The 72,089-nt window shown below is 45.2% G+C and overlaps 2 long non-coding RNA genes across 17 annotated transcripts; one reads left to right on the top strand and one right to left on the bottom strand.

Moving 5' to 3' along the window:
- Positions 1-12,326: 12,326 nt before the first annotated feature.
- Positions 12,327-17,694, bottom strand: LOC144315725 (uncharacterized). The gene is made up of 3 exons (XR_013381528.1): positions 17,241-17,694; positions 13,263-13,433; positions 12,327-12,567 (listed from the first exon to the last, which is right to left on the bottom strand). It is a non-coding gene; the product is annotated as an uncharacterized LOC144315725 (long non-coding RNA).
- Positions 17,610-70,527, top strand: LOC144315723 (uncharacterized). Of its 16 annotated transcripts, XR_013381514.1 has the most exons (12): positions 17,610-17,909; positions 18,559-18,758; positions 23,154-23,291; positions 24,593-25,759; positions 28,448-28,655; positions 57,422-57,549; positions 58,595-58,668; positions 63,115-63,254; positions 67,957-68,069; positions 68,173-68,443; positions 68,979-69,229; positions 70,231-70,527. It is a non-coding gene; the product is annotated as an uncharacterized LOC144315723 (long non-coding RNA). The 16 variants fall into 16 exon arrangements; XR_013381517.1 differs by lacking the exon at positions 63,115-63,254 and having other exon boundaries at positions 17,614-17,909; positions 70,231-70,526; XR_013381515.1 differs by lacking the exons at positions 67,957-68,069; positions 68,173-68,443 and having other exon boundaries at positions 17,620-17,909; positions 70,231-70,525.
- The last annotated feature ends 1,562 nt before the right edge of the window (positions 70,528-72,089 follow it).

The following is a 72,089-nucleotide window of genomic DNA, read 5'->3' as shown; positions in this document are numbered from 1 at the left end:
TATCATAAATAAATAAAAAAATTAAAAAAAATTGTCATGTGTTGAGCCAACCTTGCATTCTGGAATAAATTTCACTTTTATTCCAAAGTCTTTTCTTTTCTTTTTTTTAAGATTTTATTTATTTATTAATGAGAGACACACACAGAGAGAGGCAGAGACATAGGACGAGGGAGAAGCAGTCTCCATGCACGGAGCCCGACATGGGACTCAATCCTGGGACTCTAGGATCATGCCTTGGGATGAAGGCAAGTGCTAAACCGCTGAGCCACCCAGGCATCCCTAAGTCTTTTATTTTCTAAGTTAAATACATATAGTTCCTTTACCATTGTCATCTAACTTGAGAGCTGAGGTCAGGTCAGGCGAAAAGCAGAGCTCTTAAAAATCCAAAGAGAGGCAGAGTCAGAGAAGAGCCTCCTGGTTTGGGGAACTTAAGAATTTGCAAAGGATCTTTCACATTGTTTACTTCTTGTCGGTGACTATTTGAGATAGAGGTATTGCATGTTTTTAGACAAATACTCCTCTAATCATGAATTATCCCTCCCTAAGGACAACAATACCACACACACATGCACACACACATGCCACACATATATATTTCCTTCTCAAAGTTACGTCAGAAAATTTGCAGAATGGAGTAAAGAGAAGAATCACCCACGATCTTATTATTTTGCTAGAACTCTGGATTGCTTTTTTTTTTTTTTTTTTTTTTTGTAGATGGCAGTCAGGTTAGTTGAGGTATAGTTTACTTACAGGAAGAAAATTACCTTTGAGGAACTGGTTCTATGATTTTTGACAAATGCACAAAATCATGTAACTAACACCATAATCAAGATATAGAACAGTTCCTTCAAAAAAGTTCTCATGTCCCTTTGCAGTCAATCCCCCCACCCTCCACATGAAGCCCCTAGCAACCACTCATTTTTTTTCTGTCCCCATAACTTTGCCTTTTTCAGAATGTCATATAAATAGAATCATATGATATGTAACCTTTTATGCCTGTTGTCTTTCACTTAGCATAACACTTTTGGGATTCAGCTATGTTGTGTCTATCAGTCCTTCATTCCTTTTCATTTCTGAAGAGTATTCCACTGTATGGATGGACCGCCATTTGTTGATCTATGTGCCAGTTGATGAACATTTGAGTTGTTTTCATTTTGGGGCAGTTAGAACTAAAGCTACCATAGACATTCACATACAGGTTTTTGGTAGGTGTATGTTTTTATTTTGTTGGGTAAATACAAATGGGATTTCTAGCTCACACAGTAAGTATATATTTAACTTGTTAAGAAACTGACCAACCGTTTTCCAGAGTGGTGGCACCACTTCGTAGGTCCACCATCCCACCAATAACATATGAGAATTCTAGTTGCCTCACAAACTTGCTAGTCCTTGGTGTGGTCAGTTTTGTATGTTTGTGTTTATTTAATCTTATCCCTGTGAGTAGGTGTATAGTGGGTTTTGATATATTTTTTATATGTGCATGTTTTCTACATACTGGAAATCGTACTTTATATACAATTGTGTATACTACCTTTTCATCTGATAGTAATGAGACCATTCATCCATATGACTACCATTTAAGATTATATTCCATTGAGTAGATGTGGCGAAAGCACCCCTTATTGATGTTGGGTTCTCTTTGTTTTTTTTGTTGTGATAAGCCACACTGCAGTAAAGACCTCTGCACATTACTTTTTCCATCATTTGGGGTACTTTCCCAGGTTAGAGACCCAGAAATGGGATTCCAGAGTCAAAGAGAATAAACATTTTTATAACTTTGGATTGCTGTCTGAAAGGTTTCATCTATTTACAAGACCCCCAGGAATGTACAAGAGTTGCAAATGAAAAATATATTTATTTGCAAATGAAAGAGTTATTTATTTATGAAATATATTATCTATTTACAAATGAAATATTCTTTAAAAAATTTACATGTATTTGGCTTCTAGGGAAGCTGAACACTTTTTTATATTCTTGCTTACTAGTTGTGTTTTCTATTCTATGAATTGTGCTTATGTTCTTAGCTTATTCTTGGGACCTGGTGTTTTCTTACCAATTAATAGGATCATTTTAAATAATAAAGATATTAACTCATTGTCATAGTTATATTTTCCCAATATCTTGTTTGCTTCTTTCTTTTAAGCATACAGAAATATTTTGTTCTTCTATATAGTGAAATCTGTCACTCTTTTCCTCTGAGGGTTTCTATATTGCTTCTAAGCTTAGAAAAATCATTTTCGCCCTCTCTCCTGAGGCTTGATAAATGGTCAATTTAATTTTCTTCTAGATTTTCTCAAGGTTTAAAAATAATCACCTCTGTAGTATAGAGTTTATATTGATATTTAATGGAACGTAAGATGCTAAAAAAGAGGTATTTTCCAACATATCTTAATATAAGCAAAATGTTCTATGAGGTCACTAAAAGATTGAACCTAAATTAATATTAATGTGATGACATGTTACTTTTATGTGTTGTTTCATCCATTTCAGATATATTTGGTGTATATTTTAACAAGGCTCACCAATAAACAATGGTTAAACTTCAAATGTCGACCCTGGAGGGATGTGCAGGTCCCTTGGCAGACTGATAGGGTGGTTATCCACTAGGAGCCTAAATCTGTCCCCATTCAGAAGATGGGGCCATGGGTCACACACTGTTTCTCTGAATGATCTCTGAGTCTCTGCTCTGTTTGCCCACATTTCCAGAACCCCCCATCCTACCCCTCCCCAATTTGGATAATCATGGGCCCACGTCAGCTTCTTCTCAGGGACTTGCTCCCTCTGCACCTAGCCAGAACTCACTTTGGGATCTCTGGTATCCAGGATTCTAAGTCGGCTAGACCAACCTACAGGTAGCCCCCCTGACCTGTGTGGCTCTGTGGGACCCTTTTGCCAAATCCATGTTTCTGATGATTTCAAAAGCAGATAATAACTCTCTTGCCTTGTTATCCCAGCACAGGTAACCCTTTTCCCAGTGCCAGGCAATTTCATAATTGATTATGTCCTTCTACTTTTCATCAAGATATTGGTAAACGAGATGAATTCCTGAAAAGGACAAAGGCCATTCCTGAGACAAAAGCCTTCAAAAGCATTCTAAATGAAGAGGGACCTGGATGTTACCCTGTTTTGAACAGACAGAAGAAATGGTTTCATTTTTCATGGTTATGCTAGGACTGAGCCATCTAGCAGAAAATCCACTTGGAAGTCCCAGAGAGTGTAGGAGCAGAGGGAAAGTGGCTCACTGGGCCAAGTCCCTCTCCTTCAGACCCCGAAAAATATTAACAGGAGCAGAGCCTCTGATCCATGGCCGAGGCCCACATATCTTCCAGGAGACTGGGCAAATGGGCCATGGTGCTGGGGCAGGGACAAGGCGAGGCCCCTCCACCTACGTGAGGCAGGTTCTCCTCGGGGTCTGTCAAAACACTAGGCATTTAGTTAAAAACTCTCTCCAAAAGAAAGAGCGTTAAGGCGGAGAGCTTGAAGTGGATCCCGAGTAATTAAGTGTATAAATTAATTCTTCCCCTAAGAAATGTTCTTCTCCTATTATTAGATTTGGCTCTCAGAGGAGCTACATCCAAGTAGTGGGTTTCCAGTTGTGTGTGTGTGTGTGTGTGTGTGTGTGTGTGTGCGCGCGCGCACGTATGCACGCACATGTATGCGAACACACATTCTGGGCTTTGCTGCCTGAAGCCTACAATTAAAATAAGGGACATGAATGTGTCTTTAAAAGAGAGATCTGTGGAAAACTAACGGATTGTCTGTCAGGGGAAGGAAAAAAGTGAAATATGGCTGCCTCAGTTCACTGAATGGATGAATAGGAAAGTACTTGTCCATCCAAGTACCCAAAGGGATAAAACCCAATGATAGCCTTCTCAACTGCTTAGCACATAATGCATGTGCTGTTTTGATGCTAGTAATGTGTTTTTTACTTCTTCCTATCTGGGAGGAATGAATCAAATATGAGGAGAGCTGGAACATGATTTTCAACCCATTGCTTTTGATTAAGTGCCCGAACAGGCAGGTCCTGGGACTTGCAATAATACTAATGGGGCATAAAGTGCTATAAAAAGGACGGGGCCCTACTTTTGTCCAAATGCCATTATCCTGGAATCAGAGACCCTGGTGTAATATGTCCACGGTTAACCTTTTTTTCCTGACAGGAAATTTTCTCCATCCACTCACACCATCAATTATGCTGCATTTGGCCAGAGTAGTGAGTGATTACTTTGTTTTGAAGGGACAAGGCACATGTGCCAGGCTCCCAAATACTGAACACCGAGAGGGGGAGGCCAGGAGGAAGATGAAGTCAACTCTGCTGGCCATTTGGGCTTAGAAAAAGGGGTTCTTTTGTTTGAGGGTGTTTTTTGTTTTTTCTTTTGCTTGCTTATTTGTTTGGAAAAAGGAGAGACGGAGGAACTAAAAATACAACAATTTTTATTTGGATCCAAAAAAAATAGTTAAGTGATTGAGGCTTTGGCTACTGGAGCAGGTGCCGGCAGCTAACAATTACCTGGTGAATATGACTGCTGGAGAGATCCTTGATTGTTCAGACCTCGTGAGCAAAGAGATTCCTTTTTGGCTGATCTTTGTCAGGGGAAGGCTAATTTGGTGGCTGCCCTAGGGAACCAGGCCCGTGGCTCTTGTCTCAGTTCTGCTCCAAACACAGGGCTCCCCCAGAGCTCCCCTGGATGCCTTTGCACCACTCCAAACTTTGCGATACAATTTTTTTTTTTTTTTGCAATCAGCAAGTTGCAGATTGTCCAACTGTTCTGTCATTTATTGTAAACGGCTGCAAAAAGAAAAAAAAAAAGAAAAAGGAAAGAAAAGAAAAAAAAAATCCACAATGCTATAACCTAGTCCTGAGTGTAAATCAAACATTCCCTGTCATGTTGATAGCTTGTGTTAGTCTAATGTATTTTATATTACTCAAAAGCTTTGAAACCCTGCAGCTTTCTTCATATAGGCCATTATGCGGTTATCATTAAATTGTCTTGCAAAGAACATTATCGGTAATTATAGCAGACACTAAAATCAAATGATCAGAGTGGGACCTTTAACACCAAGAGGAACCATTAGAAGTTAATCAAATAAAAGGATGAGAATAATTATGTTAGGATTAGGCAGTAATACGCCAGAAGTTATATACTTTGCTGACTATATATCTTTACTCCCAGCTTCCTGAATTTCCTTTTCGTTGATGTGTTTTTATATAATACTTTGGCACAGAATGTAAACGACAGTATTTTTGTCATGGCACAATCGGGCTCGAAGGTTCATAGGCGGTTCATATCTAAATGCCATCAGAGGCACGGAGGTAATGATGAAGATAGAAATAATAGTAATAAAAAAAAGTGCAAAGCTGGAAAAAATCCATCGGTCAATGAAGCATGGCAAAATGATAAAAATGCTTGCAACAGGCACAGGTGCAAGGGAAGTCGTTATTGGCTGGTTGCTCTGTCTTGGAGAGTGAGGATTTCTCCTGCAGGCCACGCTGCAGACTGGCCTGCTCTGAAGGCTCACCCGGCATGCTTGTGCCTGAGAGAAGGAAAAGCCAGCATCTCACAGGCTCCCGCAGCTGCCCCTGCCAGGAGGGCTATTGGTGGAGTGGGGATGCTCATAGTGCAGCCAGGAGAGGAGCTGGGCTTCCGGAGAGTTTCAGGGCTCAGAGGGTCACTCCCCTTCCAAATGCACACATGCACTCGTGCACGTGCGCGCGCACACTCACACACACACACACCCTGCTGGCACCCTGCAGATTGTCCATCTCTACATTGCAATGAGCTGGCAGCAGTACATGGCCTGGAGGGCTGAGGGCTGTGTGGCTCTAGTGAAGGAGAGGGTGCCTTCCTCAAGGCATGGCCAATTTTAGATTCTGGATGAAACCAGAGCCACAGGACAAACAAAGCCACTGTAAGCAGCTGAGGGGGATGGAGAAATTCTATATAGTGTGACCTTACAAAAAATAAAAATAAAAATCTCCCATCCTCTTTCCCTTCTAAATAAAGATAAGTTCATACAAACTGATTTGCCTTTGTGTCCTGCTTTGTGCTGGGTCCTGGGATATAGGGCTGAGTCAGATAATGACAAAATTGTCTGCTTAAAATGTTGCTATATCACGATATACAAACAGCAAAGTAATTTCATGGTAAAGCCCTGTGTGACATTACTACATTTTTCATGGTCTCACATTTTGGAGGCTTTGTGATGATTAGAAATGAAGATATGCTTGCCTTTTGCAGAGGTCAGAACTGAGCCACATTAGATGTGGTGTCAGAGTTGAGAGGTGGCAGTCAGTGGGCCTCTTCTGAGTGTAGAAGTGTGCTCTGCCATTACTCTTCCTGGTCAGAAGGAGCATCAGGCCCCTGTGACCGTGCTAATACTATGTGCCATACATACCTTATAGGGCAGGCGTACAGAGCTTATGAGGTCAAGTGTATGGAAGCGCTTTGAAAAGTTAAAAGTTAGAGAGCACAGCTGGGGCTGCTTTCCTCCTGGTGAAAGATCTTCTATTGCTCTATGTGTTTCCAGGTTGTCAAGGCCTGCTCTCCTTTAGGGGGTTGGCAGTGGGTCACACTCCTAAGTCATTGAGCAGAGGGATGAACCTTGGGAGCTGGGATGGCTGGTGTGCCCTAAACAGAGAGGCCTTTGTCTCAAGTCTGTCCATTATCTGCTTGGCCAGTGGACTGTAAACAAGAGGCCTCTGGACCAGAAACAGGAACTTGGGAGAGATTTTGAAACCGGAAGAGATTATGATCTGCTGGAGGTGGTGAAGAGCCTCAATCACATACACGGGCCTGGGGAAGATGACCCCTCATCAAGTTGCCACGGCTCCTAGTGAAACCAGGTCCAGAAATCAACAGATCTAACAAGCCAAGCTTCCTCTACAGTAGAAGCAATCCTGATAACAAGCCTGTGCATATACTTTAAAAAAAAAACAATCAAAATTTAAAAGAAATGCACATACAACTATATAGGCTAAGGTTGTGGGGGTGAATCTTTTCAGGGCTCATAGTTTTGGGTATAAGAGAAGAGTCCTGGGGAACTAGATGTCCTCCCTTAACAGAGGGCTGCCTGGGAACTCACATCCAAATACTATATTAGACAGCAAGTTCCGAAGAGGTAGAGAACCCCCAGCCCTAGCAGCGATTCCATCTCAGCCCCACTGCTGGCTTCAGTCTGGGCATCCATTCCCTCAGAACTGGGAGTGCAGGTCTGTGAAGCAGGAACCAGAGACTTGGCGGGTTCAGGGAAAGAACAGTCAGGAAGAGGGTGATAAAAAAAAAAAAAAAGCCTGATCTGTCCCCACAGAGCAACCCAAGATAAATGGCAACCTCAGCTAGGACACACTGAGTGAATTGTGAATTTTTTGTTTTGTTTTGCTCTTTTGTTCTATTTTCACAATGCCAAGCAATTAAATACCCATCTCTGTCTGTTGAGGAAGATATAAGGATGATGCCTGGGAAACGGTAACCAGCTCTTGAAAGAAAGTTATAAAAGTAACCCCGGAGAAGAAATTAAATGAAGCCCACAGCGGGGTAGGGCTGGAGTTTGGGACCCATAAGCCAGATTCCTGGAACCTACAGGACAAGAGAAACACCTGCATAAGGAACAGGTTTTGAATAAAGAGAGGTGACTTGGAACTTAGCTGGGAACAACCGATTTTTTGCCTTTCTTCATCATTATTGAGTTCCTGTAACTGAAACCAGAAGAGAGGGAGGTGAGCTCAACCACAATATTGTACAAAGCTCCATAAACATTTGCAGGTTGATTGATCTGGCCTTGCCGGTGAGATGTCAGGGGAGAAAATCTCAGCTCATATATAACCTTTTGGAACCTCCCCTTCTACCTGGGATGAACACAGTCGATGTCTTTTCCATAAACCTCCCTCTACAGTATTTTGCCCTCTTCCCCCAAAATGTTGCCGTTCCATTATTTCAACATTACTCCACAATAACCATGTTGGATGGAAGCCGTGGCATTTTGCATCCTAGTTTATAGATGCAAAAACTAAACCTAGTTGCGGGGGGGGGGGGGCGTCTAATTCATACCAACTCAGAGACTGAATCGAGCCCTTCTGAGCCGACTCGGACCGCCGTGTCTCTGTTTTGGTGTGCGCACAGCTTGTGACTAGGTCATACCTCTGGGGACAGTCCGAACGGGACTAACTTTGAGGCATGTCATAAGATTTTGGAGTCTTCTCATATAGAAAGCCACCTCAAGCATCCATTTGGTGATGAATTCATACGTGCAGGTGCAGGTGCATTGGTCCCTGTAGCAGGAAACATCAGACGTTCCACAGGCCTCTGGCCATCTCCCAAGGGCTGATAGTGAGGTGACTTGTAAGTCTGGCTACGCAGTGAACATATCACCCTACCCTGTGCTATTTTCAAGGCCACGGCCCAGAATGAGGCTCAGAATAACTGCCCTGTTATTCAGTGGGCTCAGAGGCAGGCAAGGTCTCTGGCAAATGTGGTCAAGCAGTGTCATCCGTGAGGACAGGGAAGGAGCCGGCAAGTACCCTTTTGTACGTACCCCCCTCCTCTATTGAGCTCTTAAATTAGCTCTGAAAACCAGGTGTCAGCTGTCCCCCTGGAACAAGCCAGACAAGCCATTAAAAACGCCAAGAAGAAATGAATGCCTAAATCACCCTGTCTCTCTGAAGGTAGAGTCTTAACCTAATCACACGTCAAATCATATTTTTTCTTCTCCAGATGGATGTCTTCTTTCAAAGTCTGATGGTCACAGAGACAAAGGTACCGCTTCAGCCTTAACTAACTATTGAAGTTTTACCCCGATAGATTATTTGCTAGGAGTAACTAATATAAAAAATGCCCTGTCAGACAACAGCCTGCTTTCTCTCATTTTTTAAAGGGTAATATTTGGTTTCATCTTGCAACTACTTGGGGAAAATTTAGCACTGAGTCAGAAAGGTTGGCCAACAAGTAGCACTTCATAAATTGCTGGAGCCCTAATCAATACATATTGTCATCCACTCCAGTCCTTCGAGCAGATTTCTCTCTGCCCCGAGTCGTTGGTGTATTTTATGAGGCTGTTCCAGGCTGGGCTTGCATGGCCTGGGCCTAATGAACCTGTCACCGCGGCTATTGATTGACATGCCAGTGTAAGTGAGACAGGCGATTCCGATTGACTTCCTAATTACTGCTGCTGGGCTGCCTCGCCAACTGCTCGGGCCAGAGGTTAATAGTTTTGATGTTTGGCGGCTCCTGGCTGTGGAGGCCGGAGTGAAACTGGCTCCTCGGAAGTCAATACCTGAATCTAGTTCTCAAGGCTACTGCCCTCCCTGATCAATTAAGGCCTCCGTGTTGCTCCTGGTGGCGGCTGACAAGAGGCTGATAAGTGGAGGAGTTTACAAGCAAATGGTTTAAGGGAGTTTAGGAGGCTCTGAAAGCACCGCCCCGGGGCTGAGGATTGGCAATTAAGGGAGAAGGGGGCGGGTAGTGTTTGGGGAAGGGACGGGGTGGGGGGGGAAACAGCTGAAGACCCCAAAGACCTCGGCAGTACCCCTGCCTTGGCTGTTTGGGGTTGGGTTTTTCTGCTGGTTTTCCATCCCAAGGATCAAAAATGAAGTGAGTTTTGGGGGGATTTTTGTTCTTGTGGTTCATCCCATGTCCCTGATTCCGCCAGGTGCTGGAGACTTCTGGGGGGAAAAAAATAATAAGCTGACTTCATTCATTCATTGGGCAAAACTAATCGAATGTTCGTCCTGCCCAGGATGTGGGAGGGTGCAGATTTGTAATCATCTTCCATTGGTATCATCACTTAAAGGGTCGGGCATGTTTCACACCCGGGTTTTCATTGGAACTTCGCGTGTGACCACAAAGTCGAGGGGGTTGTCATCTGCAGTTCCCATGAGAATACAGAGGCCCGGCAAGGGTTAACTAAGTGGCTCCCCCAGGCACACAGCTCAGGAGGAAAGAAGCCAAGCCTCACAGGCAGCAGCTCGGGTTGTTCTTGCAGGGGCAGGGGGCTGGGATGCCTGGTGCCTGCATCCTAGTAGCTTCCAAAGCAGTCGAGACGAGTCAGAGCAGGTACCAGAGCTGTCAGCCCCTGCTTGGTGCTACTTTTCCTCACCCCTTCAGCCTGCAATGTCCTCCTTTTCTTCTCTACTTACCCGGCTCACTTTCCTTCTGGGACACCCCCTTAGTGAAGGATCACCAGCCCATATGAACCTGCATCTTCTCTGAACTCCTACCTGGTGCCATCCTGTTGCAGATAAAATGACTGTTCTGTTCTATTTTTTTCTTCATACTCATGGGTTCAGTACGTCTCCTTAACCAGACTATAAACTCTTCAGGGGAACAGAATTTACCTCTTCTGTGCCCCCCTCCCTCCCCGCCAGAACGTGGCCCGGTGTCTCTTTCTTTGTGATTTCCTTAATAATAACTGATTCAGGAGAGAGGAATCATGGTCTGTTTTTCTGTGCAGTCAAGCTAGTCTCCTGAAATGTAAACCAGACCTTTAGGAGATTGAAAATTTTAACAAAACAAAACAAAACAAAAACAAACCCTAAGGAACCTGGAGTGTTCAAGTGTGAACTTGGAAAGAAGTGTAGATGTGTGAAAGCTTGAGTCTCCCCTCATCACCAGGACAGAGACACAGCATGTCGCCGCCGGGACCCCACCTGTATATACTTCTCTTCGCTGCCCTCTCTCCCCGTGTTTGGCAGGAGCCCCTCGTCCCTCATCAAGCTTCGTTCTTCGTTTGTAACAAAATAAAACAAAGGAATCCAGAGAACTTCATGTAGGTCTCAGTCCTTCTAAATGGTGACCGATGTGTCCTGGTGTACCCGAGATTGTCCCGGTTTTTAGACTGAAGGCCAGTATCCTGGGAACCACCTTGGTCCTGGGCAGAGCGGGACAGCTGCCACCCGAGCCAACTGTGGCCGCTCGGGGGCCGGGTGCTGGTGTGGGCGGGCAGCCAAGAGGAGCAGTTGCTAGATTAGCACCCTGCCTCCCTGGTCCCTGGGGAGCCCAGGGAGCCTGACCTGCTTCCCAACTGCACAGGTGGGCCTGATTTTCTCCACCAGCCTCTACTCCCATTTCCCCAAGTCTCAACTCCATCTCCCTCCTCTTCTGCTCATAGGAGTTTGTGGGATGACACAGCAGGCCCCCGATTACCCTCTGATGTCTGCTCTGCCCTGTGTAGGACACATGCTCACACCTTCTCCCCAGGGCGAGAGCCCCTTGACTCTGGAAGGCCCGGGCTCGGCTGGACTGGCACCATCATGGCCCTGTTTGGACATCCTCTCCAAAATAGGGGGGCTTCTCTTTTTCTCCTTGTCTCCCCCGGTTTCCCGTTGGGCTCCCATTCCCTGGCGCAGTCCCTTTCTGTTGGCTCTGCTCCGCCCAGAGCACCTGCATTGAGTCTGCGCTCAGGCCCTTCCAGCCTCACCGGCGGAGGCTCATCCTCAGCCTTCCCTGAGTCTGAGGGGGAAGTTGCCAGGCAGCGTGCAGACCGCAGTGTCCCATTCTTCCACTAGCTCTGCAGCGAGGCTCACAGTGAGCCAGCGAGTGTGACAGTCATCTATCGGACTCACGCCAACGTGGTAAAGCGGGTAGGACCATTGCTCCTCGCCAGGTGATGACACTGAGGCCCGAAGAGGTTATTGGCTACAGAGCATGACTTGGAAGCGACCAGGCCACGACAGGAAGTCAGACTCAGCCAAGCGGTGGTCTGCTCACTCGCACGGCTGTCTCATGCCGATGGCACTGACAGATGACAAACTACGTACCCATTCCGCAGTTGGTGGACATTTGGGTTGTTCGGAGGACTTGCCTCATACTCGAGCATCATCAGGATGCGCTTCCTGAGGTGCATTTTCCTAAGAAGCAAATTACCGTGTGGCAGGAGTTAGCTTTTACTTTACTGGATAATGTCAAACATTTTGCGAATCATTTGTAGTATTTTACACTCTCACCAGGAGTTTTCACTGCTCGTTTTCCTTGCCCACATTTCGTTTCTCAGACTTAATTTTTGCTGAGCCCATGAGTGTGCAGTGGTATCTCATGACGATGTCAGTTTTTATTGCCCGGATTTCTAACACATTTGAACACTTCTACATTTGTTTTTTGGCCAAGTAGATTTCTTCTTTCTTTCTTTTCTTTCTTCCTTTCTTTTTTTAAAAATATTTTATTTATTTATTTGACAGAGAGAGAAAGAGAGCACAAGCAGGGGGAGAGGCACAGGGAGAGGGAGAAGATACGGGATCCTGGGATCACGACCAGAGCCAAAGGCAGAGGCCTAACTGAATTCAGGCACCCTGAATTTCTTCTTTCATGATGGGCATGTAGAAGCCATTTGCTAGCACCTTGCTTTGAAACTCTGCCCTCCCTGGAGCACAGCATAGTCAATTTTTCAACTATAGGTAGTGTATAATAAGTACTCAATAATGTTCAATAAATACTTGTTCATTTGTGTTGAATGAAATAAGGATTCTTACCCACTGTAAGCCTTCTACCCTGACCAGCAAAATCAGTTCATGGCTTCTTAGTTCATACAGACCTATACACACCTTGGCTATTTCATTCGATTCTACAATGAAGTAACCTGAGAAAGAGAAATGAGAGGAAACATGAATATGTATTCTATGCCTCTCATGTGTTATATGTTTCTTCTGAGGCAGGACACTGGCCCCAAATCTTTCAGGAGCTGAAAATCTGATGCTGACCAAGAGTGGCAGTTACTTTGGATGCCACTCCTAGTCAACCACAGCCAGCACACGTTTCCAAGAGAAGCAATTTAAATCCCCCATATAGGTTCACTCACCATCTTGAACATGGGGCCTGATCCCAAATCTGCCTGAGGACAGTGAGGGAATAAGGATGTCAGCTGGTTACCAGATAAGAAACTGGGGATAGGTGACCCTTCAAGGTGCTTCCTTGCTTTAAAAAAAAAAAAAAAAAAAAAAAAAAAAGTACTTCATAGATTGCCTTCTCTCTCTCCCCCTTTGAGATTTATTTATTTATTTTAGAGAGAGAGTGTGTGTGAGAGGAGCAGGAGGGACAGAGGGAGAGAATCCTCCAGCTGGCTGCATTCTGAGCACGGAGCCCAACGTGGGGCTCTATCCCAAGCCCTTGAGATCATGACCTGAGCTGAAATCAAGAGTCGGATGCTTAACAGACTGAGCCCCTCAGGAACCCCTACAGCCTGCCTTTGTAAGTCCCCATCTTACACTGAGTCCACAAAGAGGTTTTGGGCTGCCCATCCAGAAGTGCCTTGAACTATGACAGTTACTAACTCACCTAACAAGAAGGCCAGTGGCAAGGATGCTCCAGAGTTGATCCATTCCATGGTTTAACCAAGTCAGGTCTCCATGAAGCTTCCTGAATATTCTCTTTGAGTCACATGAAGCCTGCAGCAGCTCAGTCTTCAGGAGCTGTTGTTGCCACAGGCAGCCTCTGGCAGGACAGGTTCTTTTCACAGTGTTACATTAGGGAGGGTGATCTTATTGATCTTATATTTTATTTATTTATTTATTTATTTATTTATTTATTTATTTATTTATTTATTTATAAATTCAATTTACCAACATATAGTCTAACACCCCGTACTCATCCCATAACGTGCCTCCTCAGTGCCTGTCACCCAGTCTGCCCCACCTCCGACCCTCCTCCCCTTCTGCAACCCTCTGTTTCACAGAGTTGAGGAGTCCCTCCTGGTTTGTCTCCCCCTCTAATTTTTCCCCACTTGGGTCCCCCCTCCTCTTCTCTTATGATCCCTTTCACTATTTCTTATATTCCACATATGAGTAAAACCATATGGTCATTGTCTTTCTTAAAATTGACTTACTTCACTCAGCATAGTAGGAGGATGATCTTCCCAATGATCATCAGCCAGCTTCCTGTTTTATCAATGGACCTTCTAGACCAGGCACAAGCAAAGGGAATGAAATGACCTAGATGGCTTTTAAGGCCATCCACATCTCCCTGAGGCTGGGGAGGGGTGGGCCTCCCTAACGCACTTGAGAAGAGGAAGTACTGCATCAAGATGGGGCCTCCAGGTGCAAGGGAGGAGGAGGAGAAGGAGAATACGGTCTGGCATGGCGATTTGGTGCCTGCCACGCCCAGGACCAGCTTTCGAGTGCCCAACCTGTGCAGTTGCCTGGGTCCCGCCCTCAACGTGATGTAATGTTCTGCTCTTTCAATCTTAAATTTCTCGTAGTTTTTGAATAAGGAGTTTTGCATTTTCATTTTGCACTTTGCACTTGACCTGCAAATTACTCAGCTGTCCAGACTACGCCTGCCATGCCCTTCACTCTGCCCTCACCACACTGGACATCCCACCTTCCCCAACATACTGTGGCAAATGCACTATTCCCTCTCCCTAAAGCAGCACTGACCAGTCAATGCAAAAAAATCACTATCCTCTAGCTACTGAACATTTGAAATGCGACTAGTCCAAATTGAGATGCACAATCAGTATAAACACACACACACACACACCAGAATTTGAAGACTTAGTGCAAAAACATGTAAAACAACTCATTAGTAATTTTTAGACTGATTACGTGTTGAGATGATAATATTCTGGACAAAATGGGGTTAAATAAAATATACTATTAAAATTAATTTTGCTTGTTTCTCTTTACTTTTTAATGGCGCTGCTAGAAAATTTGAAATTACATATATAATTTATATTTTATTTTATATTCTTTTTGTAATATGTTCCATTTCATTGGACATCACTGGCCTGGATCAATCTGAATTCCCTCTCACTCACCCTATCCTTCCTCACCCTTTAGATTTTGGGTTTTTTATTTTGTTCTCTCTTGGCATCCTGCATGCTTGCCATTGGGATCAACTGTTGGTATCCTCTAGGGGAACGGTGAGCTCAAAGACCGTCTCATTCCAGCTGCAGCCCCAGCAGCCCTAGTCCAGTGCCTGGTGCATAATAGGTCTCAATAAATACTTGTTGAAGTTGTTGCTTTCAGGGGTCCCCACACTCCTGACTTTTCTTCCTCATTCCCTTCACCTATCCCTGTCTTGACCAAGCAATTTGAGATAATTATTTCCCAAGTAAGAGGTGATGAAACTTTCCTTTTGGGATGGCTCTCAACTTTAGCTGTACATTGGAAAAACCTAGCTTTGCAAATACTGATGCCCAGGTCCCATCTCCAGAGATTCAGATTTAATTGGTCTGAGGTGGAGCCTGGAGCAAATGGAGGTTGGGAAGATTCACATCTAACCCTAATGTGCCTTGAAGGCTAGAACCATTTACAGCCCATCAAGGACTTGTGGGCAGGGTATCTCCAAAGTCATTCAGTCATTGTCATTGGCCCTCACATCCCCGAAAGTGAATAGGAGGCAACACAGTAGCAAAATCACCTCTCACTGGATACACAAGTCTAGGGCAAACCCTCCTCACCACCAAAGGAGCTTTAGTTCTCTCCTTAGAGAACCCCTTTCTCTATTAGGTCTCTCCCAAGAACCCTCTCCCATCAAGTGCTAAGAACTCCACTGGGTCACCACTTTAGTTCACTGATGCCACCAAGCAGCCATCAGCTGGTAATGATTTCTGGTCAGATGCAAACAATTAAGTTAGGGAGAAAAGAATCCACATTCCATTACCAATCCCCTAAACGGCTCACTCCCTGGTCTAATTGCCTTCTGAGTTCCCCAGACAGCTGTGGCTAATAAGGCAAACACCCCAAAGAACCAAAACTTGAACCCAGAAGGAAAAGAGCTCGGAGTAAATTGGAATGCTCAGCCCATCTCAGGGTTAGCCCTGAGAACTGCTGATCCACCAGCAGGAAAGCGACCGCCCACCTCACTGAAGCACCTTCCCCCTCTCCCTCCACTCCTCCCCCTTTTACAGTGTCTCTCCAAAAAACTCAAGGCAACTGCAGCCTGATTTTTGATGGATTGGCCACTGTGTTTTATTCGACAATGTATATCACTCTGCCAATATGAATTTGCAAGATGGTAAAAATACAACCCCCCGAAAAGATTACATGAAAGGGGAAAAAAATCATTAGGCAATTAAGAATGGCAATAATTCACCCATATCTATGCTTTGGGAAGAAATATTGCCCCAGGGAATTAGCTCTGCTTATCACTTTGTCATCTGTCTGGGGTATGAGTGAGAGGAGGTTTCGTGTGCATTGCTGATGTTTCCAGCAGTATTTCTAAGCGTGATCAAAACGAATGCCAGGCTTTTAATAGAACCCTGTCTCTCCTGGGTAGCCGTAATTCGTACGTATGAAGCTGAGCTAAATTAACTAAACATATGCATTCCTTAAGCACCTCCGCATAAATTCCTTTCAGAGGAAGCGATTTCTGACAGCCATAGAATTTTGGAGCCAGAAGAGACCTTAGAGGTCATCGGCCACCCTCACCATTTTGTAGCTGAGGGCATGTGAAGCCCAGGGAGGTAAAGTAATTGTTCTGGGGTCACACAGCTAATGGAGACAAAAATTCCACTAAAGCCTCCATCCTCCCAACTCAGTGTCTAGCCAGCCCCCAACTCCGGCAGCTCACATTATCCAGCAACCAGCTAGAGGGAAGGCTACCTCCCGCTCCCTCAAGGCACTAAGTTAGAAACCCCCTTTTCTGGGACACCTTCCTTGGCTCCTGCACCCCGCAGTGAGTGGTCTTCTGGCCTCTTCCATCTCCGCCCTGTACCATCACACTTCCCCCACCACTAGGTCGGGCCAGTAGCCCAGTTTCTGTTGTGTGCCCCCAGTAGGCCGGACACTCCTGTGCGCACAGCGGTTTCACATCGATATCATTGGCACCTGGAACATACCGGGTGTCCTCTAGTGATTCGAACAAATCCATAAGGTATGGCTTTCCTTGTCAGGAGAAGAAAGGAGGCTGTTCTTTGTTCCCTCCTTGCACTTCGAGATGACAAACCAATCTCCTTATCCCTCTAGAAAGGACCCAGTGAGAAGGTCTCTGGTGGTGTGATGCCTTAAGGAGCCCCTGTCTGTACCCCTCCCCTCCTCCTGCCCCGGTGCCACCTGCAGTGGATCTCCCTACTGGGCTCTAAGATCCCATTGAACAAACAGTGCCCTTGCCTCCAGGCCCAGGCACACACCAAGCTCCTGCTGGGCCCCACCTTCAAGGTGAGTCCCTTGCTGAGAAAGCTCCCATTCCTTCCCCCATCCAGTATGCCCCGCAGAGCTATCCCTGGCTGGCCTCAGGCCACACCACTGCGTCACATCCGTTCATCATTTGTAGCACTTGGTCTGCATCACCCTTTCCAGAAACAGCCTTACTTACCATTGCGTCCCTATTTGCTCCTTGTGCCCTGTGTGTGAATATGGATACCCGAATGAGACTGTGAACACCTTTAAGAGTCACGGCGTCTTTTGGATCTGTCCCAAAGCATTGTCGGTGATCAGACGCAATGTTAAGGCGCCCACTGAATGCAATTTGGGAAGTATCTTGCGCCTCAAGGTTGACCATTGCCTACTTGGTGGGGTCACAGTGTAATAGCATTGTGAGACCTCATAAAACAGCCCAGAGGGCTGGAGGGAAGGGAGAAGCGGCCCCATGGCAGTGATCCTTCTCTAGCACTTAGAATTGCCAGCAGCTGTGTGGAGCAGAAACCTGTCTAAAGCACGGTGGCAGATTATATTTTACAAAAATGGCCACAGCCACATTTCCAGTTGTACATGTTTCTATCTCATAAAGAGATGAACCCTGCTTCCCTCTCCTTGCAATGGGACTGGCCTTGGTGGCTGTTTCCATGACCAGAATGCAGTGGGAGCATCACTGTGACAGCCAAGGCTAGGTCATAAAAGATAGGCTGGATCTGCCTTTCTTGGGATGCTTGACCTTGGAGCCCACCCACCATGTAGAGAGGAACTCATAAGCCACGCGTAAACTTTCTAGCTGAAGCTAACTTAGGCCTCAGTCATCTGTCATCATCAACTACCAGACCTGTGAGTAAGTAAACCTTCAGGGAACTCCAGCCCTGGACCCTTCCAACTGCCCCAGCTGACCCCAGGTAGAGCCAAGATGGGTAGCCTATGTGCCAAGACTGCAGGTTCATGAGCAGAATGAGTGCTGCAATTGTTTTAAGCCCTAAAGTCTTAGCGTGATATATGACAGATTAGACAGTATGAATAACTGTTTAATGAAATAAATGTTATTTTTCTTGTAGAACAGAGTCCCAGGATAGGTAGCACAGGGATGGTACTCAAGAAACAGGCTTTTTTTTTCCCTTCCTGACCCACTGTCTTTAGCATGTGACTTTGGTTCTTGAGATTGCAAGTTGGCTGTTCCATCTGTGGGCATCACATCCAAGGTTCAGGCCAGAAGAAAGGGAGAGGGCACAGGGCAAAAAAAGAGAAGGTCCTATGGCAGCTGAGTCAACCCTTACAGTGTTCTATTAAGATGAGATTCAGGCTCGGTACTGCAGTTCCCCCAGATCTGGCCCTGTCGGGGTCATTCTCTGCTCCATGCTGAAGTGGGACAGTGCTGCTACCCCCACTTCTGAATCTCAGTTTGTCATTTAGAAACAGCAGCACCATGAGGGCCTCAGGTCTTCATCAAAACCCTCGTGGTGACAGCTCTACTCTTTCCCTCTCACCAGAAAGCTCAGACATGAGTTAGTGGGAGAGACAGCCGCTGTGTCCCCATTCCTGTCTTTCCCATGACTCCTCTCTGGACAAAGACCTTCACTCAGTTCAAGACCTGCTGACCCCACCATAGTCCACCATGGATACTGAGATACCTATGGCTCTGTGGAGGCTCAAGTTGGGTCCACTGCTTTAAACACATCCCCAGCTAGAGGTAAGGGAGCTTCCCATATGTGTTATGATAGTTAATCTTATGTGTCAACTTGGCTAGACCCCAGTACCTAGGTATTTGGTAAAATATTATTCTGAGTGTTTCTATGATAATGGTTTTTGGATGAGATTAACATTTACATAAGTGGACTTCGGTAAAGTACATTAACCTCCGTAATGTGAGTGGGCCCCATCCAATCAGTAGAAGGCCTAAACAGAACAAAGGACTGACCTCTCCCAAGCAAGAAGAAATTTTGCCAGTAGACAGCCTTTAGACTTAGACTGTAACTCTTCTCTGGGCCTCCTGCTTCCTGGCCTGCCTTGCACATTTTGGACTTACTAAGTCTCCACAATAGCATGAACCAATAAATCAATATCTGTCTATCATCCATCTACACACACACACACAGACACACACACACACACACACATCCTATTGGTTCTGTTTCTCTGGAGAATCCCAGACTCAAAAAACAAACAAACAAACAAACAAACAAACAAAACCCCAAACCTGCCCTGTATGTATTCAAACCCATTAGAATAACCTCTTACTTGAGATGCCCAAGGAAAATAAAAGTAATTTTCTTCCTACTTTAATTTTCAGTCAGTATTTTATTGAGCCTCTGCTAATTGCATTAGGTGCCAAGGGGGAACAAATATGAACATGACACAGACCCTGTTTTTAGGGAGCTCATATGCGATTGAGTCACACAGCACACCAGCATTTCCCAAAGTGTGATCCATACAATACTATTCCTGAGATATGCTCCTTAACCAAAGGACTCTTTGTTCTAAGAAGTTTTGAAAATACCACTCAGAGAGATTTTAATTAGGTTGACTATATATTCCAGTTTGCTCAATTCCAGTTTGCACCAATTGTCTTGCATCATTAGGAATGGCACCCCTTTTACTCTCTAAATGTCCTCAGTTGGATCATAAATTATATGGTCACCCTCATTATAACTACGTAAGCATATTAAAGGCTCTGAGTCATCCTGCTTTAAAGAAACCCACTTAACTGCTAAGCTTGGTGTTTCCCAAATGTACCTGAGAACGGAATAATTTTTTACATTAACATCTATTAACAACTCCCAGGGTCAATGCTCTAAGAACATTGCCATAGACAGAAGTAACAGTCGGGTAACCTGCACACACAAGAAATAATAAGGACCAGAGCATCAGGGAAGCCTTCCTGAGGAAGGGGATTTGCAATGGGCCTTGAAGAATGAGCAAGATTTTGACAAGAAACAAGAAGATAGGAAGACCCTCCATATGGAGAAGCATCATCAGTCAAAGTTTGTTGTTCCAAATGTGAGTGAGAGAGGTTTGAAACAGCAGCTCTGCTGGCAGAAGGGTTTCTTTCCTCTTCATGGTTTCCATTCTAACACCCTGTGGCTGTCAACACAGACTCATCTCCTCGTTGGGGTGGACAATAGAGAGGGTCCTACCAATGGAGTAGGAACCCAAAATACTGCTTCTGATTGATAGGTCCACTAAAGAAGGAGGTCACTGTCAAAATACTTAATATAGTCACTCAGAAGTCGTCGGCATCCCAGAAGCTGCTGAAGCCTGTCTCCATCAGTCTCCGCTTCTGGAAACTCTTTATCCAATGCAGGCTAATGGGTCACATTAATCTAGCCACAACCACATCAGCAAGAATTTGGATTGGTGCAATGATTAAAAGCTCCCAGCCTCACTCATCCAGTGTGGCAGAGGACCCATTTTGGGGTCTGGAGGTGGTTGATCCTCATGCCTGATTCTTGGTGAGCACAGGGAAGGTAGAGGCAGCAGACCATGAGAGCCAAGCATTCTCCAAAAGATGGAGTCCAGTCCACCTTTGGCTATGCTCTAGCTCATTAGAAATTCCTTGAGGGCAGGGACCAAGGTATAAATGTTTCTGGGATGTTTCCCACCGAACAGGCACACAACAAAATATTCTTTAAGGAAAAATGATGAGGTGTGGAATCCATGTGACTGCACTGAGCCCCATTTCCTTATCTATTGTATTAGGCTAATGATTTCTGTCCTTGTGTGTTCGGGAACTGAGAAATCAGTTGGGTCCCCATACACCTTAACATTTAGGTTAAGTTTGACCCAAGCCATCTTTCCATTGATTTGGGAAAGTCCAAAGTCTTCCTCAAGATTTCTGCAAATCCCATCCTTGGGCCCCCAAACCCCAGAATTAGTTATATTTGGAGAATATCTTGCTTCCCTGAACTTACTATCTCCATTGCACCCAGTGTTTACCTGGCTTAGGACTCAGACTAAAATTTCCATTGATTTCCAGACACTCCATGCACACAAGGGATCTAGATGTGTAGTGGACTTCACGGAATTTTTGAGGAAGTAGAGAGATTTCTACCAGAACAAGCCACTCAGAAATCACGTTAGACATCATAGTTCATTAAGAAGATAATAATAAATCTAAGAAGACCTTAGCCATCTCTACAACTTGGGCTCTGTACTAGCCTATGCTCTTCCCCTCTTACCTGGTCAAAGTCTCTTGCTCTTCCATCTATGAAACAAAAACCTAATTTCTCCAATTTCCTTACTCAGAGTAGTTTCACTATCCTTTATCACCCAAATTCTGCCCCCAAGCTCCCTCTACGGAGTCCCCTTGAAGCCCAGGAAGGATCACCTGTAAAGGCCAAGGCAGGTAAGGCACCTGGGCAAAGACCTTCCTCTTCTATAGTCTTCAGGGTATGGGAAGCATAGGTTGATCCCTAGTTCTCCTTATAACACTGAAGTGAATTGGGATGCTAGTTTCAGCAAACTCCCAGACTCCTTGCATGTAATTGTGAACTTTCCTTGCAGTGTAATCTCATTTGAACATCCTCATTTCCCCTTTGCAATCTTTGTGTTGATCCCAGCATCAGAAAATGCAAGCTTATTTCTATACATATCTAAGTTAATTCTCCTTTCTTTTCCATTTTCCTACGATGCTCCTTCATCCCCTAAAATTTTTGATCAGATAGAGACAAAGCCCTCCTCTCTGAAGACTTGATGTTCAAGGCAGGGTTCTCTCCAGAAGCAGAGGCTGAGTACCTTGGTGCAGGTCATTTATTTGGGAGGTGACCCTATAAAGGTGTGAAGGATCAGAAAGAATGGGGTGGAGAAGGAGAAAAAGCCAACTTAATGACTCATCATCAAGGTTGCAGCCATAGGCAGTAGCTGCTCTAGTCCGCAGGACCTCTGAACATTAGAGAGAATGCCATTTGAAGTTGTTTGAAGGATGAGAGGTTGGAATGTTTGTACACTGGCTTCCATCCCTCATTGGAAGTGAGCCACTCCCAGACAACAGTGCCCTTGCCTTCTGGGATGCCCTCGCTCATTGGTTGAGCAGCTTCCTTCTGGAGAAGGCCCTGGGCTGGAAATGAACATGCACTTGAAATGGACCTAGGCCAGTGCCAGCATGTGTCTGAGCTCATCTGGAACCGCCTCGTCACAGTTGCAGCTGACATTGGAGGTGAGCCAATGGATGCTGACACATGGCACCAAACCCTTCTGCTGCACATAGTAAGAGCTGTATTTGTTAAAAGTTAGGGTGCCTGGGGGACTCTGTCAGTTAAGCATCCAACTTCAACTCAGGTCATGATCCCAGGGCCCTAGGATCAAGCCCCATGTTGGGCTCCCTGCTCAGTGGAAATCTGCCCCATGTTGGGCTCCCTGCTCAGTGGGAATCCTTCTCCCTCTGCCCCTAACCCTACTCTGGTTCGTGTGCTCAAGCTCTGTCTGTCTGTCTGTCTGTCTCTCTCTGTCTCAAATAAATAAATAAATAAATAAATAAATAAATAAATAAATAAATCTTAAAAAAAAAAAAAGTCAAAGGAAAGAGGCTTATTGACAGTTACACTTCCTTACAGGCTCCGATCAAGATTTCAGAATCTCTATAAGGTTGAAATTATGCTTCCAAGTGTAACTGTTATGTACCCTGTTTTTCTTCATCCCTACTCTTAGGGCAGCAATGCCCAGGGGAAAGACATGGGTCTTATAAAAAAGCTATATGCCCATCCCTTGGGGAGGAAGGAAGAAAGGAATTTATCATCAGATTAAATTCTTTGTAGATTGTATATTTTGATGTATAGATCCTTTAGTCCACACAACCTTGCAGCCCCTTATACAGATGAGGGAATGCAGGCTTAGAAAGGAGACACACCTTGCTCATAGCCACACAGCTGGTTGTTCCACCACTCTGCAATGCATTTGAACACCAGGCATAAAACTTTCAATGACTCAAGTTTTTCTGAGATATAATTGACATAGAACATTGCATAAGTTCAAGGTGCAAAACCTAATGATTTGATAGAAGCATGTATTGACAAATGATTGCCACAGTAAGTTAATTAACATCTACCACCTTTTAGAGTTACACATTTTTTTTTGTTATCTTTGTGATGAGAACCCTTAAGATCTATTCTCCTAGCAACTTTAAGCTATGTAACAGAGGACCGTTGACTACAATCAAGCTTAGTTTTTCCTCTTTAAAACAAGACGCATGATTATGATCAGACTTTTGTGGATCCGATTTCCCACCACAGTGAGTACACTTCTCTTCTCCTCTTGTTACTTCCATGACTCTTCGATGTTTAGCCCTTCAGGCTCTGGACCTGAAGAAGGAGCCCCAGAGTTTATAAGTGCCTCACCTTGTGCTCAGTTCCTGGAGCACTTCCCTCTGTCATCTCCATCTGCTCAATGCTATAGAAACTCTCTATTAAAGCTCTCAGGAGCTCAGAGCTGGAAAAGAGAGCTGAGCTGTTGGACCAATTAAAGCAACAAGCCAAAAATGGTGAGCCACCTTGTGTGCCCATCATAGACTAAATGGCTAATGTGAAGGATGGACCCAATGAGATCAGCTGATCTATACCTTCCATCGTGCTTTCCCCACTCAGTACCACTATCTTTCCAGCAAATAGGCCATTGGACATCATCAACTTCACCGGGCACCATATATGTATTAGCTTGTGCTTCTTGCACAACAGAATTTCTCGTCCTGGGTGGAGGGAGCTCTGTCCACCAGCTCCGGATGATGGGTCTGCTGGAAAAAGTCTGTCCAACCCTGGTTCCACTGCAGGCGGGGGAGCCTAGGAGTCTGCTCTGGGGAAACCCTTAGGCTGCTGGTCCCAGGCAGAGTCAAAGGGATCCAAGCTTCCCCTCTTCTGCAACCTCACCCTCCCACCTTCTCCCCATCCCCCCAAAAAGAGGGGAAAATCAATTTCAATCAACGTGGAATGTAATATTATCAAATGTCAGCTGCTGAGGTCATGCGCTTTGAAAATTATCTTTGACAGCTTCTGGTCGACTTAATTAAGTGCTCCCCAAAAAGGGGGGAGGGAGGCAAAAATACTCTGATTGCTAGCTGCTCTGCCTTTGTGCTTTAGAGCTTCTATTGACAACTCTGAGCAAGATTGCCTTAGGGGGTTTTATTGATAGATTCTCGCCTGATATTGGAATGATTCTTGCACAGATAAATCACATTTAGATTTGTTGGTAATTGAGGAGAATTGATTGGTGCAGGAGGGAAGCCCCCAAGGGGTGGTCTCCTTGTCCTCATTGCAGGAAGCTCAGGGGAAAGTGGGGAGGGGTGTCATCGGAGAACAGAGAGCCTGCAGGGGAGGACCCAGACCTCATTGTTTATCTGTCAATTCTGACTTCCTCAGAAACTTGCTCCACCTCGTCTCCTCCCAAAGGAGGGGCACAGAGGAGAAGATGAGGTGGAGGCTGGGGAAAGATTTGTTCCAGACACTTTTGGGTGGCGCTGTTTCGGGAGTGTCCTGAGTCATGTGATCGTGACCTCAGCCTGAATCTCTCTCTCTTTCTCTTCTCTCTCTCTCTTCCAAGTCAGACTATTCCTGTCTGCTCCAGACCCTTCAAAGACTTCTGCGCAGAGCCCAAGAGTTCTAACTTCACAGAATGGCCTCTGTGGGCTGGCCCTGCCTGCCTGAGTCCAGCCGTCACTCCCTCCTCTCCTATCAGCTCAGAACTTCTTCTGGCCTCCTTCTCCCCTCCTTGGGGTCAGTTCCCTTAGGGGTCAGATTGTGGGAGCTTCTCCCTTGAGACCTTCCCCAAAACCAGAGGCTTAAGCAGGTCACGACCAAGGGGATCCCTAATAGATGTCCAGACCTGTCTAAGCAGCAGAGCTTTTGTGCCCTAATCCATCTCGTGTGGGATCCTCACTGCACAAATCAGAGACAAGCAGGGGGCTGCTGTGTGGCCAGGACCCCGTCAACTGAGCCTTCATCTCTCCCATTTGTGGTGCGTCCCTTGGAATGGCAATGAGCACTGTTTGAATACCAACTCAGTCCAGCTCCATAATTCTCCAGACTGCTAATGCCCAGGGTGGGAAAGTGATTTGCCCAGGGTGTCGGAGCCAGGAGGAAGACTAGGGCTAGGACTTCTGATTCCCAGACTGGCTCTTCACTAACCATTAGCTTTTCACCTATGCCATGCCGCCCCTCTCGTATTACCACTGAGATAACTGAGGTTCAAAGGCATAAGGTGATGTGTCCTGGGTCACACAGAAAGGCATGGGTGTGACAGAAAGGCATGGGTGTAAGCAAAAGTCAGACTCCAATGCCCAAGTCCTGGCTGAAGGTTTGAAGAAAGAGCTAGTATCCTATCGAGCCCTGTTCCCATGGTGGAAGGCAACCACCATCTTCTAAAGCTGGTGTTCCTTCAGTCCATGGACCCCAGCCCCATCCATCGCAGTGCAGCAGACATTTGGCTCTTATATCTCTGGTCCTCATCTTCCCACTTCCCACTCTGTTCCTAGATTTTCTCTTCTCACTAGTTTGTGCCTCACTTACAACTGGGGATTGTGGCAAACAATAAAAGCACTCAAAGAAACTGGGTGCGGAAGCACAGTACTTGTATCTGGAAAAATCTCCTAACCCCCCAAGGTCCCTGCAGAGGAAGCACGGGAGAGTGTGAGCACCAGGAAGAGATTGGAGCTGGGCCCCAGCAATGGGCAATCACTGCCAACCTGGTGACACCTGGTGGTGCAAAGAAGTGAGTTTCTGGGGGTTATACACTCACTTTGTATTCTTTTTTAAATGTGATGGAGCCAGTCCATGCCCAAGATTGGCCTTGGGCTCAAACTTGATTGACTCTCCTCACCCCCCTGAGCATGGAGAGACTGCTCATGGCCAGTCCTGGAGCAGAGGATGGCTTCGCCCTCAGCCATCTCCATCAGTTCCTGGCCAAACAGTGGCACAAGTGACCAGAGCTGTCCTTGGGACAGTGGCCCCAGAGACACTGTGATCACCAGGCAAATGACCAGTGGCTTCATCTTTTGCCATAACAAAATATCATAGCCTGGGGCACTTAAGCAACAGATATTTATTTCTCCCAATTCTGGAGGCTGGGAAGCCCAAGCTCAAGATGCTGGTAGATTCGGTTCCTGGTGAGCCCCTCTCCCTGGCTTAGAGATGACTACTTTCTCACTGTGTGTTCACATGGCTTTTCTTCATTGCAGGCATGTGAAGAGGGCTCTCTCTCTCTCTCTTCTGAGGGCACTAATCACACATGGGGACCCCACCCTCACTATTTCATCTAAGTCCAATTAGCTCCAAAGGGCCCCTCCAAATACCTCCAAATACTCTCACATTGAAGATCGGGCCTTCAACTTATGAATTTGGGGGGACACAAACATGGAGCCCATAATAACCAGTGTTCCAAGGATGCAGCCAGAGGTAGAGAAGGTGACAGCTGGAGGCTGATACCAAAAACCCAAAGCTTAGACACAGTCACCCAGCCCAGAAGGACCAACAGACTCTCCTTCCTTAGTCTCACCTCCTCCCCTACCCCTACCTTCAACATTTCTTGCAATTTGCAGTGTTGGCTTTGGGAAGAGATAAACTATGAGGTGTCTGAGTTGGCCTGCAGGGGGCCATTTTCAGGGTTCCTGCTCTGGCTCCAAGCTCAGGTGGGGACTCTGAAATGTATCTGTGGGTGACCTGACTACTCAGCCTAGCCAGTCAGTGACAGAGTTGGACAGCCACCCGGGGCTGTGTAGACGGCAGGGCGGCTGGCACCCCAGGGGCCCGGCAGAGGGAGAATGAGTGGGAGCTGAAGTGAGTGTGTGCCCTGCTGCTGCAGGCCTAACTGAGTGCCCTGGCAACTGTCCACAGAAGCTCTCAGCAAGGGGCATGTTGTTCCAACTGGTCTGCCCAGGGAGGGTGTTGTGTTCACAACAGTTTCCCATAGGTTAGCCTTGACCCTGATGTGACAAAAATCTCCCTTACACTCTCCAAAGAAGACCCCCTCCTCCAGGGGGGTGGCCTTTGGTCTCCTAGACCCCGTGGTCCCTCTGCCTGCTGGCTTTCCTCCTCCTGCGACCCGCTGCCTTGCCTTTTGCCACTGTGCTCTTGCATGGCTCCCTGAGCCAGACAGTTGGTAAAAATGCACATGTGAAGATGTCTTAATATTAAATATAATTAGATATTATACCACATGCAGGGCTGTATGATTAGTGAAATATATGATCATTAGTTATTAGATTAATGTGTCTACTTGTGTAACTGAAAGCCATTTGCAAGCCGAAATGAAATAGCTCAATTTGCTGTAATTGACTGATCTCCCAGAGAGAGAGTCGTACATTTGCTTATGTACAAGGCGATTTCTTCAGATGTCGTCCCAGATGCAAGACAAAGAGCAGCCTCTCCCTGCGCCCCAAACCACGGGGCCAACTCTGCCACTGACTGGCTGGGCAGCCAGAGTAGCCAGGTCACCCACAGAGACATTTTGGGGTCTCTGTTGAATGGAGGTATCCAGGTTGGGCACCAGTTTCTCTTTGTGCTGAAGGGTTACCTTGGTCTAACTTCCCCCAAGAGCCCCGGAGGGAACACTGGCGTCCTGCTGGTCAAAGACAAATTGAGCTGCCTGGTAGACACTTTACCCTAGCCCCCTCCCCATTGCTTTTACTCTGTGTGTGTGTGTGTGTGTGTGTGTGTGTCGGTTTCCAGGACAACCGAGCTGCAACTAACTAATAAAAAGGTTTGCAAAGCACTCCACAAATAGAAGATACAACTGGAATACTTATTATTGTGGTTATGGCCCAGTAATAACCAGATGCTAACGAGGGTGGCACGAGATTAAATTAAAAATTGGCAAGCTGCTAGGCAGCCAGGGCTGGTTCACAGGGCGTGAGCCTGCCCACTCCCTTCCAACCAGCAGGTAGTCCTTGGCCGCACCAGCGAGCGAGGCTTCGTTTTCCCACCAGAAAGGGGGCCAGTGTGCCACCAGAGGGGAGCCCTCTGCGTCCTTAGGCAAGTCAGGGATCAGTGACCAACAGGAGATAACACAGTCATGCCAGGCTGAATTCATCCACACGTTATTTGAGCCACAGAGCTGATTTTCGAATAAGTGGCCTAGGTGGTAGTTCACTTCATTGTATAGATAAGAAAACGGAGTCAGAGGGAAGACAAACTGTGGGATCCTGGGCACATGGTTGTCCTCTCTGGACCCCTGTGTCCTTGGAGGGAATATGGTAGGCTCACGCTTTAGATTGTTATCATCATACCCAGAATAGCTAGTACCCTAATTTCTCTTCTAAAGATGTTTTCCCCTTTGTAGTGTGTTTAGCAATCAGTGCCTTGAAAACTCCTTAAGAGACCTTAACTAGAGGTTTCACTTGCAATTTTATTTATGAATCAGGCAATCAATCAAATTAACAAGTATTTATTGAATATCTAATAGGAACTGAGTATGCTGCTGCGGGATAGCAGAGAACAGAAGTTTAGGATGTGGGCCCTGTCCGCAGGGAGCTTCTGACCCAGTGTACAAGGTTGGCACACGGGAGGAGCTTTGGAATGAACACAAAGGAGAGTGTGCCAAGCTGAACGGGAGCGTCTCTGGTGCCCCGGAGTCTCTTCAAATGACAGAGACGTCACTGCAGGCAAAAGAGGTCAGAAAAGGCTCGTGGAAAAGCTGGGGCAGGTGGGAGGCTTGAAAGCACAGACTTCACATTTCCCTGAGCAGTACACTTAAGATGTGTGCAGTGGGCGATGCCCCCTTCCTATCTCATCTTCCATGATACTTAGCACTGTCTGATATATTATACATCATATTTATCTATCTTGTTTTCCCCCAACCAGACATGTAAGCTCCAAAGGGCTGAGACTGGAGACTGTTTCGTTCATTGCTCTGTCCTCAGAGCCTGGTACACAGTAGGTGCTCCATAGATGATTGGTGAATGCTTGAGTGGCTGGGGTTCCCCCTCACCCCACCCCCCACTGTCTTCCTCTGCATTCTCACTCTTTGGTGCTCATCATCTCTTGCCAGACAACAGCAGAACTCTCCTCGTAGGTTTCTCTTGCCAGAAACCCTGGACCATTCACTTCCTCCTAATTTGTATTCTGATTTTTTTTTTCATGTTTAGCTGTCAAGTTCATTCCAAGGTCCCTGAGAGCAAGGCTTGGTCTTCTCATCCAGCCAACATTTGTTACGCACATACTAGGAGTCAGGTATTGAGTTAGGTGCCGGAGAACAAAACTGTGGTGACAAAGAATAATCATGGCTCTCAATAAGTCAAGCTACATGATGGAGAAAGTAAATAAAAAGACAGAAAGACAGCTGCCCCGTAAAGTGCTAAGGAACCTGGATGCTGTATAAGCACCTAAGGTCCAAACATCATGTCACAGAGAAGTGGTATCTAAGCTGAAGTGTGGAGGATGAGTAAGAATCAAGGAAGCAGGAGACAGGATGACCCAGACTAGAACAGCACCATAGCAGAGACCATCACGAGCTGAGTCCTCGGGGACTGCAAGGTGTCCTGGGTGGCTGGAGTCCACAGGCAGGGCTAATGGAGTGAGCCTGGCCAGGTCGACAAGTGTGTCAAATTATGGTGCCGTCACTGGGTTTAGCAAACTAGAGGCTGGTCTTTGGCTTTCAGTCCACTTGAGAGAAGTTTTGAAAGCAAGACAGAGTCTGACCCAGGCTTTGGAAGGTGAAGGGGTGGGAAGAAGGTGACCTGAGTGTGCATGGGGCAGAAGGAAAGATCAGGTGAAGGCCAGCGGAGGGTCATCAGGTCAAGGGAGAGATTTTATGGTTTCTGTTTTGATGAGAAAGGACTGAACTCTTCATATTGTCACGGGAGAGAAGAAGTGGGGCAAGGATTAAGGGTTAGGGTTTGACACACCACTGTACCTTCTCTGTCCATGGGGTGACAGCCACCTTCCCCACTCCCTACCCCACAGGAGGACTCATCCTCCACCACTCGGGGAAAGGAAGTGAATGTGTCCTGTAGAGGACTGGAACACTTTTACATCCCATGTAAAAGTTTTGGCCTCTCTGCCTAAATTACCAATGACTGTATCTGCCTGCGTGAGGGGAGACTAGGGGCAAAACTGTCTCTCTGGCCTCAGTCTCAAGAACTCAAGAATGAGCAGAGAAAAAAATCCACACACCGTCTTTTGCAGGATCTATATCTATATATCTATATCTATATCTATATGTGTATATATATGTGTGTGTGTGTATATATATATATACTTGAGAGAGTGAGAGAGAGAGTACAGGAGAGTGGGGAGGGTGGAGGGAGAGGAAGAAAGAAAATCTTAAGCAGACTCTATCCTCAGCGTGGAGCCTGACTTGGGGCTCAATCCCAGGACCCTGAGATCATGACCTGAGCCAAAACCAAGAGTCAGTAGCTTACCCGACCAGGCGCCCCTCTTGGGCAGCTAACGTTTGAAGATGACCAACCCATTAATGGAAATGTTTTGGGTAACGGAGAACTCCATTTTTTGTTTTCCAAGAGGAAAATTTTCCCAGATGCACCCACCAAACCTCCACCTTGACCAGACTGGATGTCCCAGCTACCCTGGCTGCAGAGGAGGAGGCCGGGAGAGGAGATGGGGCCGCCACGGCCAGTGTAGACCATTCCCCACTTGCCACATTGCTGCCACCGGTGGAATTAGGGCCTGAGGAGCCAGGAAAGAGAAGAGAAATGACTGTTGAGTGAGCAACTCCCGGACTGCCTTGCCCACTACACATACATAAGCTCACCTGCCAAGGTGCTCACTACCAAGACTGTGAGCGGCAGCCATGTGGGCCACTCTCCCTTGACCAGAATTCAGCACGGGGGCAGCGATCATGGCAGAGGCAACACTGTGCCGGGGAAGCCACCAGATCTGAGCTGCCTGGTTCCGTATCTGGGCCCATGTCCGGCTGCCCCCCTGACACATCATGGGTCCTGGACAAGTTAGTCAACCTCTCAGCCCCTCAAACTCCCCACCTGAAAACAGGAATCATACCGGTCTTCCTGGGACACAATGGGGTTGCTGGGAGAATAAGTGCATTACATGGGACAAAGCATTACATGGGACATTCCAGGACAGGACATGGAATGAGGATGGATTTGCTACATGTTGGCGATCGCGAGCACGTGTGGATGCCCTAGCATGACCTCAGCATTTTAAATGCATTGTGTATGCTTCTTAACATAAGCCTGCAAGGCAGATACTCTTACACCCATTTTAGAGATGAGAAAACAGAGTCTCGGGGAAGGGAGGTAAACTATCAAAAGTCATGAGGCCAGAGGGCGGCAGAGCCAGGGTTGGAACCTAAGTCCAAAGCCCGGTTCTTTCGAGGAGGTGTGTCCTCTTTTGCTGCCAAAGAACCGGTGGAGTCAGGCCACAGGCGTCAGCCCTGCACAATTGCCCTCTGGCTTTCTGCAGCCTGCACTTCAAACCGAAAACCATCAGCTTCCCCAGAAGCCACGTCTGCCTCACAAGGAGCTTGAAAGCTGGGCCTCTGCAGCCTTGTGACGCATCACAGCGCCCCATGGGAGGGGAGGCTCTGTCTTCTCCCCCATCCTGCTGGTGCTCACGGGGTGTGGAAGCAGAGATGCTCCACCAGCACCCTCTTTCTCCAAAAGGTCTTTTGTGAACTGTGGATTTGTGGGTGTCACTCTGGCCTCCTAGGTCTCAGGATGACGGGCCAGGTGCGCCTGGGTGGAGGTGGGGGCACGTGAGCCCGGCCTACCGCCAGAAAGCATTTCCAATGAGCTGCCAGGGATTCTTCGGTGCTCACAGCACCTCCACAGCACCCACACCACGCACACACACGCACACACAACACATCCCCATCACCTCCTCTTCCTGCTGCCCCAATCCCAAGCCACCGCTGAAGTCCAGCCTGCAGCCCGCCTCTTCCAGCAAACCGCCGGCGCCCATGCCACACCAGGCCCCTGCCTGTGTCATCCTCTCCCCCTATGAGACGGGGGACAGGTCTGACTCCTGGCTCAAACGGGCAAGGCCTGCCTCCCCCAAGCCCGCTCTAGAAATGCACCCTGGTAAAATACTACATTTTTCTCAAGCCATCTCTGCCTGCAAAGTGAGCACATGGAGTTGAGATGTCAGAAACCAGACAAAAGGCTTTACTATAACTGATATGGATTAAAACGGAAATGGAAAGCAAGATCTAAGACACCGAAGCCACCAGTCAGGACTGTCACCAAGCGAGCCAACAACGGCCCCCAAGCCGGGTCACACAACAGTACTTCCAAGGGAGCGGGGAAGACCCAACTACAGCCCCGCTGCCGATCACCGTCTCCTAGAGCGCCCCCCACCAGGGCCGACCACCCCCACCACGTGATAACACATACTCTGCTTCTGAAAATGATGCATCCAACACCTTGAGAAATTAGTGTGAGGGCCCTGGGATGTACAACGGGGCACCTGGGGGGCTCAGTAGGTTGGGCACCTGCCTTCCCAGGGTCCTGGGATTGAGTCCTGTATCGGGCTCCCTGCTCAGTGGGGAGTCTGCTCCTCCCTCTCCCTCTGCCCCTCCCCCTGCTCATGTGCTCTATCTCTCTCAAATAAAAAAAAAATATTTAAACACACACATACACACACACACACCAGATGTGATCGAATTGTCTGTTCTGCAAAGATGACCTTGATCCCTTCCTCCCTCCATCCCTATACATCATGTTTCACGTCTTTGCTGCCTGTTGCCATTGTGTGTTCTATACCCATCCTGGCCACCAGCTCCCCTTGCTGTGGACAGGAGCACATAGCAGGATACCCGATGAATACCCGCAGTGCAGCAGCCTCCGCCAGCCAGGGGAGGCCAGCTCCATACCAGCATGCCGAGAAGCCAGAGCTGAGCCCAGGTGCACCCCAACAGGGCCCAGGCCTACCCCCAGGCTTAAGAACATCACTGATAATGCAATTTCTGGTGCTTTTTTTCATTTTGCCAGAGATAAAGATACCTACGCGAGTCCATCCATCCATCCATATATATACATGTTAGCCACGGCAACTAAGAAAGCCATCCAAATTGCAGCACTGAAATGAACAGAGCTGAACAATAAGCTAAAACATGCCTAGAGCAAGTTGAGCAATAAACAGGTTTTTAATTTTTTCCCCTTCCATCTCTTGAGTGTCTGTTTCTGATGGATGATGTGACAGAGGAAGGCGGCTCCATAAATTCCGAATTCTGAATACTAAATCAGTGAGTGGCAGCCGAGTGCTGGGCGCCTGGTTCTCCTTCTTCCTGGAGCGGCAGTTTTATGGGGACTCTGTGACCCAGCCCCGCCCCTCCCGAGGGGCCGATGCACCCGGTGACCAGGCAGTGGGATCACGTGCCCATCACAGTGGCTCGCCAGGGTGGCCTCTGAATCCCTGACTCTGGGAGAGTGGGATTCAGAAAGGCAAGAGGTCTCGCTCAAGGTCACAGAGGTGCAGAGAGGAGTTTGCAGTGTTGGTGTGGCTCTTTGGGTGTCCTCCATCCTGGAAGTTGAGGCTCTTTCCCCTTTTCTGCATGAGAGGAATTGAGCTTCAGGTCTCTTAAGTAGCTTGCATGACCTCAGTACAGGGAAGAAGTGGGACTGAAATCCCAACTTGGTTTGCATCCAGAATTCATATTCTTTGCAGCAGAAGGGACCTTCTTGAACTTTTTGACATCGTGGCACATATACAAAATAGTAATACTTGTGCTACACGCCAGAATGACCTGGAAGGGATTTGAGAGTCTTCCTATGGGGGCTGGTGGAAATTTTTTATCACTTTTGGTTTATATTACATAATTACAAACAAGAAAAATAAGTATTGGGAAAGATATTAAATATTGAATATGTATAAAAATCTCAAAGAGTATATTTTCATATTTGTAATAAGAAACCCAAACTTGCTTCTGTGAGCATAGCATTCTCATATCAAATTTTATGTGTAAAATGGCTGCACCCAATTCCTGATCAATTCCTCTTAATGATGGTGTCTTCAAACTCTCAACAACCGCCACTCACAAGAAACTTTGTTCACATGAGTATGCAATAAAATTTTTAAATCATTTTTTTTACAGACAGTTAAAAAATTTACAACAGTTGAAATTATATTTTAAGAATGTAACAGCCTTTCCTTTTCTTTCACTGACAATTATACTGTTGGAACGTCTTGTGATACTACATTTGGATTTCTAATTGAACTGAACTTTTGCATAGCAAATGCTTCAATATAATGATAAAATTTGATTTGAGGGTTTCGTATGCAATATTTGAGCATCACCCAACAGTTGGCTTGGGCCTTCCCGAAAGGGCTCATCAGCTGCAAATGAAAGAGAGAATCTCATAAACATAAAGCAGAGGCCCTGGGACTCCTGCCCGTTCCAGGAACTCATACCATATTCCACACATACCCCAGGTTGTGTGCTGTGCTCCTTGGGTGCCCAGAACACAAGCCTTCCAGCACCTCCCCAGCTCCTTGCATGTGATGGACAACTGTTTGCAGAAGTAGGCATGCAAGAAGCAGAACACCTCTTGGCTGCTCCTGGAGGGTCAGTGCAGTCCCTGCGCATAGGTGTGTTTGCCACAGGTGAGGACTACACGGTGGCTCTTTGGAGTCTGTTCCCTTCAGACTGTGCTCAGAGGAGTCCCCACCAAGGTCCTGGAAGCTGACGCTGATAGGGATTCCAGGAGCTTCCAAGGCTAAAAGCATCACTATCTCTTTGCCCACTTGTAAGACTTTTGTGCCTGGCCATCTGGTGGGAAACTTTGCTCTTGGTTATGCTTCCTTTCATCATTATTGAATCAGGTGAATAATCATCTGAGAATGTAACTGAGATTTCTTCGCCCAGTGCTTTTTTCATCTTACCTTTCTTTGTCATTTAGGTGGCAGGTGCCTTGCCCTCCAGGGCCACAGCCAAGAACATGGTGCCACTGTCCAGCTTAGAGTCTCAGGGCATGCTTTTGAATGTCCATAGCAGAAATGAAGGTGTGAGAGCAAAGAGTTTTGTGAAATAATATTTTGCAGCACTTAAAAAGGGCTTGGAAGTGTCAGAGCACAGATTTTAAACAGAATAGGGAGGAATCTAAGCTGAGTAACAATCATTACCTTAACCAACTGGCCCTGACTGAGGTTCAGAGGTGAGGAAGACCAGAGAGCAGCTGAGAGAAGAATCAAGGGAGGTGGGACTGGAGTTTCAATGAGTAGGTGTCTGACATAGAGCCCAGCAGAACTGCCTCATAGAGCTGGGAGTGAAAGGCAGTCAACATAATGACAAAAAACCTGATTCTAGATCCCAGTTAGAGCTGAAGAGAATGTTGTTTGCATTCCAGGATGGAGTCCAGGAGGCCAGGTGTCCCTTTCTAACATGGCGCCTGAGTAGAAGACCAGCCATGACTGAAAGTGTCTTCATGATCTGATCAGTCTTGGGTGTCTGTTTATCCTGGGGTGCTACAGAGAAAGCCACCAGCATCCCCACGCTCCCCAAAAGAGATGTAGATGTGGCCCAGAGGGCAGCTGGAAAAGAGGCAAAGGGGCTTTGCTGCTGGGACAAAGAAAAAACCATTGACCTGGTGTTGACCTGGCAAGTGGAAGCCACAGTAGGGACCAAGGTCACATGCTACAGGTACAGCAGGGGCAGAGGCCATATCCCAGGATCCATGACAAAGTCAGCAAGATGTACCTCCTCTGGCTCCCAGAAACATAGATTACTCCAGGAAAAGGAGAGAAAAACAGAAGTTAAATCCTGAACTGACCATGGTTTTTTTGTGTGTGTGTTTTTATGATTTTATTTCTTTATTTGAGAGAGAGAGAGTGAGAGAGAGAAAGAGCACAAGCAGAAGAGGAGGGACAGAGGGAGAAGCAGATTCCCCCCTAAGCAGGGAGCCCGACATGGGGCTCAATCCCAGAACCCTGGGATCATGACTTGAGCCAAAGGCAGATACTCAACTGACTGAGCCCCCCAGGTGTCCTGAACTGACCAAGTTTAAATGAGAAGTGCCAGTTACCTTGAATTTGTTTGTTTTCCACCTTTGGAAGAAATGAAGGGCTGAGAACTAAGATGAGTTCTGTTATAAAGAAACGCAGTTTGCACATCTCATGTTATGACTGTATAAATAATTTGTGCCTATCACAGAATTTATAAATAAATTCATTACTGTTCACTTTTGAGTATAACCAAGATGTATATATAACAGGCAAATCCTCCTTTTATGAAACAAATCATGGCTGAATCCCAGTGAGCAAAAGAGGTGGATACTGATGTCATAAAATGATTCTCCACTTTACAAAAGATGTTTCCTCTAAAGTGTTTTAATTGGTTAGATATCTTAATGCAATTAAAATAGTATCTTACTCTGTAGAACTCATTTTTCTAGCTGATCACCAAGCACTGTGAAGACAGCTGTACCGATTTGTTTTCACCTGAATCTCAGCCTGAGGTGCTCATGCTAGAACTTTGATGGAGGGAGGAAGAGTTGGCTTGGGTGAACAGATAGAACTGAAGGCCATGTTCAAGCTGGACTTGAAGTCAAATGACTTGAGCACTAAGGTCTGCTGTGCCACCAAGCTGCTGTGGGACCTTCCCCAGGCCTCTCTTGTCTCTGAGCTTCCTTCCATATGGGAAGGGGATTGGACTCAGATGGTTCTATGGTTTCTCCTAGCACTAACCCTATGACTTGTATTTATGAATATCTTGGGTTACAGAATGACCTGTTTGTGTTGTTGTAGGTAAGAATATAGAGCCTATAAGCCTGCAACATAATGTGACCATGTCTGGGACCTTGGTGACGTGTTAAAATAGCATCTAGTCAGGTACAATGTTGTGTGCCCACTATAGACCAGTCCCCAGCTAGGCACTGTTAGAAAACAAAGGAATGCCCAATTTCCTGCCCTGAGAAGAGGGGATGCCTCAGAAGAAGCAATACAAGGACAAAAAAGACACTGCAAAGTCAAGTGCTGTGGGCTCAAGGTAGGCAGGGCTTCCTACGAGGTGCTGTGGTCAGGAGGGCACAGATGAGCTGGATTTTGCAGTTAGTTGAACTTCTAGGCAGAAGGGAGGTCATTCCAGGTGATGCAGGAGGGGATGGTGCTTCTCAGACTTTGATGCAGCCCATGAAACCACAGCAGTGTGACCAGCTCAGTGAGGAATACAGATGCATAAGTTGTGATGAACAGATGGGCAAAAGGGAATGGAGCGGGTTATAGAGATCTTTCTTTTTTCTTTCTTTCTTTCTTTCTTTCTTTCTTTCTTTCTTTCTTTCTTTCAGTTTGAAAACACTGATCTCTTTTGTTTGTTTCCAGTTTTTATTTAAATTCTAGTTAGTTAACATATAGAATAGTATTGGTTTCGGAATAGAATTCAGTGATTCATCACTTACATACAACACCCAGTGCTCATCACGAGTGTACTCCTTAATACCCATCACCTCCCAAAATTTCCATTTTCAAACATTTTTAAGACTTTTGCTCTCTGTTTCTCTGTATTCACCTTTCTCACTCAACCATGGTGCTGTGAATATCTCCATAGTGCAAACTGCGAGTGATAAATCCCCCAAACCCTTCTTTACAAAGGAAGAGACGCAAGCCCAGGTTTAACTTGTGAGGCAAAATGCATCCACTCCCTTGGACAAACAGACTCCCCACGTTTTGGTTTTATGTATAATTTATACTTTGCTGTTTCCAAAAAAGTATTTGAGGAGCTGGAAATAAAGGTCTGAAATTTAAAACTTTGAAACAGAAATATCAAATCAGGAGCCATAAATAGGGGAAGGAAGGAAAGCTGAACCAAAGTTAACTTTGGCCATTGAACTACCTTTGGCTGTGTTTCCTAGAAGTCAAAGAGGAGAGGAAAGTCATTCTATAGAATAGCTAATAAAAATAATATATCAAGTATCTAGAATTGACTCTCTCTGAATATTCAGAAAATGTAACAGAATTTTGAAGGTGTTCTGGAGGGCTTACCAGAACCTCTCTTTGGTTGCCCCAGTAAGTAAAATATATGCCAAAGTAATTCATATAATATTTATGTATCAGGTACTCATTGCTATATGTAGACTTCACTGAGCACTGCATGGTGAGATAAGACACAATAGTTGTCAGCCTTAAGCTTTTAACCTGATAAAGGAGATGCAACATGTAATCAAATAAGTATTTACTAATCATTAATATTTATTTAAGATCTTCTCTGCACTGGTCACATACTAAACTGGTCATTTCCACAAGAGAGGAAGATTTTTAAAACTTTCTTCCAAGGTTAAAAGATGCTTCTTAACAGAACCTGGATGTGTCTTTTATTAAAAAAAAAAAAAGACCCAATCACACCAAAAAACGTAACTATGTGAGAAGATGATATGCTAATTCGTTGGACTGTAGAATCATTTCACTATGCATATGTGCACCAAATCATCTTGAAAACAATGTTTTAGGGACACCTGGGTGGTGGTTCAGTGGTGGAGCATCGCCCTCCAGCTCAGAGCGTGATCCCGGAGTCCTGGGATCGAGTCCTGCATCGGGCTCCCCATATGGAGCCTGCTTTTCCCTCTGCTTGTATCTCCACCTCCATCTCTGTATCTCTCGTGAGTAAATAAATAAAATCTTAAAAAAAAAAAAGTTTTAGAAGTCAACATTGAGAAATAAGAACAATACTTTTAAATATAAGTTTAAAGAGCAAACAAATTGATAACAACATACAACATACACACGAATCTAAAGCAGCATGTAGGATCCCTGGGTGGCGCAGCGGTTTGGTGCCTGCCTTTGGCCCAGGGCACGATCCTGGAGACCCGGGATCGAATCCCACGTCGGGCTCCCTGCATGGAGCCTGCTTCTCCTTCTACCTGTGTCTCTGCCTCTCTCTCTCTCTCTCTCTGAGTGACTATCATAAATAAATAAAAATTAAAAAAAAATAAAGCAGCATGTATCTCGTTCTCATGGAAATATAGAGTAGGGGTTATTTAGCTATAGGCCACAGAACCTTGACTAGACAGTGCTTCTCAAACTTTAATGTGAGTGTAACTCACCTGGGGATGGCTGTTAAAGTGCAGCTTTGCTTATATGGTGGATCTAGGCGAGCCTTGCAAGTCTTCACCTCTGGTCAGCTCACAGGCAGCATCGTGAGTGGGCAGGCACCAACAGGTAGTGACCAGGGCTTTGTTCGTCTCATCATTACACTCTTCTGAGACAAGTATTTCAAGCTAATATGGTCAGGACTGCCTAGAAGCCCAGTGATGCCACTGGGGAGCCACTCTCTTGCCTTCCCTCCACTCTACCTTCTTTTAAAAAAAATGCTTGTTGCCTCATGGCACAAAATGGCTGCTCTCCCAGGTGTCATGTCTCAGTTTCAGATCTGAAGAACAAAGGAGTGGCCCTGTATTAGGAAGACATAAGTTTCCCAGAATTTATCTCACTCTGCCCTCAAAAAAGCTGAGGTCTAACTAACTGGCCAGAACATGTCACATTTTTACCTCTAGCTGCAAAGGAGTGTGGGAAAGCGTTTGGTTTTAGGTGAGCCCCACCCTGAACAAAATTGGGTATTTTTAGTAAGGAAGAAAAGACAGATGGCTATCAAGGAGGCGGCTGGCAGTGTCATGGCATAGAAATCTTCCCCATAAGCTTCCTTTGAATGCCTAACATGCCCCATGTTCTCTGTGGGTCCTTTCCCAGTGAGGCATCCTGGCATGTCCCAAGGCTTCCATTCTCACAGATGGGGAAGGAGGCTCTGAGGACTTAGATGTGCATCTTGGCATCACACATCTGGTCAATGGAGAAGTCCTGGGGCCCCTGGGCCCTGGCTGTTTTGTGAGCATGTGTAGGTAGATTGTGACAAAGAGTGATATCTTCAGTTGAATACATTTGAGGCCTATGCCTCACCCTCTAGGGAAACTTAAAATGAAAGTCACCTCCTAGGCCAGCCAAGGGTGCAGCATTAAGAGAAGTACTTTGTAAATGTGGGAGAAGGATAGACTCACAAGCAGTAAATAGCAGGCACTGATGTAGTGCAAATCACGCCAGACAAACTTAATTGCTTTCTTTCTAATCTATAGAAATGCCAGATGAGGAGATAAAAGGAAAGCAGTGAATATAATTGCTCTCGATTTTAGGAACGTGCTTGGGAAGAGTGACTTGGGAGAGGTTCTGAGTTAAAATATAAATAATAACAATTCAAATGGGTCCAGGTAGAGGCAGCAGAAGGGGTCCTGGCGCTGGGAAGGGAGGAAGCTCATGCCCTAGAGGATGTGGAAAACAGGGAGGCACTGACCCCAGGGAGCCCCACGTAGTGCTAAGGGCCTGCATGTCACCTGAGGCCTGAGTCACATTTTGACAAATCCTCCCAACCCAGAGTGTGGTCCTGGGAGCCTCAGCACGGCCAAGGCCAGGGCCTTACCAGAAACACAGAATCATGGGCCCCCGCCCAGCCAGCCTGCAGTGGCTTCTGCGGGTAACAAGCCCCAAGGGAGTCAGGTACACATTCACATGCTTTAACACTGCAAAGTTGGAGTGTAACACCACTCCCCCCCCCAAACCCTCTAGTAAGGAGGGCCTCCTTCACCATCCCCTTGCTCCCCAGCCACCCCCACAAAACACTCGCTCTGAAATTCAGCCTCCACATCAAACTATTACCTCACTGCCCTGATGACAGCTCATTCCCCCAGCGAGTATCAGCCAGACTAAGGTATAAACACCATGGGGGTATTTATCTTTTTAAAATGAGTCAGTTAACGAAACTACTGGAGGGACTTCAAGCCTCATGACATTGGAATGGCGGAGGAGGCATCTACAGGCAGGGGACTCCCCCAGGGTATCAAGGATAGAAAGTTGAATTGAGGGGCGCCTGGGTGGCTCAGTCGGTTACGCATCTGCCTTCTGCTCAGCTCGATCATGGTCTCAGGGTGCAGGGATGGAGCCCCGCGTCCGGCTCTCCACTCAGCAGCGAGTCTGCTTCCCCCTCTGCCTCTGCCTCTGTGAGCTCTCTAACTCTCTTCTTTCCCAAATAAATAAATAAAAATCCTTAAAAAAAAAAAAAAAGTTGAATTGAGTGCCTCCGCCCCCCCAACACACACCCCTCCTGTTGCCAGGTACTAGGATGTACTTTCTCATCTGTTTCTCGTAATGTGGAAGGTTTTCTTATCCCCTGTAGGGTGAGAAGTCTGACACTTAGGAAAGTTAACTGGTGTGAGGTTATACTAGAAGGGACAGAATCAAGCTTGGTGCCAGGAGGCCATCTTCTGAAGTCAGAATCTCCCTCTCACCCCGTGCCATGCCCCTCACTCCCTCTGCCCACCTGTGCGGATCACCTAGTCCAGACCCTGTCACACCCATATCTCAAAAATGTCTGAAGCAAACTTACAGCATAAAACCCTTATATATGAGTCCCTTTATAGTAATAATTCATAAGTGCCACCTAATAAGGGGGAAAAGATTATCTCACAGAGCCCCCAGGAAAGGACAGTTGCTGCCACCATACACAAAACTTAGCTTTAGGTTTTCTGAGAATTGAGGCAGAAAAAAAAGTATGATGACATTTTCTAGGAAAAGAGAGTGTGGTCAGGAGAGACCCGCTTTTTCTGAGCACAGAGGAAAAGTGTCTTATGAAACTGACAGATGGCCCCGCATGGGAAGGGACGAGTAAAATTATCTGTGACCTGGAGAAGTGAGCTGTTTGGGTAAGGTGCCCCCAGATGAGATTCACCTCGGAAAAGCATAAGCATTAACACAGAAGGGAAAAATAATCACGAAGACAGAGATGGATTCAATAAGTGGAGGGAACTTCAAAAGTGAGGACCCGCTGAGAGAGGCGCAGGCCCAGAGCTGAGCACAAATTACATGAGTTTGCAGCGTGAAGTGGCAGAGAAATTAAAAAAAAAAAAAAAAAAAAAAAGCAAGATGATTTGGGTGTGCATGTGCAGGGCCCAGGACACAAAGCCAGGAGGAAATGGTCTCGGGTGGTGAGATGAGGCCCGGGAGGCTGCAGCCAGCCGTGGGCATCTCATTACCCGGCAGAAGGAGGCAACGTGGTGAGGGTTCAGGGAAGGGCACCAGGCATGATTAGGTAGCAGGAGAGATTAATTTATGAAGAAAGATTAAAAACTAAAGTAGGAGAGCGGGGCTCTGGGAAGACGCGCTCCCAGGTGTTGGGGGGATGGAGGGGGCGCCTGGGGGCAGAGGGGGTGGCCTGGCCGGGACTATGGGGGGATGAACTAGGCCAAGGGCAGGGGGAGATGGTGGAAATACCCACCTAAGGAGACCTGAAGGGGCTCAGTCAAAATTAGAAACTAAGACAAAGCTGCCATTGTAACTGCCATATACAGAAGCTGCAGAGCCTCGAGCTCCACGCAGAAAGCCATCCCCATACTCTCTGCAGCCCACCTTATGGTCAGTGGGGTTCTTTTTTGAGGTGGGGGGGTGGAAACAGGGGCTCGTATTTAACATTATGGGGAATCTACCACATGCTAGGTATTGCGTTGAGCATTGAGAAGACAGTCATAAAAGACAGTCCCTCATCTCAAGGCGCTTAAGGATGTAGATCTATCAACACTTCTAAATCAGATTAATAAGTACTTTGAAAAAAAATAAGGAGAGAGCACCAGGAACCAGAGGAAGAGGTCAAGGTAGGGATTCTCAGAAGAAGTTGTGAACCAAGTTTGGAAGGCTGATAGGCATTAGCTAGCCAATGTGGTGGATGGATGGATGGGATACCAGGCAGCATCAGCTAATCAGTATAACTAATTAATAACAATTAGTGCAAGAATATAGAGGTCTGAAAGAGTATGATATGTTCAAGGAAATTGGAAAGTCCTGGTTTGGCTGCAGAAAGGGGGATGGGAAAGCAAAGAGAGAAGATTAACTAGTTAGGCCTTTATAAAAGACTTTGTATGCATGAAGGTCAGAAATTTGGACCTCAGTTTGAAAGTCTGTTCAGTCAGCAACCGAAGGCTTTTAAGAAGAAGCATGGAGAAATCAGGTGTAACTTTTAAAAGATTACTCTGGTGGCAGGGGAAATATGTGCTATTTCCAAGGATAGTCAGGAGACAAGGAAATCAGTGAGATGACTATTTTCATGATCCAGGTAAGAATTTGCAAGAGGCTGAACTAAGGTAATGATGCAGAGACACAGAGGCTGCAGATCTTTCCAAATGCCTGGCAAGGGAAGCTGGGCAGGGAGGTGGAGGTTGGTAAATATGGTCCTGGTGTGGGTTCCTGACCAGACAGTGGCATATAGCACTAAGATTGGCAATTGTCAGGTTTCAGGAGAAGTAAGTCCTGTGTGAACAAACTGGACTAGATATGCTTGGAGTACATTCTGTGGGCAGGATCAGATGGGTAATAAGCCAGATTTCGATAAGAGAGGGATACAGGAGGTGGTGATGAAGAGTAGTGCAGCAAACACTTGAAAGCCCCTGGCTGCCAGGACAAGAGTGAGGCAGGATGCCCCCAGCGAGGGAGTAGTTGAAGGAGAGCATGGTGTCATTCAGTTGGTCCTCAGATGAGAATGACCTGAACATGTTCTCAGACTACAGGGGTGAAGATGTAGAAGATTCCAAGGGAATCATGGACAAAGTGCTGGACAAAGAGTGCTAGACAGAGAGTGCTGGACAGGGACCATTCATGGTCCAAGAATGGGCTATTGGCACACAAGATTTCAGAGTGGGATCATTTCTGGATCATCCCAAGCCATAAAATGCCTGTCTGGCCATGCAGCTTAACATCCTTCAGGGCCTTCCCCTTGTACTTGGGATAGAGAGCAGCATCCTCCCATTGCTCTCAAGGCGTTGCCTAGTCCTGCTTCCTCCCAGCCTCCTCTTATCACGCATCCCTTCTCCCCATTCTCTCTATACCCCATTCACTTTTGGGCACCTGGGTGCCTTAGTCCATTGGGCATCTGACTCTTGATTTCAGCTTGGGTCATGATCTCAGGGTCATGAAATCAAGCCCCAGGTCTGGCTCCACGCTCAGCAGAGTCTGCTTGAAATTCTCCCCTGTCCCCAATCCTCTAAATGAATAAATACAATATTAAAAAAAATCACTCCCACCTTTCACATGTGCCAGGTATGCTCTCCAACTCATCTTTTCCTTTATAACTAACTCCTCCTTATCTTTCAAATTTGAGCATCTTTCCGGAAACCTTTGAAATCCAACTACGACAGCTTCCTTTCTTAGATTCATATTTCTCTTTGCCACGGCACAAATTTATGCATTCTTGGTCATGATTATTCAATTCTGTAACAACAATAAGGACTGTAGAAGTTTTTAATTGCCATGGTAACTCCAGCATCTAACACAGTGCTCGTATAGAGTGGGCCATTGATTCGTATTTATTGGATGAATGAATGAACGAACGAATGGAGGTTGTTTGTGAGGAAAGGAAAGCCTCTGTCCTTTCGGTGAGACAGAACAAGACTGGGGATCTGGAAATGGCAAGCATTGTGAGTAAATGAGCTCCAGATCCCAGCCTGGAGCTGAGAAGACACAGCTACTCATAACCCCAGACAAGACAGAGAAAGGGGGCACTCTTAGGAGAGCAATTCAGGCTGGCACCAGAAGCCAGCTTCACTTAAAGAAGTATAACACTTTAATTATCGTGGCACTCTGAAGGGCTAATTCAGCTGAAAACTAATTGCTGGTAAAGGCTGCCTGGGTGAGGTCAGCCAGCACACAAGAAAGGTACGAGGAGACAATGAAACTTTGAATTAGTATGCTGGAAACATCTGAAACATATTCATTGTGTTAATAGAAATGCCGAAGTATATTAGACATTTTGGGGGGCTTATTATTCATATTAGTTATAATATGGAAATCAAATTTTATTTCTAAATTGCAATCAAATGATATTTTCTATTAAAACTTTAATAGCAAGCCAAATTAAGCACTGCTACGGGTTACATATTACTAATCCAGTTTGGTTATCACTCATTTTTTTTATTCTGTTATGAATCATCATGGGAATGAAATAAAACGAGATATTTTCCAAAATGAACTGAAAAGCCTTTTCCTGAACAGAGCAGAGAAACTGCTTAAGAGTTCAAATGAGTTAATACCGCCTCAGTAAAATAAACAAAGGCAAGCACTGACAGGGAAGCTGCACATTGGTGAAAATAATTCACCTCCTTCTTCTATCACATCGCCCTGCAGGACCAAGAGCTGAAGTTCTAAGAGGTCAATTAATCAAACTCCTGTCTCAAGACAAAATTGCATAAAATCCTTCCTTAAACTAACTGACACCCCATTAAGAACCAACCTTGGCTTACTTCTTTGTCCAAAGTGCAGTGGCCTTTCCCAAAATGTATTTGGAGTCCTCATTGCCTCTTGCACATAGTAGGTGGTCAACAAAACCCTGATGGTGTTGACTTAATAATTACAAATTAACCTCTCAAAGGCATCTATTGATATTATATAAACATATAGATCACCCAAAACAGTACTTGACACACAGAAGGTGTTTATAAATACAAAGTCTTTTTTTTTTTTTTTCTGCCAGGGAAAGTTTGAGAGAGCAGTTAGTTCCCTGGTCCATCCAAAAATCACTGTAAGGGCACATGTGTGGCTCGATTTGTCAAGTGTCCGACTCTTGATTTTGGCTCAGGTCATGATCTCTGGGTTGTGAGATCGAGCCCTGCATTGGCCTCCGTGCTCTGCATAGAGTCTACTTGGGCTTCTGCATAGAGTCTACTTGGGCTTCGTCTCCCTCTCCCTTGGCCCCTCCCACTCCCACTCACCCTCTCTCTCCTTCTCTCATAATAAATAAAAACATAAAATCATTATATTGATAATAGATAGCATTGGAGTGGCGACCACGGGCCAGGCCCTGTGCCAAGCTCTTTATATACACTATCACATGTGTCATATACAACAACCATAGTAAGGGGAGTTACTATTAGCCCCATTCCACAAAGGAGAAAAATGAGACACTGAAAGGACATTCATGTGCCCAAGTTTCACAAAGCTTCACGTGGTAGAGCCAGACTTCAAGTCCAGCAGCGTGATGCCACTACTGGTGCTCCAACCCAGGACCATAAAGCCTCTCTCGTGCACCAGAAAGTGTGCAAGAGGCACTCACTCTGGTGTATGAAAGGCCTTCCTTTCCCTCCGGAGCTCCGTCCAGGGCTCTCCCAGACACCCAAGGGATGGAGATGGGTTGGTTTTGCTTCAAGCTCTGGCTGTTCACCCTCCTCCACATCCTCAGAAGCTGCAGGAGAGAAGGCCCCAAGTACCTTCGGCCACCACGCCCTGGTTGTACAAATATGGTTACAATCAGAGGAAGTATCCAGGTGTTTCCCAGGACTCCCTTGCCCTGTAGGGATCCAGAAATAATTGACCCAGACTTTCCAAAGCCGACCCCTGACTCTTGCCGCTCCTCCTGGTCCCCTCTACTTCCAGCGTCTGGGTCGCTGCATGCTCTCCATGCCAGGCTGAACAGTGAACAGTACCTCGGCTTCCTTAAACCCAGGAGCTCAGAATGTAACCTGATTTGGACATTGTGTCTTCATGGACATAATCAAGTTAAAACGAGGTCTTGCTGGACGTGAGTGGATCCTGAATCCAATGACGGGTATCCTTATAGCCAAGAGAGAGAGAGATTTGGAGACGCAAGGGGAGGCCACGTGGAGGCGGAGGCAGTGATGGGAGCCAAGGCATGCCAGGGATTGCCAGGAGCTACCAGCAGCGAGAAGAAGAGAGGAAGTATCCTTTTCTAGAGCCTTCAGAGGGAGCCCAGCCCTGCGGACATCTCGACATTGAACTTCTAGCTTTCAGAACTGTGAAACAATAAATTCCTATTGTTTTAAGCCAGGCAGGGTGCAGTATTTTGTTACAGCAGCCTGAGAAAGCTGATTCACCATTTCCATGCTGGCTCAATCCAGACGCACACATCCGTCACCTTCTGTCCCCGAGTACCAAGCGTCTTCATGAGGTCAGCGCTCAGGTGAGACTTAGTGTGGTCCTACACTCAAGCCAAGCCCCACACTTTGAAAATCAAAGAAAAAAATAACTTTATCCTTCTACACCAAGAGTTAAAACCTTGTAGGGGACCCAGCCCTTTCCAGAAATAGGTCTCACTCACTCTCAGAAGGCAGGAAGCATCATAAAGAGCATTTTACGTTTTTTTTTTTTCTTTTTTCTTTTTTATAACAAGCTTCCCATTTTTCCGGCATTGATCCTGCCCTCTCCTACGGGAACTGCTGCCAGCTTAAATTTTTGCCAAGGAGTCCCATGGGCATCTCGAGCCACCACTGGAGGTTGGTCCATCTGCCCCAGGCCCAGGCCTCCATGCATTGCCTGAGAGCCCTGCCTTGCCCTGAGCTCACTTTTACCTGCCCTGGAGCAGTAGGAGTGTGACTTACAGAGATGCTGGTTACCAGCTCTTGTGGTTTGCACTCATTCTGTATTTCCCTGCAACTGTGGGCCCTGCTAGCAATCAGTCTGGGGTCTCTGAGGCCTCACGGGGCACAGCCCGAAAGCTAGGAAGCATTGTGGGGAATCACTCCTCTGACAGACCTTGATCCTTGGAAGGGCTCCATCCCCAGCTCGTTCTTCCTCAGTGCCCCATGCAGGTAGACTGGGGCAGGCCCTTCCTCTCACCCCAGGTGGGCACCAGTGTACCTAACTTTGAGTTGCCTACCCAGCTTGGGCCAGCACAGGCCCTGCTACGTACATGGACCAGAAGCTGCAGTGATAGCAGTCATGATGGCAGGTGACACCAATGGCCAAGTGCTGCACCATTTAACTCATTTACTCCTCACAACATCCCTGGGTGGCAGATGAGAAAACTTGAGAGCCTGCCCAAGGTTACCAGCAAAGAAGGAGCAAAACAGTGATTCAAATGTGGACCCGATGCCTCCAGAGCCCACCCCATGGCCCCGGTATGGCCTGCCTCTCAGCTGTCATCCTCTGGTTGGGACCAGACACCAGCACAGAGCACAGGAGCTCACTTCTAACAGAGCACACCCTCCATGGCTTTGGAGAATTCACAACATGCCACAGCCCACTTTGTCTTATAGAAAAGCTTTTAATGTCCTGCAAAAATCCACTATCCATAGGGCTTCAGGAAGCATAAGTTTGCATCCAAGTTTCTTGGCTCTTACCTATTTGTCTCCCCTGCTCACATTCCCTTTCTTTGGCCCTGTTGACCAATGTCCCCTCCTTGCAGGCGAGCCCCAGAGCACCTCCCACAACCGGCAGGTGATGTTGGAAGCATCAGGACTGTCAAGGAGAAGAATGACCACCCTCCTCTGGCCAATGCCTTAAATGTCCTCTTTAGGCTGTTTGTTCGTCTGCTTGAGATAGGAGATGGTGATAATAAAAATCATGCATCTTCACTGGAAAAAATGTCAAACTATACAAAAGCATTGAGAGGAATAATTAAAGCTCCCTCTATTCCTCTCTCCTTCACCTTCGCCACTTCCAGGCCCAGAATTAAGCTGCATCACCCTGGGTCACTGGCCTTCTGTGGATGAGCCCTCTCCCACTGCCCCCCACAACCCCAACCTGCACTTCTGAGCAGAGGGATCAAAGGCAATCAGGAAAGAACCCTGGTGGGGAAAAAGGTAGTCTCAGATCAGAGGTGGGGTGCCTAACACAGAGCCAAGAGTCCCTTCAATGAGATGTACAGCTTCACACTTTTGCTAATGTCTGAGCAGAAGGGAAAAAAAAAAAAAAAGAGGGAGGAGAGGATAGCCTGCTGGAAGTCCGGATAGTCAGTGCTGGAAGGAATCTTAGAGGGCGCAGAGGGTGACTCTGGGGACCCTGGCTAGACACACACTGGAGCAGCTGGCAGCCCCGACACAGCCTCTCCACCTGTCTCCTCTGTCCTTGAGCACTTGCAACAGGTAATGATGCCCTTAAACTTCCCCTCTCCCTCCCTCCCTCTCCCTCTCTTCTCTCCCTTTCTTCCTCTCCTTGATCTCCCTCCCTCTCATACTTCTGACTTCCCAGTCTTAAAACCAGAATGTGGTTCCATCTGAAAACCTTCTGCCTTCAGAGCTGCCAGCCTTTGCACTTCTGCAGGTAAACGATCCAGGCAGAGGCAGCAGGATAGAGGGTGGTGTGAAGAATGCTCGCCTAATTCTCTCACTATTAGCCTACAGAGACAAGCACTAAGGATAATAATCCACCCCTACATCCCCCAAACCCACCAAAAAATAAAAAATAAAACAAACCCAACCCTGTCATTTCCCTCCTCCCCCAGGGTCCACTGTATTTCCCTTCAGAATCAGAAGTAAATTATCTCCAAAGAAGGGTTCATTAAGAATAAATAATAATTTGCACTTCTTGTGCACCTTTTGTCTAAGTATCTCAAAGCGCTTTACTTAATTAATTAATTAAGAGAATTAATTAATTCGGAAAACACTCCTGGAGGGAGGGAAGGTGTACTTAATGACACCTGTTTTCCAGATGAGTAAACTGAGGCCCAAAGCAATGGGCTCAAGGTCACAACAGGAAAAGGGGCAAGATGGGGTTGGGGTCTTGAGTAGGGGTAAGAGTGGCTTTGTTCCAACCTGCTAAGGCTTGGGTACCCAGAGGGCAGGACAGGGAGGGCGTGGGAGGAAGGGAGCTGGAGATTGGAGAGAAGAAAGCTAAAGTGTTGGCCTTTGAAGCTAAGAGTGTAGCAGAGGCTGTCAGGGTGAGTCCAGGTGAACACTAGGTGCTATGGCTCCCGGGTCAGAGACCCTCGATCCAGAACCCAGGCTGGGTAGGCTCCTGACAGAGGGCCCGAGCCCTTCACAGGCTAAGAGAAGGTTCTGAGTGACAGGCACATGGCTCCCCTGGTAAGGTGGCGGTTGACACACAATTAAATGCTTCTGAGCCCCCAGCACCTCCCTAGATGCTCCTTAGTGGGCCTAGAGCTAATCAGAGTGTGGGGCTCTTCGTGTGGGGTGAGCAGGCTCCCCTGCTAGACCAGGTGAGTGAGAGGCAGTCAGCACTCCTCAAACACCCTCCCCACCAGCCTAGCCCTTGGGATCCTCCCCCAGCCCCTCGTCAACATCTCAGAAACCCCAGCCATTGCTCTGGGCTCCAAGTCCCAACGTCACCTGGCTGACTTTTGTCCAAAACACAAGTGGGGCAGCAGGTAGTTCTCAGCAGTCCCCAACTCTCCGCATGTCCCCTTGTGTCTGTCCGATCCACAGCCTCTGACCATCCAGCCCCAAGTGCCCGGCTGCTCCCAGCAAAGCTAATTAGGCCACATGTGCACGCCCCCACATGTACACATGCCCCCATGAATATGCACGGCACTACAAATTAACAACCCAAGCTTGTCTTTTTCATTGTGTTTTTATTATGATGCTCCTCAATGATGTTTTTAAATGAATTTTGAATAGTCCCCGTAATTTGGTTTGTTCTACATTGCAGTGCAAGTGTGAGGGCCCCGCAGGAATTTCTGCGAGGAATACAATATTATGTGAGCATGGCTTCTGCTTGCTTTCTGCTTCCTCATAATTAAGCTTTATTGAGTTGTAAAATGAATAACAATTAAAAAAACCTGTTTATTGATCCAGGTGCGACATGCAGACATATAAGAAAACTTTCTCCAATTCCTGACCTCACGAAGTGGCCCTGGACTCATGTCCGCTCTCTCACCCTTCCATTTCGGTTATGAGCAATGGATCTCCTTCAGCTGCGGGTGGAGCTTTCTCTGACACCATGAAGCGCCATGAAGGGAATCCTAACTAGAGCTTGTCAGGGGCAGAAGTCAGTGGAGATTGTAGGGACTCCTGATTTACTTCTTCTTAGTGACCAAAATTCCTTGGGAAGTCTACCGTTTTGGTAGATTGTGCCCTGTTAACATGCAATTAACCTCAGGAAGGAATACCATATTTCAGCCTCATAAAATCTGATGGCCTAACAGGACTTAGATGTAGGATTCTTTCAGAGAAAGGGCTAGCTGAAAGGTCTCTGCAGAAGTGAAACTTGGCAGATAGGAATCAGTGATGCTACAGGGATGGCTCAGAGCACAGGGCAGCAGTGGTGATGATCAGTCTGCAGGTGGCCGGTGGGTGCTGACTCCAGCTGGCCTGAGCAGCAGAAGGGCAAGAAGAGGAACAGACCCCCTGTGAGAGGTGCAAAGGGAAGTGGGAAGGGCCCCGAGGTACACCCTACCCTGCTGTCTTCCTTCTTGTCAGACATACCAAGAAACCTAGCCAGCTTAAAACATGCAGAACTCAATGGATCTGATCCCTGTGTATACAGAACAAAACTAAAGTGCTGGAGTTCTAGTTTCCAGTTCAGCCTGACAGTTAAAAACTCCAGGTAGATACACTCATGTGGGGGCAATCCCCACAACCCCCTGAGATTGACCTCCAGGAGCTTGATTAGGTTCTCATAGTAAATATCCCCTGGTGCTTCTAGCAGGCGGAGGGGAAAAGGAATCATTCTGAAATAAGCCAGAGCACTCTATTTCTTCTTAACAAGGCCAGCTGTCAGGAAAAACTAGTTAGCTAGAGCCTAACTTGCTAGAGTATTGTCAAAGCCTGACCGGCCTGAGGGAAGGGAAATACCCAACCCTAGCCAACCCTAACCTACCATGGGGGCAAATGGAAATACATGACTCCAGGCAGCTCTAGCCATCCCTTCCCAACTAAGGGAGGTAGGGTGGTGGGGGAAGAACCTGAGAAATGTTTGTGAGATTCACAATCCAGAGGCATAGGCTCACTAAAACACTGAGACCTATTCATATGACTATATAATGCATTCTCTCTCCCCACCCTACCCCCAACCTCACTGCACTATTACTAAACACCTATTTACGGCAATTCCTTTTACCTGGTACATCATGTCTGGCTATCAAAAACAAAGTGCAAGGCATCCCAAAAGGCAGAAAAACAAAATGGGAAGAGACAGAGAAACCGTCAGAGCCAGACATGGCAAGGATGTTGAAATGATCAGACCAAGAATTTAAAACAACTATGATTAATATGCTAAGGACTCTAATTGACAAAGTAGGCAATATGCAAGGAGATAAAGCAGAGATGTGGAAATTCAAAGAAAGAACTGGTAAAGAAATGCTAGGGATAAAAAACATTTTAGCAGAAATGAAGAATGCCTTTGATGTGCTCATTAGTAGACTGGATATGATTGAGGAGGGAATCTCTTGAGGTTGAGGTTATAACAATAGATACTTCCAAAACTGATAAGCAAAGAGAACAAAGACTGAAGGAGCCAGGGAAAAAATACCTCTGCGGTACACCTACGAAACATGTAACATACACAAAATGAGAATACCAGAAAGAGAAAGGAACAGAAGTACTTGAAATAATAATGACTGAGAATTTTCCCAATTGAGTATCAGACCAAGTCATAGATCCAGGACACTCAACACAACAAGCAGGAGAAATGTCAAAAACAAAAACAAAAACTACACCTTAGACATACCATTTTCAAACTACAGGAAATGAAAGATAAACAAAAAGTCCTGAAGGAAGCCAGGGGGAAAGAACATCTTATCTACAGAAGAACGAAGATAAGAATTATACCCTATTTCTCCCCCAGAAACCTGTAGGGTTCCATGTTTAAAGTGTAGAGAGGAACAAACCAGCAACCCAGAATTCTGTAGCCTACAAAATTACCCTTCAAAAGTAAAGAAGAAATAAAGACTTGCTTGAACAAACAAAAATTTAGAGAATTTGTTTCCAGAAGATCTGTCTTGCAAGAAATGTTAAAAGTTCTTTAGAAAGAAGGAAAATACTCTAGTTCAGGAACTTGGATTAAGCATTGGAGAAAAAAATAAGCAAAAGTAGAATAAAAACTTTTTCTCATTCTTAGTTAACAAATAATAGTTTGTTCAAAATAATAGCAACACTGTATTCAATTACACATGCTTATGTACATTGTGTGTGTGTATTTATGTGTGCTTATATATAAGTGAAATGAATGACAGCAATGATACAAAGGATGAGAAGGAGGAATTAGGATTATTCTGTCATTATAAGGTACTCACATGACCCATGAACTCTTGTAATGTTACTTGAAAGTGGCCTTAAGTTAGCTGTAAATGTACATTGCAAACTCTAGGGCCACCACTAAAAACAAGTAAAAAATGAAAGACAACTGATATGCTAAGAAAGGAAAGAAAATAGAATTGTATAAAATGCTCAACTAAAACTACAAAAGGTGGGAAAAGAGTGGAAGACAAAAATAAGAACAAAGATCAATAAATAGAAAACAGTAACAAATATGATAGGTATTAATCCAACTCCATCAATAATCACTTTGAATAATCAGTGGTCTAAATGCACCAATCAGAAGATAGACATTGTCAGGGTGGGTCAAAAAATATGCTCCAACTATATGTTTTCTACAAGAAATCCATTTAAAATATAAAGGCACATAAAGACTAAAAGTAAATGGATGGAAAAAATATACATGCTAGCACTACCCAAAAGAAAGCAGGAGTAGCAGCTATCTTACTTTCAGACACAGCAAACTTCAAAGCAAAGGTAGTTATCAGGGATACATAAGGAATAAAATGGTCAATTCTCCAAGAAGACTTGACAAACTTTAACATGAATGTGTCAAAAAACAGGGTATCAAACTACATGAGGTAAAAACTGATAGAAAATAGATGAATCCACTACCATAGTTGAAGACTTCAACATCCCTCTATCAGAAATAGATCCAATGGGAGGAAAATCAGTGAGAACATAGCAGAATACAGCAACACCATCAATCAGCTAGATACAATTGACATTTATAGACTACTCCATCCAACAAAAACAGAATTCACATGCTTCTAAGCTCACATGAACTTTCACCAAGCTAGACCACATAATGGGCCATAAAGCACACTTTAACAAATTTAAAAGAATAAAAATCATATAATGCCTGATCTCAGACTACAATGGAATTAGATTAGAAATCAACAAAAGAAAGATAAGTAGAAAATCCCAAAACAACACACTTCTAAATAACATATGAACCAAAGAAGAAATATCAAGAGAAATTAGAAAATATTTTGAACTAAATGAAAATACAGCTTATCATAATTTGGGGGATGTAGCTAAAGTAGTGCTTAGAGGGAAATGTATAGCATCGACTACACATATTAGAAAAGAAGAAGTCTCTAAATCAATAATCTAAGTTTCACCTTAGGAAATTAGAAAAAGAAGAGCAAATTAAACCCACAGTAAGCAGAAGAAAACAAATAAGAATTCAAACAGAAATCAACAAAATCTAAAACAGGAAATCAATAGTGAAAATCAACTTAATCAAAAGTTGGTTTTTGAAAAGATCATTAAAATCAATAAGTCTCTAGCCAGGCTATTTATAATAATAACAACAACAATAACAATAATAATAATTTCTTCTATTGACAGAGGAGAAAAAACAATACAATGGAGCAAAGAGTCTTTTCAGCAAATGGTACTGGAACAACTGGACATCTATATGCAAGGAAAATGAATCTGGACATTTCCACAAAAATTAACTCAAAATGGATACAGACCTAAATGTAAAACACAAAACTATAAAACTATAAAACTCCTAAAAGATAACATAGAAAAAACCTAGAGGACCTTGGTGTTTAATTTTTAAAACTTAAAATATTTTATTTATTTATTTTAGAGAGAGAGAACACAAGCATGGGGAGGGGCAGAATGAGGGGGAGAAGCAAACTCCCTATTGAGTGGGGAGCCCGATGTGAGGCTGATCCCAGGACCCTGAGATAATGCCCTGAGCCAAAATCAGATGCTTAACCAACTAAGCCACCCAGGCACCCCAGCAATGACTTTTTAGATAGAACACCAAAGACATAAGCCATGAAAGAAATAATTGATGAGCTGGATAGCATTTAAATTAAGAACCTCTGCTCTGTGAAAGATAGTGTCAAGAGAATGAGAAGACCAGCCAGCCACAGAGTGGGAGAAAATGTCTGCAAAAGGCACATTTGATAAAAGATGGTTACCTAGAATGTACAAAGAACTCTTAAAATTCAACTGTAAAAAAGAAACTGATTTCTTAAAAAATGGGCCAAAGGCCTTAACACCTCACCAAAGAAGATAAACAGATGGCAAAAAAGCATCTGAAAAGATGTTTCATCAAAGAAACGCAATTTAAAACAAGATACCAGTACACACTGATTAGAATAGTCAAAATTCAGAACACTGACATCAAATGCCTCCAAGGATGTGGAGCAACAAGAACCTTCATTCATTGCTGATGGAAACACAAAATGGTACAGCCCCTTGGAAGACAGTTTGGCAGTTTCTTGCAAAACCAAACACACTCTTACCATATAATCCTGTAATCACACTTCTTGGTATTGACCTAAAGGAATTGAAATCCACACAAAAGCTTTTACATGGAAGTTTATAGCAGCTTATTCTTAATTATCAAAATTCAGAAGCAACCAGGATGTCCTCCAGTAGTTGAATGGATAAACAAACTGGGTACTTCGGACAAATGAAATATTAGACACCAAAAAGAAATGAACTTTCAAGCCATAAAAAGACATGAGGATCCTTAAACGCATGATACTAAGTGAAAGAAGCCAATTTGAAAAGGCTACATACTGTTTGATTCCAACTACTTGACATATGGGAGAAGGCAAAATTATGGTGACAGTCAAAAGATCGGTGGTTGCCAAGGGTTGGCAGGGAGGGAACAGTAGACGGAGCACCGAAAATGTTTAGGGCAGTGAAACTACTCTGCGTGATATTCTAATGGCGGATACATGTCATTATACATGTGTCCAAACCCATAGAATGTACACCACCAAGAGTGAGCCCTAATGTGAACTGTGGACTTCGGGTGATAATGATGTGTCACTGTGGATTCATTCACTGCAACAAATGTCCCACTCTGGTGGGGGTAATGGGGGCATATGGGAAATCTCTGTACATTCCAGTGAGTTTTGCTGTGAACCTAAAACTGCCTCAAAAAAAAAAAAAGTCTGAGGATCCCTGGGTGGCTCAGCGGTTTGGCGCCTGCCTTCAGACTGGGGCGTGATCCTGGGGTCCTGGGATCGAGTCCCACGTCGGGCTCCCTGCATGGAGCCTGCTTCTCCCTCTGCCTATGTCTCTGCATCTCTGTGTGTGTGTGTGTCTCTCATGAATAAAAAAATAAAATATAAAATAAAATAATAAAGACAGAGAGGAAATGTATGTACCTGTTAAGTTCAGGGTGTGCTTATCTGCACACACATGTACATGTCCATGCCTTCTAGTCACATGGCATGTCACAAAGTGCTTCATGTGTAAGCATCCTGCAGATGTTGGAAGACCGGTGTCTATCTCATGTTTTCTAATATTTTAGGGTACCTATGCTCATGTGTATGTTGGATCTGTATGTGTATATATGTGTACAAATTGTGTGTGTACATAAATTGATATGTGTGCAAATGTGTTGATTTTGTGAACTGTTTTTGCAAACCACATGCATATATTAATGCATGTATACTGTGCATATATATGTATGTATCTGTGTGTGTGTGTGTGTGTGTGCATGTGCGTGTACACGTGTGAATAATGATATTCTGGCTAGCAGTGAGGACAGGACCAGCAGACAGGTAAACTTCTGAATGTCTGGCAAGGCATGAAGACCTGTGTGTCCAGGTGGGTTCACTTCTGAGAAGTGGGGCCCCTTAGGAACTGGCACTGAAGTAACCCCCTCACCAAGGGCACTGCCATAGGGAGGGAGCTGGCCTCAAGGCCACACAGGCTCATAACCCTGGAGTGCTGGACGGCTGGGCTCTGGCCAAGGCCGCTCCCTAGAGGAGCAAAGCTCGGGGGCATTAGTCACAGGCCAACCCAGGGGCCAAGGCTGGAGGGAAAGCCAAGCACAAATAGGCTGCAGGGTGTGAAGTCCCTGAAGGCCCTGTCCCTCCTCACGCTCTAGATTTGCCCCCTGGGAGCTGGAAGGAGGCAGATACCTAGATGTATGTCACTCTGTCCACAAGGAATGCTCTGGGTGGTGTATCTGAAGCCAGCAATGTAACACTCAACTCCCTCTGGTCATGAGGAAACGAGTCTCAGAAGGGCTTGTCCCAGGTCACCCAGGAATCAGGCTAGCCCAGCACACAGTGTGGAGAAAGGATTATTGAGGAGTTAGTAAGTGAAGAAATGAATGGCGAGCTGAATGAAACGGAGGAAGGGAAAAGAAAGGATTATCTGAGTGGGAAATAGGGACCATCCTGAACTTTTGACCCTCTACTCCTAATTCCAAGGAGGGGAAACAAGAGACGCCTAGTGGAGATGGAGTCATTAAAAATGGGGAACTTGATCTATCTTCCAAGGATGGAGAGGAGGTATAGAAGGAGTTCACTGCAAGTATTGTGTTTTCGTATGTGGTTATTTTGAGATGTTTTTGTGTGTATAAAGGAAAGTTTTATGTGGATGTGTATTTGGGCATATGAATGTTACCCTGGATAAAGGGGGACTGAAAAAAAAGCCCAAGTTCACCTTCTGAGATAATGAGAGATTTAATGCAATCACAAATAATCACGATTGATTAATTCATTCCACAGATGTGGTCAGCACTGAGCTGGGAACCATGACGGATACCATGATAGATCAGACCCTCACTGAAGGAATGAAATGTGTTGGCCAACATGAGAATCAGGGGGGAGATTGCAAGGGGTCAAGAGAGACACAGGTGAGGGGCAAGAGGTGTTAGGAGAAGCCAAGAGGCGCAATGGGGGAGGAGGGCACTTGCGCCCAGTGAAGGGCTCGTGTAGCTGAGCCTCGGGTTTCTGACTCACACAGATGGCTGGGGTTCATGCACCTTATATGAGGGGCGTTACCACCATGATTTCTAGCCTCCGCTCATCATTCTGAAGCATGTTATTAGAAGGTCGTGGTTAGGGTGACCACTTGCCTTAGCGTCCAAATCGAGACACTCGAAAGTCAAAGAGGGCACGATTAGTGATGATGCCAGACAGCTAGCACAACCTGGAACCGTCATATGCAAACTGGGACCGTGGTGACCCTGGTTGTAGAGCTTAGCAGCAGGCTGTCCCCAAGGTCCCAGCGGCCACAGTGGGGACAGGGGACATCTGCTGCCATGCCATCCCCCTGCTTCCAGAATATGGGTTGGGTCCCATTCCACTCAGCAGTGAAGCTAACCCATGGTGCAGGGACCCGTGCTCAAGAAGGGAACATGGGAGAAAAGGCTCCTGGGGCCTCCCATGTCTCGCTGCCCCCCAGCCGGGCTTGGCGCTCAGGGCCCTGGGTGCTCAGCAAGCCTGCTGCTCAGCCCAGGGTCTTAGCACTCACTGCCCCCACAGTAACACCGCCGTCTTCCCGCAGTGCCAGCCCAGGCGGGCGGCTCTAATGGATCACTTGCATTATCTCCCTCATCACTGCTTAAATATTTATCAGACCATTATGTATTTAGTGGCCAGGAGCAGGGAGTGGAAGGGGCGGAAGGCAGAACTGCTTGGACCAGATGCAAGGGTTAATTACAGATTGGGTAAATCCCCCTGATTTAAAAATTAAATAAATAAACATGGTTGGGAGATAGAAAGGGACCGTTACTTACAGGTAAGGAAGTCCAGGGCAGCCTACTCCAGGCTTCAGTGTCTTCCAGCACCTCGGGTTATTATCTTGCTGTTCCCTCCCCCTACCTGCAAACCTGTGGGCTGCCTGAGCCTTAAACCAGCTTCTAATTAAAACCTGTACTTGCGTTTTTACTCCTCTAGCAACCAGTGTGTGGGAAAATTCAAGCTCTCCTAGAACCCAAGTCAACATCCGCCTCATAAAAGAAGTTCTGAAGGTAACTCCAGGGCTGGCACTGTGAAATATTGTTCATTATAACGAAGCAGCTGAGATAATGCTGTTTTCTAATTTCCCTTTCTCAGTCAGAAATTAAATAAAAAGTCATGTCTAAATTACAATACTGGATTGAGATCAGACGAGGGCCCCATGCAGAGAGCTCATGATCTATCCTTCCCACATTTTACAGCCATTAAAAAAGATTATCGCCGGTTTCCCCTCCCTTTTCTTTGAGGCCATTTACATTTGTTCTGAACTCTCACTGTGTTTTATTCGAATCTCTTAAAAGTGCCAGTGCACATAATAAGTCAATCACAAACTTAAATTAAGAAAAAAACAAAACAGGCACCCGGGCAAACTAGGGTTCTGAACTCTAAGCTCAGCGACCTAGCAGGTCTCTAACTTGGCTGTTAACCCTCACCTCCTCAGCCCCACACTTTGGCCCACTACTGGACTGGCAAAGCCTGGGCAGAGAGGGTTCACTCCATGCAAAAATAGCCTGCATCTCTGCAGCCCTCCCTCACAGCCGAAATGCCCCTTGGACCAAATGAAAATGCTGGGCCGGCTGGTAAAGGGAATTTTTAAAATGCTAATGAGCCTTTAATATTAAATGTAATTGAGCACTTGTTTGACTATTCAACAGGAGGAGAAAAAGAACATGGGCACATTCTGTCAGTTGTAATAGAAATTGTTGGTATTCCCAGAATGCACAAAATGTTGGAGCTGAAAATCATTACTTTTGATGGACTTTGTTACTCTGCATCATTATGAATCATCCTTACTGGGCATAAGTCACTTCCTATCAATCACTGAGATAGTATGAATGAGCACCTACTATGCGCGAGGCACTGCATGCAGGAATGAACAAGGGACAATGTATTCTAGAATCATGTGATCGACGCCTCTGAGACACTAGCCCCACAGGTGTGCTCACTGTCTAGCCGAGACAAGAGCACGTTTAGATTTTAAAGAGTGGCACAAATTACTATAAGTTCAAGGCACAGATCAGGCCTGAGCACAGATTCTAGAAGTTTAAGGAAGGTGGGTCTCTGTGGGACACATTAGTCAGATAGGGTTCGGTGAGGGAGAAGGGCTTGAGCTGGACTTTATAGATCAGAGAAAGTTTAACAATGAGGACAGAAGATGAGAAAACACTCCAGAAAGGAACGAAGTGTGAGCAAAGGCCTGGGGATAATGTGCAGAAAATTTAAGGAGGCAGTTAGCAGGGCAGGGCCTGGAGCAGACACAGGGCATGGGGATGGTCTATGGTGGCCACAAGCAACCTCCTCAGAAGGCCACCCAAAGGAGGAAGGGTGTGACAGCATATGCTATGGTTCCCCCAGACGGTGAGCAGGACAAGTGGGATCTGCCCTCATGCTGCTCTTGAGAGTTGCAGTGAAAATGACCTAGAAGAGACTTACCACCTGGACACCTACTGCAGCAGCCAGCTGCAAGCCCACTGGCCATCATCATAGAGATGCAAAATCCGATGAGCTGCTGGAGCAACTCAGGCGGCAAAGGGCACATTGGTTGCAGCCCAACAGGCAACAACCAGAAGAGAAAAGGGGCAGAGAAGCTGGGCAGGTTTAAATGGCAGGCATAGTGGCAATGCCCCTAGATTGAATTCATAGATGTCATATACTTTTGTCTCTCTGCGGTGTCTTTCAAGTGTCATCCAAGCCAGCCACAGAGTGATGCTCCAACATCAATCACATCCACATTCTATGAGCCAAAATGCCGTCACTCTTCTGACTCCTTGATGTGAATGAGTTCAGTTGAACTTGAAACCCATCCACCTCATCACAAAAACTTTCAACACTACATTTGTCAATGAAAGAAAAGGAAGGCTGTTAAATACTTTACATATAATTTCAACTGTTATGAATCTTTAATGGTGATAAAAATGGCTTTAAATTTTTTATCACTCGCTTGTGCAAACAAAGTTTCTTATCAAGGGTGACTACCAAGAATCTATAGAGATCATCAGTAAAAGAGCCTTGATCAGGCATGTGCGTAGCCATTTCAACCATAATCCCTGATATAAAACAGTTATATTCATGGAAAGAAGCAAGCTCAAGTTTCTTATTAGAACTGGGAAGATGGTTTATCCTAATTCAACATATATTGTCTTTCCTGATATACTATACTTTATTTTTTATCTTGTAGAATATACAGAAAATGGAATGACCTTTTTCCCCTCAGCCCCAAATAGAACCCCAAATTCCCAATGGTTTCTTTTAATGTGCAGTACAAATATTCTTGTTTTCTTGTACGTCACGACCTTAAAAGGTTGCAAAACCCTGCTCTAAGGTATTTTGCTTGATCTTCATGGACCTCGGGGAGTATACAAGTCTGATTGTCACCTAAGTGCCCTTTTACCATTGTATGCAAATCAGTGTGACCATGAGCCTTCCCCAAACCCGACAGAAGGATCTACAGGAGCCAAAGATGGCACCTTATGACCCTGAAGAGGTTCCCCCTCGGAGTCGTTCAACTGATACCTCCTACTGTGGGTGCTGCCTAGGACTGAGTCCCTACTGGTAGCAATATGCGGTCTAGTGAAGGAAGGAGGAGTGGGGGGAAGCACTGCAGCTCCCAAATAGCAAAGACCTGCTCACTGCTTACCCAATGCAACTCTCCTTCTGCAGTTCTTCTAGGCTCTCTTCTCCACCTCCTGATTTTAAATAACTTCCTGAACTATAAATGCAAAGAGTTCCAAATGAAAACTGATTGATAGCCTCGTATAATTATATAATAAAAACGCACCGATATGCATATACATTATGTGTGGGCTCATATGTCTATATGCATCTGCATCTATTCCAGAGGGAGGAATATGTAATAACGTCTTCTAAAACAAATTGTCAAGGTGTCAATAAGGAATCTCATAATGAATGTGTGGGTGTGATCTGGGGTAATTTCATTGCAATTATGTTGCTCAGGCTGATTTCCCAAGACAGGTCTTAAAGGCACAAGTCCCATTCCCAAGCGGTAAGCTGGGTGTTTTGATTCCTATGGCGTCCTCGAAGCATCACGTTTCCAGGCCAAAATGCCTTCCCTCAAACAGACCAGACCAATCTGAAGAAATTGGGTAGCTAGCAGAGCGTTAAGAGCTTCAGGCCCCAGCTATAAGCTTTTAAAAACCTGGAGGAATTTTCATGTCTGACCCCCAACAATGTTAGCAGCTGTTCGTGGCTGATGAAGAACAATGGTGCTACCCCACCAGAGAAGTAGGAAGTCCAACAACGACTATATATCAAGCACTGTCCAAAAATGCTAAGTGATGAGGAAGAGTGAAGATGGGGACTGGGTAGGCATATGCAAGAGGGGGCAAGGGGAATGTGGCCCTAGGGAATTCCCAGCCTATTCAAAGGGATAGATCCATGAACAAATATTGATGATTCAAATGGAATGTAATAGAGGTCTAACCATGGGAACCCAGGACAGGGTTGAGAACATAAGAAAGACTTTGTAGGACAGGTGTCATCTAAGCTGGGCCTTGAAAGTTGGATAAAAAGTGCAATCAGTATCTAAGACATCCATTTTACATAGTGCCTTGCTCTATGCTGAGTACAGAGGAGACTCTCCCTCAATAAAATTTTGTGGGATAAAGAATAGACTGTGTTCAGGAATCTTCTCACCAGGGACAAGGCTCCCCAGCTGCCCATCCCTGAGACCAGACTGGGAAATTGCTGTTAGGAAAGCCACGTGTGTGGTCCAGGAAGTTGTGTGAATGCTGACCCCCGGCCACAGGACTGTCTGGGCTACCCATGGCAGCCATGTCCCAAGGGCTCCAAGACACAGACTAGAAGAAGAAAAGAAGGGTGATGGGGCTGGTTGCTCAGTAGGCTTCCATGGGAAATGGGGCAAGGAAATAAATCACTTTCCCTGCCTTCATGACTTCTAAATCTAGACTGGCCAGCTTACACCAGAATCCTGTCAGTTTTTGCTAATGCCTCCTCACCCCTCATCCCTGCAATGTCCTTGATACCCTCCCTCACCCCTGGTACCATCTCTCACCCCATGCACTCCTGCTCCTGAGTCCTGTCAATTGGGCCTTTGTAACATATTTTTATTCTCTGGATCCCTGCGATCATCTCCCAACTGCCTCTCACCCCTCCAATCCATCCACTCCTTGCTTCCAGCCTGATTTTTCAAAATACTTAAAATGTCCCTCCCTTTAACTTTTCAATGTTCCCCTTGCCCCCCACATGAGGCTTAAACTCCTAGGCATTTCCAACAAGACCTTTATGTTCTCATAAGGTCTCCTTCCCTTTCCAGATCTATCCCTTTCCTGAACCACCAAACCCCATAGTCATGCCAAATTCCCTATACTTCCTCCAGTGCTCCCTGTTTCCTCTTGGTTCTAGACCTTAAACATGAGGATCTCTCACTCTCTCTCCCCACCCCCTCTCTGAAATGTCCCTTTCTCTTTTCTCTATAACAGGGTTAACTCAGAGAAACTTTGAAAACCTATATTCAGGCTGTCCATCTGGTTAGACACCCCACCTCCATGCTCCAGAGCACTTTGTGTGTGTTGAAGAAACAATGAACTGTTTCTCTCCTAGTCTATCACGTTCCTGAATTGTGAGTAACTTAGTGGTAGGGACTGTGCCTATGATCTGTGTAAATCTAGCACCCAACACCCAGCACAGTTCCTGGCAGATAGCATGTGCTCAATCAATATGTGAGGGAGAGAGGGTTGTTTGGATGGATGGGTGGGTGTATGGAAGGATGGATGGTTGGATAGGTATTTGTATAGATAGATGGATGGATGTGTTTTCAGAGCTTAAGCAACCTGATCAATAATAAAATGAGGTTACTTCTTCCGTCCATACTCCACCAACTAGGTCATCCTCTAAAACAGTGTATCAGATCTCCCAAAGACCCCCAGGACTAAAGAAGTAATCAGAAAATGATGGAAGCTACATGATTGCAATGGGAAGGTTCACAGCAGAAACTTAGATTAAAGCAAAAGATCCTGGCTGTAGGTCTTCCAGGGAAAGTAGAATATCCTCTGCCAATAGAAAGGAAGCTGGTCACCATATTCCAGCAGGTATCAATCCATTGTTAAGACTTTTTAAAAAGGAAATTAGTCAGGGACTTTTTTTAGGTTTTGACAAGTCAGGCAAATGGGAAAGAATTATATAAATTCTACTTCTCTTTCTGGGACTGACTCTTGACACCAAAATAAGTAAGAATCAACCAGGTCATTCACCATCATACCAGTTACATTCTTAGAATAAAACTCTAGAAGCAGAATTACACATTTGTAAAGTATGGACATTTATAAGACTTAATAAAAATTGCCAACATCACCTCCAGAAAAGCTGTAGCCACGTGTAGTTCCAGTGTGTCCAATGTGTATCTGTTTCATTATGCTCCTACTAACATTGTAGAATCCATTTTTATATCTTTTCCAACTTGATAAGCAATAAATTATTTATCTCTTTGATAGCTAATAAAGTTGACTTTTTTAATAAGTGTGGGCTGTTCTGTAAATTTCTTGTTAATTTTCTTTGCTTGTTTCTCTATTGGATTTCTTGTACCATATTATCCATCTGCAAAGGCCTATCTTAATACATTAGTGTGATTAATCTTTTTCTGTGTGCTGCAAATATTTTTTCTATCTCTTAAGAAATGTGACTTCCTCTACTTCAACACTGGAAGTGAATTAATGAATCTTCATTAAAAATGGAGTTCACAGTCCTGTGCCAGATGCCCTGGATATGCAGGGATATGTAAGGCATGTCACCTGTCCTCAGGAAGCTTGCAATCTAGTTAATCTAGCAAGGAAAATTAGTCACAAACACATCCACGAAGAATTAACTATACAAGTCTTTAGGTAGAGAGGGTTTGCACTGACCTTGAGGCCTGGGTCAGTTCTCAAGGGACAGAAACAGGAGATGTCAGGGCATCCCAGGCAGGGGGAAAGGAATAAGATAAGGGCACAGAGGTGGGAAAGTGAAGAGCCAAGTGCAAGTAGAACAGAGATCTGTGTGGGTGAGTGGTGAGAGGTAAGGTCAGGGAGAGAGGGCCTGAAATACCCAGGCTTTCCCACAACATTGCCTTAATAGAGGCTGTTTCCCTCCCCTGACTAGACTGAGCAGAAGCCTTTGTCTCTGAGCCATTCAGATGTGTGTGCATGCTGTGTACGTTCCACTCTTTTATGATGGCTGTTGTTTGTCGGGATTGATTAGCCTTTCTATGTGGGAGCCATCTGCTGTCTGTCAGGCTCCTTGTCTCACTAGCATGTTGATTTCTATAAATTATTATGGTGTTTGGAGGTAGTGTGATGCTGTGAATCCCACACATCCAAATCAGAACTGGATTGAAAGCCATTTAATGCCTGTTTCCCTACTGCCTTCTCTTTTGGTCAATAGCTTCTCAAGTGAGCTATAATGGGAATCATCTGGGACTGCCCAGTACATTCTGCACCGTCTCCTTTCTTCTGGCCACAGGACTGAGCAGTTGGTCCTGGCCTGGCCACCACAGAACCTCATTTCCCTGGATACAGAGATGGCCCTAGGGTAAACCCGTGACTCAAGCAGGCCTGTGAGTGAGAGGAGGTGTCTTTCCAATGGGGTTGCAAAGATGAGGGAAACATATGGAGCTATTAGTCATCTTTGCTGATGAGTGGAAATGCTGAGCAGAGATAGGCAAAGATGAGACATCAGGTTTTAGAGGTATTGAGACCTTGGTTCCCACATCTCTTCCCCTCAACTCTTGGAGCTTCATCAATTTCTCCCCAGGAACAAGCATCTTTACATTTCTCCCTGCTTCAGTTAATGAGTTGGGTTTTTGTCACCCACAATACAGGGATTCTTGAATATACAGTGTCACTATCCATCTAATTGCCCAAGCTAGGTATATAGCAGTCATCCTCAAATCTTTTTCTTATACCCCAAAATCTCATCAATCACCAAATCCTCTTGATCCTACCTCTAAAACATCTTTTCAGTTACTCCGCTGTTCTCTGTAATTAGCCCTCACCTGGTTCACACAATAGCTTTTTAACTTGTTTCCTTGGATCTTCTCCGCCTTCAAACTCATATTCCACAATGCTACCAAGTTGGTCTTTGTAGATCCAACTTTGCTTCAAAAACTCCAGAAGACATCCATGAGACAAATCTAAACCTCTCAGCATAGGATACAAGCCTGTCTCCAGCTGGTCCGTCCTACCACTTCAACCCCAGCTGCTAATGTACCCCACCTCCCAGCAGACCCATGCCTCCGTGCCTTTACACAGGTTCTTCCCCATGCCAAGAGGCCTTGGCAACCTTGTTCACCTGGTTTCTCCTCTGGCCCTCCACAATTCAGCTCACATTGCACTTCTGCAATGTACCCCTGATAAGAGGAGCATAGCATTCTTCTGGGAATTCAGGGCAGTTTGGTGTTTAGGTTAAGGACAGGAAGATGACAACAGAGCAGTTAAGAGAGTGAGCACTGAGTCAGCAGACCACAGTGTGAGTTCCAGCTCTCACCCTTGCTAGCTGTGGCTACTTGAAAAAAGCACCTAATCCTGAGGTTCACTTTTCAAATGAGGGACACAAATAAGGGTAGCCATAGAAATTAATATTAGGCAAAGTTCTTAGGTAGAACATAGCAGATACTCAATAAATGAGAGCTCTAATTGATTCATGACAGCCCCAAACCCCAATATAAGCTCCATGGGAACAAGGATGAGGTGCTGCATCTTATTCTGCTCTGTATCCATGACACCTAGCACTCTGTCTGGCACATAGTAAACATGCAATGAATATTTCTTTGATGACTTCTCATCTCTTTTCCACTGTCTTACTAGGGACAAGTGGGCAGAAGAAGGACTCTCCAATCACTACAGGGACTCTCTAGTCTGATTAATGATAAAGTCTCCATAGGAAATAATTCAGAAGTGACAATTAGTGAATCAATCAGGCCTATAGAGGATACAAATATTAGTTCCCTAATACAGCAATTATAGATGGCTGTCTATCCAATTCCTTTCTCCATTCTTCTTTGCTAACTAAACTCTTTTTCCGATCCATTTCAATTCTCAAAGAAAATGATCCTATCTCAATTTGTAAGTAAGTCCTAAAAAAAAACAAAAAATCTAAACCACTCCTTATAATGCCATTTTCCTTGTAGGAGCTTGTTTTTCCTTTTGAAAGAGGAACTTTGCAACTTTGCCAGGTAAAGGAGACTGCATCAGACTCATGCCTTCAGGCTTGCCCAGGGTAAAAGGATGAGGGGTTTTATAGGAAAATACAGGATCTGGGTGCTTTCAATAGGATCCTGGTATGTGCTACCAGCCACATTCCTCATGTCTTCAAGGTGGTCTCATGATCAGTGCTGGCACTGGCCATCCAAGTCTCCTTACTATGTATACTATGTATATGCTGAGATCAGTGAGATGTCAATATCAATACCGAGTTCCTGGAACAAAGGATTCCACAGAAAAACAAGTGAAGGGGAAAAATGTATGCACAGAGGAGGTGCAAGTCCTCCATGGAGTTTCTGGGAAAGCTTTCTTTGTTTTTAAGAAGAGACACAAGGAAGAGACAGTTTCTTTTCTTCTACCCACATTGTTCCATCTACAAATGTTGCCGTGAACAGGGATGCTGCTATCTGGTAACGAGGAAGAAAGTCCACGAGGATGGCAAGGCAGAAAAATAGAAAGAACTTGAGTTCTTAATGACACTGTCAGGCATAAAATTAGCCAGCGGAGGAGAAGCCCTACTTCAGAACTCCTCTCTTGATTAAATACAAATTTATCTCACAGTCTCAGTTAGTTAAAGCATTTGCTTCAACGTGGATGGAACTGGAGGGTATTATGCTGAGTGAAGTAAGTCTATCAGAGAAGGACAAACATTATATGGTCTCATTCATATGGGGAATATAAAAAATAGTGAAAGGGATTATAGGGGAAAGGAGAGAAAATGAGTGGGAAAAATCAGAGAGAGTTAAAGAACATGAGAGACTCCTAACCCTGGGAAACGAACAAGGGGTAGAGGAAGGGGAAGTGGGTGGGGGGGATGGGGTGACTGGGTGACGGGCACTGAGAGGGGCACTTGACGGGATGAGCACTGGGTGTTACACTATATGTTGGCAAATCGAACTCTAATTAAAAAATATTTTAAAAAAGAAAAGAAAAGTTTTCTATTATTTGAAGCCAAAATATCTTACCAGACTCACCTAATTTTTAAAGCCTTTCTCCCAACATGCCCCTGCTTATTCTCTTCTTGAAGGTCACATAATACTCTTACTTCCCCATGTCCTTTTTTACATATGCTGCTCTCTCTTTTTGAAGAGTATAATACGTCTTTCTCTCCTGGCTAAATTCACTTTCCTTCTGAAGCTGGATTCACCCTCTCTGGAGATCGAGTATCTGAATACAGCATGGTTCCCCTAAGGACAACTTAGGTAAACCCTTTGTGTTCTTCTTCTGAACCCCATTAGCACTATGTGCACATTTTAAGTCACATTTAATCATAACCACTAATCTTGTTCTTCTCTTCAACTACAGGAGAGCCCCTTGGGGGTAAGGACTACATCTTATTTCCCAGGATCCCTCAAACCTGGCACAGGGTCTGGACTGGAACATAATAAAGAATCAATAAATGAGGAACAAATGGATAGACACATGGATATTGGACAGTGTCTACCACTGACAGGCTTCCAAACTTGCCAGGGAAACAGAATAATATGAACAAACTGTAAAATGGCAAAAATGATGTCACATCATGTGATGCACAGACCTTCTAACAATTTTTAAAAGTGCATATTAACACTTTAAGGTATCTCTACATGACATTACATTAACTAAGATAAATAAAACATAAAATCCAGTTGGGTGGACTGTGGGGAAGAACATGACTATGGACTGTCAGTAGCATTGTAAATTGGTTCAATCTGTCTAGAGAGCAAGAGGGCAAGACGTAACATAAGCTATAAAACTGTTCATACCCTTTGACATAGTAATTCCACTTTAGGGAATATACCCTGAGGAAATAACCCAAACCAAAAAAAAAAAAAAAAAAAAGCAATTTATATGAAGATATTTATACCAACGGTGCTTAGAATCCAGAGAAAAACAGTAACAACTAAGCTCTAATGGGACAGTAAAGCTAAGTACATTATGGCATTTTAGGTTGAAGTGAAAACTGGCAATGTCCACACATATGAATGCATATATAATTACAGTAAGTGGAAAAACAAAATAGTAACAAAGTACTGATTTAAATTATATTAAATTTTACTTAAAATTTTCTCTTTATTGCAAAAGATATTAAAACTATTAGAGAAATAAAAAAATTGTTTCCTGATCATTAGGTACCTCTATTTGCATGGAATTCAATCTCCTGGCAGTCGTGGATTTACTCAGGTATCTACAGTACACTGAATCAACCTGATGACTTGTAGGATGAAGAGATGATTAAATGCCTCTGTGAACTACACTGTGACAAGGAGATGGAAAGTTGAAGCAATAAAGTGTACTGCAGTCCTTGTTTGGTGAAAGCCAACTGTGTCTTCTTATTGGAACTGAATTTTTAAAAAGTATCAGTCATCTAAAGAGCTGTGGAGTGAGTATCAGGGGCTTGGTATTTTCTCCAGTGAGGCAGCCATATCTGGAGTGGCTGTAATTGGAGGCCATTTCATCATGTTTATAATAATCTACTGTCATTCTCCAAGATATAGCCATTTTCCACAGTAGAGAAATAAGGGATTTCAATGGGGTTGTGATAGGAATCACCACACCTGCACCTTTTGAGTCTGTGTTGGTTATAATGATTTCGCCCAAGGATAGGGTATTACTTTGGGTTCATGTCTTGCATTTGGCACTTTCTAACAAAGAAACCCATAATGGAATCAATATAATAATTCTGCCTGGTATTGAATATATCTATTCCAACCTTACAGTCAGGAACTGAGAAAATAACATGGAATGTATTTGGGGATTCACTAGGCCAACTATGATGTCAAAATTTCGTTTGTCCTCTAGCTCCCAGTATGTCCCAGTATCCCCAACAATTAGCTCAGAGCCAATGAAAAATCTAAAAAGTATAGATGTGTCCTGTTCCATCCAGTCACTGTTACCTTGACAAAAGGCTCTGGATCTCTTTGAAGATAGCCAGGAGTTGGATTTACAGTATATACTTGTGGTGTAATTGCAGATCCTTCTCCAAAGGTGTCTAGGCTCTGGGTCTATGGCTCAAGTTTAGGAATTGGATGAGAAGCAGTGGTTCCCCACACTAGGTGACTCAAAAAAGGCTTTTGTTCCTTAGGCCCAGTGTTTGTTGTTTGTTCTGATTACATGAACCAAGAAAGTTCTTAGAAACTATCCATCTATTTCAGTGCAAAAGACTTCACGGTCATTTAGCCATCCCAAAGGTAGCTACGGGCGTAGGCTGGTTTAATTAGCACACTGGCCTGCTGCCTCTTATGGAAGTTTGTATTGTTAGACCCTATTCACTGTGCATCCAAGAGCCACCCTCCACATCTTCCTTGTCAATGGAAACAAAGCGTGTAACGGTGTGATAATGTGCTCTACTAAAAGTTCTCACCCTACTAAATCCTCTTGCAGTTGGGTGGCAAGTACATGACTTAGAATCTGACAAAGCAGACAGACGTGTGTGAAAATTGGATTTGGAAGGAAGCAAAATGAAGAGGAGGCCAAATGCAGTGGAATTGACATCTGGTTAAGTACACGGTGAAGACAGCCAGAGATTACCAGTGCTGAGGGGCAGTGCTGTTGCTAAGGCTGCCCAGAGCCCCAGGATCTGCTCTTTAGCCACACCTCTGCCCAGTGTAACCTGGGTGGCACATAATACCCTTTTATAAAATCCTTTTCTGCTTAAGCCAGCCCACATGGATTCTGTTGCAATTAAAAACATTAAATAATACATGTACCACCTTGCCTCTAGAGGTTTTTAAAGTGTCACTCCTTGGTCTCTTCCCCAGGGGATTCTAGTATTCCCCAAGGAAATCAAGGATCTCATTTCAGTTACAGTACTCTCTCAACATAAAGATAAGAGCCATTACGGCTCTCTTCAAAGATGTGAGTGATCATGGTCATTCTCAGTGACCTGGCAATATCTTCTGGCCCCTCTTAGGGAATACAGTGGGCACAGTGAGCAAGTTGCATATGATAAGTCCATCTACCTAATTTTTATCTACCTAATTTTTTTAGTCTTTACATTATATCAGATTTTTCTGGTGTCTTATTTTCATTCCTAAAGTCATTGTTGAGTACAGGTTTCAGTAAGTCATCTAAGAAAATAATTACAAGTCCCAAATACTTGAGTTAACATGTTGAGTCAAACATCTTTGTTAAGTACATCCATATCCATAAAATCAGTCTGATCTAAAACTATATTCCTGGGGATCCCTGGGTAGCTCAGCGGTTTGGCCCAGGGCGCAATGCTGGGGTCCTGTTATCGAGTCTTGCATCAGGCTCCCAGCATGGAGATTGCTTCTCCCTCTGCCTGTGGCTCTGCCTCTGTGTGTGTGTCTGTGTGTATATGTGTGTGTGTGTGTGTGTGTGTATCTACCAAGAATAAATAAATAAAATCTTTAAAAAATAAAAAATAAATAAAACTATATTCCTTTAGAATGGAAAGCCAGTTTAGATGCTGGTCACCCAAATGAATGACACTTGTTCCATATAGCCACTAATATTGGTTCTCAAAGTGTTCTCTAAGAAGCTCTAGGGGTTCTCAGGACACCTGTAGGAGCAAGAAAATGCAGGGCTCTGGGCACCATACTCCACTTCAAAACTGTTAATTTCTGGCCTGCTGTATGCCGCTGATACTGTTTAGATATGAAATGCTGGCACCTGCCTGGACAAGTGCTGCTCTCCCCTTGGACTGCAGAGAGGACCTGAAAGTCTAGAACATTCCATGGTCAGGCCTACCACAGCCTGTACCAGTGTAGGTTCTCTATCTCCCTTTTATACTGTGTTCCCTTCCCTCTCCCTGGGGCCTGAAGTTCTAGGAAGGATGGAGTCTCCTTTCCTCTGACAGTCCAACATTACTGCTCAGTAAAGGAGCCTCTTTGGTGCCCTCAGATCCCTCCATGGAGGCAAACACTTGTCTGCTTTCTCATGGGCCACCCCAGATGCAGGATGCTATCGAGGTCACAGGGCCTCGAGCCTCGGAGTTGTCCCAATCCTAAAAAGAGGTGGCCAGGTGTCTGGAAGGGTAATCAGTAGGCATGAAGAGCATCATCTCCTTCTTTCCCTTTATCTGGAGGCAGAATAAGTGGGAAAAGCAGAACCACTGGCAAATATAAGAAAAAATAGGTGAAGTAACAATACAAGTCACATACCTATCACATATCCTTCTTCTCAAGTATATCCATGTCTATTATTCCATTTATGGGCAGAGTTGCCTAAGAATATTATTTCCATTTGATGGGTGGCGAAAGTGAGACAAATATTAAGAC

The sequence above is a fragment of the Canis aureus genome, chromosome 6 (assembly GCF_053574225.1).
Source record: "Canis aureus isolate CA01 chromosome 6, VMU_Caureus_v.1.0, whole genome shotgun sequence".
NCBI classification, from domain to species: domain Eukaryota; kingdom Metazoa; phylum Chordata; class Mammalia; order Carnivora; family Canidae; genus Canis; species Canis aureus.
This window is presented reverse-complemented; position numbering and strand designations above follow the sequence as displayed.